The following is a 72089-nucleotide window of genomic DNA, read 5'->3' as shown; positions in this document are numbered from 1 at the left end:
GTATGGGAAGACCATTTCATGTCGGTCCATGGAGCCTCCTGTACCTTCTCGTCGGCGATTTCTTTTGGTCTATGGCTGATGGCAGGCCCCGCCCCACACGTGCTGTGTGTTTCACCTTCCGGATGGGCGGGACCGTTGACCTGTTACATTCTGAGAACTTCCGGAGTGAGCGTAATATGTTTTGTATTGTTCCTATTAGTACAGTTTACTTTAAAGAATGTTTTACTAGTTTTTCTATTTATCGTTGGTTGTGTGTTATCTTTATTGTAATTAAATCCTAAATTATATAACAGATGCTTGGCTTCCTTGAGTCCTTTTTCTAACGGGGGTTGTCTACGCAGGCCTGTAATTGCTTTTGTTTTTCAGAGTGGGGGGGGCAACAGGGGGCAATCAGTCCCAGAACTCTAACATGTCGTTAAAATTGGTCTGACGAAATCTGTGCCAGCGAGCATAATCAAACGTGGTGGTTCTATCCGTCCTGTCCGTGTTAGTCTGATTTGTTTTTATCTCGCGCCTTTTCCCTTTCTGCCGGCCTGTTATTTCTGTCGACCCTCCGCTCTTACCTATGTTCTGTAGAGTCGGGCATTGGGCTTTCCAGTGCCCGAGACATTTACAAAAAGCACATTGGTTTTGCCTTAAATCTGTTCGTCCTGTGCATAGTGTCGGGGGATTACTTTTGGGTCGTTGTGTCTCGGGGTTGTCCCGTCGGCACATCCCTTTACACCGTTCTCTTTTTGTGTCTAATCCTCGGAACTGTGTCGTCGCTGGCCCTTCCTTTTGCCTACCAGACGTTTGGAGGGTTGCCTGTCGCGTTTCTTTACCTACTCTGACTTCGTCTCTTTCCTTTCGTTGCGTAGCTTCTTTGCGCCACATACCGAGACTATCGAGCATAATAGGCGTTGTCTTATTATTACGAAGGGCTATTTCTACCGTTTCTATTTTGTCAAGATCGAAGGATCCTATCAGTGGCCACTGTTTCTCTTGGTTTGCTTTGGTATACTTGTGCCATAGCTTACTATAGGCTATGGTAATTAATCCATACTTTGTGAACATGTCTTTATTAGGGGTGCCTTCCAGCTGAGCTAGATGGTCCACCTCTAATAAACGGTCCGGGCTGAACCAGCTATCCATCAGTGGGGAGAAGACAGGCATGACGGATCACAATGGGGATAATAGTCAGCACTACCTATCTTATCGCTGCGTGCAAAGACTAGACAGAATATTTCTATTCTACGTTGTTTGCAGGCAGTGAATACCTCATGAACCAATATTCGGGCAATCAGTGTTTGGTCAATAAATAAAAAATAAAAAATGGTCAATGGGGAGAATAAGTAGGCCCGCAAAGGTTTGCGTCACCTACCCTTTCACTATCTGCAAAGAGGGGACCTATTCTTTCCTGTTTGCAGACAGAGAGTCTCCAGAAAACAATCCGTAACAGTTAATCAATGGGGAGGGGCAATTGTTCAGTGGGGGAGAAAGATAGGTCCGACGGATGCGTACCTATCCTTCACTGCTTGCAAAGAGAGAGCCGGTTGTTTCTCCGTTTGCCGACAGCGAAACTCCAAATAAATTAACAAAGAATAATACTAGTATTTTCCATCAATCATCAATCATTTCGCAATTCGTCGTGTTTACACGACCTTACCCGGACCGCATGGACAGTTTCTTGTCTTCCGAATCCAGCGCCCGATCGTCCTCTTCTCTTCGTACTCCTCGTGGCACTCCTGATGGTTCCCAGTCAGGACCGTAGATCACTCGAGAGAGGTCTGTTCGGAACCAGTGAAGTTCGGATGATCGGCTGTCAGACGAGGGTCTATCGGACAGGGTACCTTCCGATCGTTGCAGTCGTTCACTCTGTCGTCAGGACCTCTCCCACTGGATCCACGAGTCGCTGATGGGCCCCACGCTTGGGACGCCAATTGTAAAAGGGTGCAAAGACAACCAGTAACCAAAGACCCTTTTGTGTTGCCCGGCGGTGTCGCCTCTATGACCCACCAATATTAATCAATGAAGAAGCAGGCGCTGGAGACTGAAAGGCAGGAAACGAGGGTTTATTCTCTCCGGAGGAGAACACATCAATTCGGACAGCAAGTATCGTCACGAGGTGCTCTAACCGCATCTCTGAGGCCTGGCCTCTTATACACGGGTTTATGATCTTTATTACATGTAACACATTCTTGCAATGCTTTGAAACATAAAAGGATATCCTCGGAATCTCCCCTTCAGGCCCGTTCCCACACACATTTACAGTTGAAGTCCCCACCCTGGTAACAACAGGTGATGGCTATCGCGCAGCTGGACATTCCGCCGATTCACGGAATGTGTGGAGTTTGATCGGATCTCGTAGGGTGGGGGCTTTGATCGGTTTGAGGGTCTTTTGATAGGGGGAAGTTTCCTACTGTACGGGGGGGTAATAAACAGTGTCCGCGGGGCCAGGTGGTGGCCTGGGAACAAGGAAAATAAACGGGCACACAGGAAAAAGGGGGGTTGTATCAAAGGACCCGGGACCATGAAAGGAATGGAGGGAGGTGTCGCGCTGGGAACAGGATGGGATTCCGAGGCAGGAGCTACGCTGAAGAGGGGTTTATGACCCAAGGCATGTGAGAGCGGGAGGGGGTTGTCAGCGTGCGGGGGAATGCCTGCGAGGATAGGAGAGAGAGAGATGCGCTGGCTATCAGCGAGGGACAGGGAGGCCATGGTGCTTAAAATGGCTGCCGCTTATGCGCAAGGTATGTGAGGGCGGGGGTGACTAGTACATGGGGGGCGCTGGCGAGGGTGAAGAACCGGGTTGGGGGTCAGGGACGTGCAGAGAGCGGTTCTGATCAAAAACAACTAAAGTGGTGGGGGCGTATGAAAAAAAGTGTGGCATCGGGAAGAAGGCAAGATGGCGCAGATAATGTTCACCAAACCGTAACGATTTTCCACAGCAGGATCCCCGATGATTGGGTGGTGCACGGTAGGGGACGGGTCGAAGGACATTGTGGGAAGGGATGTTGGTGCCATTACGATTGCCGTAGGGCGCAGGAAATGTGAGGTTGCCCTGCTTTGAGGACTCATGAAGGGGAGAAGTTGCTGGGATGTGTCAGGCTGGCATTATCCTGAGGTGCTTGGCAGGGGATGTGTTTCCAAGGAACGCAACATGGGGCGTCCTGGTCGGGCGCAGGGTTTGTGCTTGGGGGGAGACGGTTTGGGGGGTTGAGGATTTGGAGGTCCAGGCCATGACGCTCTGGGTGATGGGGACGGTTTGGGGTGAGATGGATGGTGGGGGCCTTTGGTCAAAGGGAGCCACCTGTCACGATCTGAGAATGATGGGGGACTGTCGCTCACGTACATTGGGGTAGAGGTACAGGCAGTGGATGGTCGTCCACGGGGGGCACCTAGCATGGCCGAAATTTGGCCCGAGAACGTTTTTGGGTAAGGGATGCAGGCCCGGATTGGTGAATGATCGTTCACTAAGTGTGGTGGGAGCCACAGTAAATTATCCAACGCATGGGGACATAAGAGATGAGGTGTGGATGACCGTGCAGGATTTTGGTTCTTAACAAAGATCGATTTTGGTTTGCTTTGAGATTCCTTTCATGGACCGCGAGCGGTCTACAGATGTTATTGTTTGCCAAGGGATGCAAAGGATGGAGGTACAAGGGGTGGATGGTCGTTCACCTCGAAGATGGTGGGGGGGCACCTTGGGTGACTAATGAATGGCCCGGGCCGGTTGTTGGTTTTTGTGAGCCAAGTACATGTGGTGGACGGTCGTTCGCCGCGAGGGGGGGCAAGTGTACGACACAAGAAGATATACAGGATGACGTGAGGGTGAACAGGCGGGGGTTTTCATGCTTACCTAAGTACAAAGTTTGTTTTCATTGTCATCACATGATCATCTGAAGTTCACGTCACACTCTAGAATGCTTCTTTGTCTTCATGAACTTCTACGGTTACTCATTCTTTACAGAAGTGATGCAATTACATACGGGGGGAAACTTACATGTTACTCATCGTTTGGGGGTGGGCACCTTTTTATGGGACTGGAGCGGTCAGAAGATTTCGTTGGCTGCCGGAGGGGCAAAGGGCGGTGGTACAAGGGGTGGATGGTCGTTCACCTCAGGAAAGGGGGGCTCATTGGATGGACAGTAGAGTGGTCCGGAGTGGTTGCTTGTCCTGCTGGACATGAGTACGGGTGATGGAGGCAGGCCAGGTGGTGGATGGCCGTTCACCGCGGGGGGGGGGGACAATTTTTTAGGTTCAGAGGTTTGGGACCGGACATGTGGCTGGTTTATTCGGGCATTGGTCCAGGTGGTGGATGGTTGTTCACCGTGTTGTGGGGGGTGCTGTTTTTCCGGCTAGGGAGGGCCCTACGTTTTGCTTACCCGACATGCAGGTACAGGCGGGAGTGATGGACTATCACTGCATTGAGAACAACTTTCATGGTGGGGTTTGTCCCGGGGACGTTCCTGACTTGCAGGGGACGCATGTTAGGTGGACGGTCGTTCACCAGGTGCTGCTGAGGGAGGCTGCCTTTCGGCACGGGAAGGACGGGCGCGTGGGCCCGTTCTGGAAGGGCACCTTTCGCGATTCACGTTGGTAACAAGAGTGGTCCTTTGCTGCAGGACACAGGGTGAGGTGGTGGATTGTCGTCCACTGGGAGGCTGCAGGGTCACTGGCAGGAGGCGAAAGGTGCGCAGGGCAGTGGGGGGGGGGGGGGCAGGTAACCGCCCTACGGGGGTTCCCTGGTTGGTGGTACTTTGGAGGGGTGGGGAGTCACATACGGCGGATCCACCCCTCGTGTGGGGGGAGAACGGTACACAGGTGACTGATAGTGGGGCATGGGAGGCAATGAGCAATAAAGGCAAAGTCAACAGAGGATGCTTGGAGGGCAAGTGAAGGTGAGAATGGGGAAAGGAAGGAGGTTATCGAGTGAATGGGTGAAGTGTCAAACAGGTGAGATGGTTTTGGAAAGGCAGAATGGAGAATGCTTGGGTATGGGATGGAAATGTATATTTCATGCATTGATGTACTGTTAATAAGTCTAAAATGATTATGGAAACGTATATTTCATGCAATGATGTACTGTCTAAATGACTGCAACCTTGTCCTAATAAACGGCCTTTTATGCTTCAAGTAACAGCGTGGAGTGTAGTTATTGCGCGATGCGGCCCCCGGGGGAAGAGAAGGTCGCAGACCAGTCTTCCCCCGGGGTTTTCGCGCGATAAATGGAAGGATAAGGTGGAGGGCGGGACTACAGGGGTTAAAGGAAAGGGTGGGATAGGGGAGGGCATATAAGGTGTCAGGAGAGGAAGATCCGGCCTCTTCCTGACAGCTGAGCACCACCAGGAGGGTGTTTAATTTTGTCCACCCGCCCACCCTACAGGTTTCAGGGAAGGACCGGGGGTGGTTTTGAGGGCTGGGGTGCCAGTTTAGGGCAGGTTGCAGAGCAGAGGCGTTACGGTACTTTGGAGGGGTGGGGAGTCACATACGGGCGGATCCACCCCTTGGGTGGGGAGAGAACGGTGCACAGGTGACTGATAGTGGGGCATGGGAGGCAATGAGCAATAAAGGCAAAGTCAACAGAGGATGCTTGGAGGGCAAGTGAAGGTGAGAATGGGGAAAGGAAGGAGGTTATCGAGTGAATGGGTGAAGAGTCAAACAGGTAAGATGGTTTTGGAAAGGCAGAATTGAGAATGCGTGGGTATGGGATGGAAATGTATATTTCATGCATTGATGTACTGTTAATAAGTCTAAAATGATTATGGAAACGTATATTTCATGCATTGATGTACTGTTAATAAGTCTAAATGATTGCAACCTTGTCCTAATAAATGGCCTTTTACGCTTCAAGTAACAGCGTGTAGTGTGGTTATTGCGCGATTGTTGGTGGGGAGACCGGTTGGCACGAAAAGCTTCGTCATTCAGTTTCAAATGCTTGAGGGGGGGACATGATCCTTGAATACTGGTTTTAATATTTCGTGTTGCACTTAAGCTCTGGGCAATGGAAGAAGCAGCAATACTGGCTTACTTAGGTAGTTAATATAACGTTGGTGCTGCATGCAGTCCATGTCGAAGAACAATGCCAATAATTAAAGCTGTGGGTGGTGAGCTTCTTTGGGACTCTTGTTTCCCCGTGTGCTGTGTTACTCATGGCTGCTTCTAACGTTAGCTCGATTGGTTACAGCTGCTCGCTAATAGAGTCAAGGTCACAGGTTCGGTCCCCGGATTGAACTGAATTACTCGTTAATACTGGATTTAAGCTCTGGGCTATCCATTCTGTGAGGTATAAGTTATACGTCACGTAGTAAAAAATGTGGTGTGTCACACTTCGACAGTGTCAATGCCACAGACAGCTAACCCCACCTATTGACTGCGTCACTGTAGAAAGAGAGCAGAGGTATGTGGCATAGCATGGTGGGGCAGTGAGAAGTGGTAGGACAAAGCATGTTTTAAATAACTTTATGTGCATTCAATCAGCTTCCATTTGTAAATTGCTATCATTCCAGTGTATGATTCAGAAAAGGGGGTGGTGATGGACAGAGTATCTGAATTAAGCAGAACACTCGTACCCAGTCAACAGATCAGGGCTTGATCCATCACCGTTTTTTAGCTCACTGCACCATCCCAGCTCAGAACCCGGCTACATGCAAATTAGTCTGTCCCTGGCCCGGTGCATCATGGGAACAGGGCAGACCAAACTACCAAGCCAATTCTTTTACTGGGAAGGAAACAAGCTTCCGGGAGCTAAAAACGGTGATGGATCAAGCCCTGATCTTTGGACTGGGTAGGAGTGTTCTGCTTAATTCAGATACTCTGTCCATCACCACCCCCTTTTCTGAATCATTCCAGTGTAAGCAAAGATTACGAAAGACGGGGCAATTGTGGGGCCCCCGGACTGCAGGCACATTATGTGCGGGTGCCCACACACTGCTCATTTTCCGACCTTGATGTAATTTCATGCCTAGCAAAACAAGGGGCGTATTTTATGGATTATGAAAAGCGAGGGCAATGGCAGGCTAGGGGTCAGCTCTTGATATGATGATTTTGTCTCGCGCAACAAGCGCTGGGTCATCCCTGTGGCAGGGAATTCACCTTCTACAGGCATGATTGGAAAGCAGTATTTTAAGGTTAGCCAAGTTAGAGCTCAGGGGCTGTATTTTAAGAGCTGTCAGCTTATCTCAGAGGCTAATGTGTTGAAAAATATCTCGAGAGCTGCTGAGGGCCCTTGAATGCGCGCAGCTAGGAAAAAACCCAGTGAGTGTCTATGCATAATATCTATAACACGGTAAGAGGCAGGCATTCCGTTTTCCAGTTTCTGTCTACCCTTGACTTCATAATTATCACAGAATAGCATTCAGAATGTTCAGGTTCGAATGCAATTTTTTAATTTGTGGAAATATGATTGGCGATGACAATAAAAAATTGGTTTAAAGCCACAATTCCTCTTCTTCCCTTGGGGAAGGGAACAGCTTGTTCGTGTGACTATCTTTGTACATTCAGGTGGCCCTTGACAGCATCACTTAAAATTAAAAATGCTCCACTGTAACCATACTTTAGAACACTGTGTGGCCAGCACAACAGAATAAAAACTCCCGAGCAATGCAATCGCATGCGACCAACACACTGCCAAAGGCCTTACCAATGGCAATGTGTTACTGACTATCGGTGCTAAATGCATCAAAAGTACCTGAATACTTTACACAGAACTCATGCACTAGATGGCGCTTGAGTTAATATAATGTGTATGGCTAATGTCTCTTTCACCTGTCTTCACCATGCAGAAATTTCTCTACTGTTACTAAAAGGCTTGCATTTAGACAATTTGGGGCAGATTTATGAAGGGCTTGCGCCACGTTTACGCCGCCGTTGCGTGACGCAACGGCGCGGAAACGTGGCGCATCCCTGCGCCCTATCTACAACGTGACGCATCTAGGAGATGCGTCACGTTGTACAGCACTGCGCCATGAGGAGGCGTTCCTGCGCAGGGGGGGGCGTTCCTGGGCAGGAACGCCTCCTGAAAGTGGCTGAGTGAAATCTATGAGATTTCACTCAGTCACTTTCAGGGCAATGCTGCGTCAAAACCCTGCGCCTGCTTGAAGCAGGCGTAAGGCTTGAGGCAGCATTGAAAGAATAGGCCCCCCCAGAGCATTGCTGGAGCTGCGTCGCGCTTGCGACGCAACTCCAGCAATGCGTCACTTTTACGGCACAGATGCGTGACGCATCTGTGCCGTTTTTGCCCCATGGTGCGCCGCATCATAAATGCGGCGCACCATGGGTGGCGTAGCTGTGGCGCACTGTGGCGCATGTTAACTGGCGCATCCCTCGGGATGCGCCAGTTAACATAAATCTGCCCCTTTATTTCCGACATTTTTCTAAACCACTAGATGGCAGCACAAGCAGCTAAATCTAGTCCTCTTCATTTCGAACAGATCTCAAAACCCGCTACACTGATTGCTCCGGTCCGTTGTGATGGATGAGAAGTTATGTGACGGAGTGTGTATGGGTTCTGGTGCATGCATTTTCATACAGGTGCAGTGGCGGCTGCTCCATTGGGGCAAATGGGCGCCGCCCCCCTGCTTTCTCGCCGTGCGAGAAGGCAGAAACAAATTGTAGTTATTGCCGTAATAACTACCATTTGTTTCTGCCTTCTCGCACGGCGAGATAGCAGAATTTCCTGGTGTGTTACTGGAGGGCAGGGGGGAGTGGCTTGGGGGAGTGGCTTGCCCACTGTTGTTAATACTGACTGTCAGTGGTGGCTGGTGGAATTTGAAACTAGGGGGGGGCGTAATGAAGATGTTTCCAGCCATGTAAACAATGGTCCCCCCCACCCCTTCCCCTGACACCGTAGTATCGTCGCACAACCAAAAACTGAATCCCAAACACATAAATTCTGAAGGCAAGTTTAAGAAAGGTGCACAGGGCACTAGTCAAACTGCGTCATCTTCACTTACTGCACGTGCAAAACCCTTCGACTGCAAGCGCGAGATCTCATCCCCACAGTCAACTTGCAAGTTAGAGGCCAAGTCGCCTGCTCCATCCAATACTCTACTGACACTTCTTTCCTGCTGAAAACAGCATGGGAGCAGCTGCATGATTGGTTATAGGTTGATGTGACCAAATAGCATTGAGGAGTAGAGAAGCACACAGAATCTAAGACCATAACTCGACTCTGTGGGGGAGTTGAGCTATCTTAACCACATCCTGGAACTAGCCAGGTGAGGCCACGGGGGTTTTAGTCTGACATGACTGCCGTCACCTCGCACAGTGACTATCCCTGCGACGTCGTTGGCTGGGTCACAGATCAGCCCACCCGGCCACTCATTGATAAAGACGGTCGTCCGTCGGAGCTGAGCTACGTGGTAAAACGAGTGGTCTTTTCCTCGGTTGGACTGTGGGACACAATTTAGAATTATGCACTTTAAGAAAGGCATACTGTTGTTGAAAGGAAGCAACAGTGGTTCAGGTATTGCAGTGAACTAAAGTAAAACTAAAATAAAGTACACTTACCGTCTGTTCTCCGGAGTTTCCGTCCCGACTCCCGACTAGCGCCGTCCTGGTATTCAAGTCCCAGCACGTCATCAGGAAGGTGGCGGGGCAGGCAGCCTCCCTCCCCTCCACCGCCGGTTCTTTATTGGTGCGGCTGGCTGCCCCCACCTACGTCATTTTTTCTCTGTATGCTGCTGCTGCAGCATACAGAGAGAACAGGGAAAGTTACTCGAGGGCAGGGGGGAGTGGCTTAGGGGAGTGGCTTTTTCACTGTTGGTAATACTGTCTGTTTGGGCGGCCTCAGGCTGCCCAAACAGTCAGTATTAACAACAGTGGGCAAGCCACTCCCACAAGCCACTCCCCCCTGCCCTCGAGTAACACACCAGGAAATTCTGCTTTCTCGCCGCTGGTTTCTATCGCCTAGATGAGCTTTTATGCGCCTCCCAATACCGATTACAATTGGGGAAGATAATGTTGTGCTTTCAATGGCACATTAATCAGATTTGTGACTAGGCCAAGCGGGACAAGTCCCGGTGCCAGTAATTACGCATAGATCCGGCAATAATTTTGCTGCCGGAAGTTGCTGCAAATGAACGCTAGCAATGCAAAGGGGCTACAAGGAGAAGTTTCTTCGCTCCCTCTTTGTATGCAAGAGCTGTGAGCCGGGTCGGATCCTGTAGAGTCTGGAGACACCCGACTTCGAACAAACCTGCAGTTGGGGGTGTATTGTTCTGTCCTATTCAACGGTGCAATGGGTTTGAGCTTCTCAATGGCACATGTAATGCGAATATGGACAGTGCTGCTGCCGTTAGTCACTTGACCACCTATACCTTTACAAAGACGGCAGTCATAACAGTTAGTGTCTTGTTTATGCGCATCTGGAATTAAATATATCACAATGGACGACAAATAGATTGGTGTTCATTACCCGTCTTAAGGGCAGGGTACCACAGTCACACGATTGGGCATTGTTTTGCCAGGGAGGTGGTGGTGCCATGTAGGGCCTCACTATGCGCAGGACTGACAAATGTATAAATTACAGATTGTCCAGGTACATTTTAGATACAAGAACACAAGACTGTGCATGTTCGGCTTGTGTATGTTGGTGCACCAGGCACATGTCAAGCCACATTCTTAGGCTTGTGCGGGCATCAAGGGCGGACCATGGTGTGTTGGCCCTTAGCGAATCAATCTTTCCTGGAGCATGGAGGCACGATTGCTACTCAGCCTCTCCGAAGGCATGACCCGCCCGTTTCTTGCTGTATTTTAGATCACAGATAACTGGGTTCAACCTGGTGTGCACAGCCCTGTCATGAAGAGACCCCTGTTGCCGTTTCATGAACACCGGAAGAGAAAGAGGCTGAGCTAATGGGCCGTTGCGGGAGCAGTATTGAAAACGGAGAGGTATCTCCTGTGTTGGGCTTCCTGTTTTGCTCAGTTGTTACAACGTAGGTGACCACCCATTGATAGCTGGTGGGGACTATAATGTCTGACACCGCTGTTGGTGGTGGGAGGTATGTAAGGTTTAAGTGGCTGCATTAGCAGTTACATAAAGTTAGAAACATGAGCTTGGTGCCTTCCAACAGCATAGCCGTTTTGACACCTCCATATTGAAGTCACCAACCAGCCAGTTTGTGACTGGTGTTGCCCCGGGCAGAAATCCCTGCGTGAATGCATGGGCTGCGCAACACCACTTGCAGCACCGCCCACTCCTCCAGGAGAGTAGAGGCTGCACTACTATAAAAGTTTCTTAGCTTGCGAGGGGCCGTATCATGGCATTGTGGTGCATGTGATTCATACTGTGGTACTCCTAGGAGGCGTCCAAATATTAAGGTTTCTTCAGCTATACTGTACACTTCATGATCGCTCACATTCCTTAATTAGTGGGGCACACGTGGAGCACACTTGCAGGGGACAGGGTATATGGTACGATTGTTAAATATACACCTGCGACTGAACTCTCCCTGAGCACAGTGCGGCGGTACATAAGAATTTGGGGGCCTGTGTATAGAGCCCTTGGCACCATGTGCTGGTACACGTAAGCTGTGGTGGGGTGTCATATCACACAGATACGCTAATATGCGTATGTGTTGACGGACTTCAGGATTACCGTTAGCATCGGCCCGGCCAGAAATGTGCTTGGCTGCGGCATACTTGTTAGTAACCATGAATGCGCGGTCACTGGATTTCACACTGTGTACGGTCCTGCAGTAGTAATGAAGGTGCTATGGCATCCACGGTGGACCACAGGTCTATTCTTTAATGAAGGTTATATGGCCGGGCACCCTCTCTGTAACACTAATTCACAACTCTGCATGTGACACAGACTGACGCGATACTAAACACTTGCAGTTGCAAGTATTATGAGAAGGCATCTGGTGCTAATCTTAGCTAAGGCTTAGCAAGTGACGGCAATGTAACACAGGCACATGTATTGCATCTTTTGTCAGGAAGCCAGAATTACTAATCGTTTGTGTTTGTTTTTCCATTTATGCATGGCCGGATCCATGGCGGATACCTGGGAAGTGCTCCACCCGGAACAGGTGGACAGCCAAGGGCACCCACACTTCAGGAACAGGAATGGCAAGCAACAAAATCAAGTGCGATGGGCGATCGATCAAGGACTCAAGAGGTGCCAACACTGGGTTAATTGTTTATTGATGTGTTAACCATAGGTTGGGCTGGCCGCAGTAATGTAGCAGGATTTCGCTTCACATAATAAGGCAGTATGTTACTTATCAGGAAACAGTATTGCTGCAGTAACGGCACCTGTGCTCGCAGCACAACCGTGGTCATGACAGTATATTCGTAGTTTACCAACTGGTAGTAGTAATGTGGCAGTACACAGGGGTGTGCCTTGCCAGCTTGGACAAACCTAGGAATAATAGGAGTATGCTACACCTCCGCACCCCTGGTCGGGAAACAGGACTCTGCCTTTACGGGGCCTGAGCTCCCAGTTGCCATTTGTGGCAGACACCGTGCGTGTAGGGGCTGAATAGTAAGGAGGTGGACATACACTGAACATTTCCCAGCATGTAGTGGTCAGTGGGAGTTTTGGGGGCCTGTGGTTCCCAGGGTAGCCGTTTCAGTTGCACTAACAGTGGGTGTCAGCATCAGGAGCGCGATGTCTATCGGGCGCAGCGTAATGCCATCAATTGAGCCAAAATGGTGGCCCGATGGCGGCAGGTCTAATTTTCCTGGATCAGACAGCCCTAGCATATTTAACACGCAGTTAGGGGGTGGGGGGGCTGGAACATCCCAGACCTCCCGAAGTTGGGAAGCGAGTCTGTGAGGCCATGGTGTGACGCTGGGCCGAAGGGTCTTGTTGGAAGAGATTATCTCAGCAACAGGTTGGCTGGCGAAGTTGCTACCGGGTGGCACCATTGTGTGGTCACATTTGATACCTAGACCTCAGTGGAGGGGAGGGGACTCAGTTAGGGCGTTGAACCACTCGGTAAAGAGGGTCAGCGGCAAAATCAAGAAGCTGTTTCGAACACCTCAACTGCAGAGTATCCCACATGGGTGCATCTGGGGAGATCAGTTCTACTTACGGGTTGGGGTCCACTTGACTGAGGCAGGTAATGACCTATTGGTAAGGAACATACTGGCATCGTTGGAAGGTTTTGTGAGGTAGGTATGACCTTTCAGTGTAGGCATTTTGGGGGGGCCAGATATTCGGTCAACTATGCTGGCCTGTGGCGGTAAGGTCATAATCGGTGAGCAGAATTTTAAGGTCCTTAGGGGGCGGCATCATTATCGAATGGGGTCGCCCAGGGGGAGGGGCCATTAGTCTCTCCTAGAACTTCAGGGGCAGGATATCCGCTCGCTTGGAAGGGTGCAGGGGAAAGAGTCACGCTTTCCTCAGGCTGGTAGCCACCCCGCACATACACTATGATGTCATCAAATGGCGCGAGTGTAAGGGCCCTCCTGTTATGGTTAAATGGAGTTCATGGTGCGTACTAGGGTAACCAGGAGAGGTACGTACTCTCCAGGTAACCGGGCCCTTGTTGCGCATGCGCACTCAAACGTGAGTGCGCAGCTGGAAAAAGGATCTGACACCGGTTAGCGACCTTGCCGTAGGCCTCAGAATTTTTGAATGCAAAATTGATAAGTAGGATGTTAGATTTGGTTAGGAACACGCTGTATTAGACATTTGTTAAGGTTAGTCCTTCATATCTGTCTACCTTGCTGTAAATCTAATGTCAGAATTTAGCATTTAATAACTATGTAAATAATGTTTATTTTACCAATTTTTATTTGTTTTCATATTTTAATAAATACGGCCGGGGGGTCGCGAGACCCCCTGCCTTCCAAAGAAATCCCTTGCCTGGCTAAATTACTATGGGGATTGTATGTGGTGTTTGCATGATAGGGAGGTGGTGGTTGGTAGTCCCAGACCATTGGGGAAAGGGGGCCGCTCGACCCCCACGCATGCATGGCTGGGCCCGGCCCCCCCTTCCACACCTGGTTGGTTATGGGTCCCATCGTTGACCCGGAAGCGGTGTGAGTGCTTCCGGGTCAAGGGGAGGGACCAGGAGGGTAGAAAAGGCCTGGGGGCGTGGGAAGCGGCCTCTTGTACTGGCGCTCCCCAGGCTCGCTCCTCGCCCCTGCTGCAGGGGCCGCAAAATGTTCCCCACCCACCATCCCTGTTAGCAGAATTTCAGTTGGACTTTGGTAGGTATCATCGGTGATGTTAGTGAACGCTGTTTATATGTGTGTAATTTTCTTCCTTTGGCCTTTTTCTCCTTTTACAGGCAATATTAGTGGAATGTGCACAATTGGTTATGTGGATGTGTAAATACTTGTTTTTCTACTTAGGCCTTTTTTCCCTTCAAAGGTTTCTTAATTTTTCGTATTTATTATACTGGTCAGGTGGTAAGGTCATAATCGGTGAGCAGCAATTTAAGGTCCTTAGGGGGCGGCACCATTATCGAATGGGGTTGCCCAGGAGGAGGGGCCATTGGTCTCTCCTCGAACTTCAGGTGCAGGATATCCACTCGCTTGGAAGGGTGCGGGGGAGGGAGTCACGCTTTCCTCAGGCTGGTAGCCACCCCGCACATACACTATGACATCATCAAATGGTGCGAGTGTAAGGGCCCTCCTGTTATGGTTAAATGGAGTTCACGGTGCGTACAAGGGTAACCAGGAGAGGTACGTACTCTCCCGGTAACCGGGCCCTTGTTGCGCATGCGCACTTGAACGTGAGTGCGCAGCTGGAAAAAGATCTGACACCGGTTAGCGACCTTGCCGTAGGCCTCAGAATTTTTGAATGCAAAATTGATAAGTAGGATGTTAGATTTGGTTAGGAACACGCTGTGTTAGAAATTTGTTAAGGTTAGCCCTTCATACCTGTCTACCTTGCTGTAAATCTAATGTCAGAATTTTGCATTTAATAATTATGTAAATAATATTTATTTTGCCAATTTTCATTTGTTTTCATATTTTAATAAATACGGCCGGGGGGTCGCGAGGCCCCCTGCCTTCCAAAGAAATCCCTTGCCTGGCTAAATTACTATGGGGATTGTATGTGGTGTTTGCATGATAGGGAGGTGGCGGTCGGTAGTCCCAGACCATGAGAGGTTTCGGGACATGGAGGGGCAGCAGCCAATCTAGATAGGGAAACAGAAGTTAAATAGCTGACTTTAAACTGTAATCACTTCTGAACATGGAGAATAGTGACTACATTCAAGCTGATTCGTGGCTAGTGACACCTAACGTAGATGTCAACTCCCTGAGCACAACCTTAGAGAAACAAACAATGTTTCTATATCATGTAATCCAAATGTCGCCAAAAGAATTGAACCAAAATTGTTGTTGTTGGTTCAATTCTTTTGGCGACATTTGGATTACATGATATAGAAACATTGTTTGTTTCTCTAAGGTTGTGCTCAGGGAGTTGACATCTACGTTAGGTGTCACTAACCACGAATTGGATTCCCACACCTTCTTTGTCAGGGGGTGATATCTCTGATGCACACCACAACCTGCTTACCTCAATTTCACTGAGGAGTGCGTGACCCACACCTGTACATTCAAGCTGAGTAATTGTGCAAATAAGCTGAGGGCCGTACAGACCGTTATGTGCTACTAATTAAACAGCTCTGCAAAGATTTCAGGCCGTGAAAAAAACTGCTTTCCTCAGTCCCTGGTCCTCAACATTCTTCAACCTGTTTTGCTGGGAAAACTAATAAAAGCTAATAAATGACCTCCACACGCTGGAAGAAATCGCCAAGAATGTCAATGACATTTGCTTTTGTATTTCTATAACAAAATCGCACTTTGGATGTTTGTTTTTGAATATCAAATCTCTGCTGAGTGGCCTCATTTGACATGGTGACCGGTCACCAAAGTTTCAGTGCTTTATTTATTTATTGTGAGATTCTGTATAGCGCAGACGTGACCCGAAGATGTCCCGGGTGCTTAACATAGTAATGGATCAAGAGAGTACACAATCAAATAGTAGCATCCACACTTTTTTACAAAAAAAAGAAAAAATATATATATATATATATATATATATATATATATATATATATATATGTATGCATTTTAATATGATAACTTCGTTGTGATAAAATGTTGTAGTATGTCTTCACTGTTTACAGTCACGTGATCACTGATGTCACCAGTAATGAGTGTATACACTTTAAGCATATAAAAAACGCAATTGAATTGACTAACGTTGCAGTGCGAACAAGGGCCATCTGGCCTGAAACGCGTAGCTGTTCTCTGTGTGATCGCAATAAACATCTTGCTTTACCTGGTGGTCCGTCTCCCTCGTTTGCCGGCGTATGCTTTCGGTTGTCTGCTGCTTTGGGACGCTGTGAGACGCTGTGAGAGCCGAGGGGAGTCTAACGCGTTTATATATATATATATATACTAGCAGCCCGTCCCGTTGTTGTTCGGGTATGAATTGCTGCCGGCCAGTAGTATATTGTTTTGTAGGATTTCGTTTTGATAGGATTTCTTATCTGTGACAGGCCTGTGAAACGCTCTGATTCACAGTGCACTGCTGATGCACTTAAGAGTGCGCGTTCAATAGTGTGTGTGAACTCGAGTTTCCCTACTTTATTTTTCCTTGCAATATTATATAGCGCGAACTCGACAACATGGCATGAGCACAATTTACATTACAGAAGAACACATTCATTTGTGGTAGGCACGGGGAGACAAAGCAATTTGCCTGGAATCACAGGATGTTGAGCTGATGCCGAGATTCGAACGTAGCTCCCCAGCTCTAAAGTTCGCAATTCTAGAACTTGTGGCGGGAGGTGTGTCTAAAACTGTAAGTCGGTGCTGGCCATCAAAGGGAGAGACCTGTGCATTTTTCAAATGGGTGGTGAAAAAATATGAGTATTTTGCTGAAGATGTGGGCCGCTGTGCCACCAATGTACTTACCGGGGAGGGTAAACACCCATTATTCCGCAACTTTCTTTCCGCATACCATCACTCTGCATACTTTCATTATGAAAGTACCATCACTCCGCAATGCCATTATAACGCATGACATTACATTTTATATGCTTTTACCACGCATACATTTACAACGAAATTCGTTGTAAATGCATGAATGATAAAAGCATGTTTTTTTTTTTAATGTTTGGATAAGGTAAGTATGGGTATAGGGGTATATGTTTTGGGGTACTGAGGTATATGTATTGGGGTGTTTGGGTATTTTAAGGGTTCAGATATAGTTTTGGGTTATAGGGTAAAGGGGGAGTTTTAGGGTTTAGGGATAAGTATGGGTTTTGGGATACAGGGGTATTTTTAGGGTTCAGGGCTAGGTTTGGGTTTTGGGGTGTAGGGGTATTTTTAGGGTGCAGGGGTAGGTTTGGGTTTTGGGATACAGGGGTATTTTAAGGGTTCAGGGCTAGGTTTGGGTTTTGGGGTACAGGGGTATTTTTAGGGTTCAGGGCTAGGTTTGGGTTTAGGGTACAGGGGTATTTTAGGGTTCAGGACTAGGTTTGGGTTTTGGGGTACAGGGGTATTTTTAGGGTTCAGGGGCAGGTTTTGGTTTTGGGATACAGGGGTATTTTTAGGGTTCAGGGGCCGGTTTTGGTTTTGGGACACAGGGGTATTTTTAGGGTTCAGGGGTAGGTTTGGGTTTTGAGGTACAAGGCTATTTATAGGGTTCAGGGCTAGGTTTGGGTTTTGGGGTACAGGGGTATTTTTAGGGTTAAGATGGGTTAGTGTTTAAGGGTATTGGGGTATTTTAAGGAGTAAGGGTGGGTTATGATTATGGGGTGCAGGGGTATTTAAAGGGAGTAGGGTGGGATTAGCACATGATATGAGACATGGCATGAAGGGCGGAACGCACCACACGCCCCCAGTGTTTGTCATGCCCAAGCACACGCCCACAGCACAATGCAGACACGCTCACAAGGGACTTCTTTGCTGGCACGGTTCTTTTAAATATATATGGTGGGCATCTGCATAGCCTATGTCCTTCTGCTGCAACTGCCCTTTCCAACGCTGTATTGGGTGTTGTGATTGGTGCTGTGTTTCCTGAGATTATCCGCCTCAAAGGTTTGGGCTCTCTCTTTATTATATTAGTATGGATGTATATATATTAGCCCTGGGCGTAGTGTGCGGAGTGGGGCTACGCGGAGCTACGCGAAGTGGGCACAAAACTACGCCCACCCGCTCACTCCGCGTAGCCCCACTACGCGCCGCCCGCCTCCCTCCCGCCCTCCCTAAATACTGCAATAAACGGCTAAAAAGCTTTTAAAAACACTTACCTTGTCCGCCGCGTCCCCGGGGCTCCCTCTCGCCGTCCCTGGATTCGCGCCGTCATTTCGAATACTGATGTTGAACTTGTAGGCCCCCCCGCCGTTAATAAATAATTACAAATGTTAAAAAAGAGATCAGATAAAATAGCAACAGCAGGTCAATAGCAGCAAATCATGATAGTGCAAAGGTAAATAAATTCAAATTACAGATGATACAACTTGGTTTAGGTTGCTCCCAACATGAGGGGAGCATGCAAAAAGTTGCGGTATGGAAAGCGTATAAACAGTATAAGGTCGATATTTAAAGCCGTGTTTTCTGGGCATAAGGCCGCAATGATTGCCTGTCTGCAGGACCGGATTCCCAACCTATTCCACTCCACTTTCAATTTACGTCTGCGCTTTGCCATGAATGCTGGGCAAAGACAAACCACGTGCTCCCGAGTTTCAGCCGTCCTGCCGCACCCTCTGCACCATATTTCATCTGACGTGCGACGCCAGCCTGGCAGATCTTTTAAAAATTGCCAGTCACCAAGTCAGATAGCCATAAAACTGAGTTTTAGGTGCAGGGAGTAGGTGCAGGACAGATAGGTTGCAGGAGCTAAACGCCCGTACGAGTTCCTAATGGCCCAGGCGTGTCTACGTTTGTCAAAGTGATTTTTATCCATGATGAGGGAACTCATTCGGACGCTTTTCTTAATGGTGGATTTAAATACTGTCATACTGGGGTTGAGATCCCATAGGTGACCCGCAGAGAGTTCTTGAATGTACTCCTTGAAGAGGCGCCCATACGTGCCCCCTGGGTTTTTCACAAAGATGTCTTGCCAAACTAGTGACTCTAATGAGCCTATGTCTGCTTGTCTGAATTTGTGGCAGAGATTTAGAAATGTGCCAATGCTGGAGGCTTCATAGTTTAATAAACCAAATTCTAGCCTAATCTGGGCAGCAGAGGCATTTTTGGTCACGTGTTGGTTTAAATTCATGTTCAGTTTACTCCTGAAAATCTCATTACCATATGAGACTGTCGGGCCTATTTTTGCTCTCATGACCTCTAGTAGAGGAGTTAAACTTGGGCCAGACAATTTTTTTGAGAGTTTGGAGAGGGTCACCTGTAGGGTCACAGCTTTAGCAGATATCTCCTTACACTGTTTCGCAAAATTGCCCCTTGAGTCGAGATTGACCCCTAGGTATTTGTATACACTTCCTACTGCAATGGCCATGTTGTTATATGACCATCCTCCCCCGACTTTCCTTTTTTTTCCAAAGGTAACCTCTTGAGTTTTCTTTAGGTTAACCTCTAACAGGTTTGCAGTGGTGTAATTGTATAATTTTACCAGGAGCCTTTGTAAACCAACACGTGTTAGACTGAGAAGCACTAGGTCATCAGCATAAAGCAGGTTGCTTATGGGAACACTACCCACCTTTGGGGGGTGACTATTAGTTTCATCTAAAGTTGTCGTCAAGTCAGCATTAACAGATTAAAAAGAAGTGGGGCCAGCACACAGCCCTGTTTGACACCCCTAGTTGTCATGATTTTCCGAGAGAGATGTAAGCCGGACACCAACTTCACCTGAACCCATGTACCTGAATGTAACTGAATTATTGCCTCCAGAATTTTCGAGGGATTCCCCATCTCCTTAGCTTTTCCCATAGGGCTGCCCTGGGAACCCTGTCGAAAGCGGCTTTAAAATCAACAAAGCAGCAAAAAATAGCCCTAGATGTTAAGCATGCTTTATCAACAATGATGGCTAATGTCAATAAGTTAGTCATGGTTCCGGATTTGGCAATCAAGCCGGTTTGGTTCATTGGTATCAGATTCTTCTCCTCCGCCCACGCTCTCAGCTCGTTCAGGAGAATGCTCGCGTAGTGTTTGGCCTCAATATCCAAGAGAGCTTTCAGTCTATAATTGTTTGGTGATGAATGGAGACCTGATTTGTAGATTGGGTGGATTATCGCCAAGAATCCGGTATAATCGAGGTTCTAAGGGAATAATTAAAAAGGTTGGTTAGATAGCCGGACCAGAGGGGTAAATTAGATTTAAATAAGTTCTGAGGTAGTCCATTGGGACCCGGTGCTCCGTCCGCTCTTGCTTTCAACAGGACTTTGGTGACCCTTTCTTGAGTTGTCTGAAGATCGTCGGTGCTGGAGTCCAAGCTACCAGTAGACCTGCTCCCACTTTTGCTCGGGCTTGTCGACGCCAACCTTGGCGTACATGCGTCTATTGGCACAGTTCCTTCTGGGGACTTAAAGTGATCCACCAAAAAAGCGGACCAGCTGGCTTCTTGTATATTTGCTGAGCCGGAGCTGGACTTACCAGAGTTTTGCCGGTTAATTAAGGCCCAGAATTTCTTTGCATTATGGTTTTTGCTCTCCCATATTAGTTTGCACCAGAATTCATCTTGTTGGAGTTGCTTTTCTTTTTGTACTGCCTGCCTAAACGTTTTTTGCGCGAGTTTTTACACTTTAAAAAGCTCGTTATCTCCTGGGGATTTCGTCAGGGACCGCAAGGAGCTATTTCTAAGTGTCTTCAGTGCCCTTGCCTCTCGTGAAATTACGCCCTGGTAGGTAACGGAATCGGTCCGAGAGAACTGTTTGGTTGGAAATAGCGTTATAAGTTTTAAACAAAACGTTGACCATGCAGCAACTGGAAGAAGCTCCAGATCGGAGCCGGCTGAAATAAGGGCCAAGCTTGCCTCCGTGACAAGGGGTATTATTTCGTCACTCCATCTTAGGCGTTTCAGGTTGTCACAGTGCATTCCTGTAAATGTAATTGGAGCAGATTTATGGAACTCTGGCTTTATTTTAAGGGTTAAGAACTGGGGACGATGGTCGCTTTCAGTTCGCGGTTGAATACTGAAGTTGCCCAGATGCTTCAGCAGAGCCAAGTTGCAAATAGTGTAATCTAAGTAGGAACACTTGCGGCCATTCGTCCAAGACCAGTTTGGTGTTGTATCATTAATGGACCTTCCATTTATTACCAAAAATCCTGCACTGTGTAGTTGCAACACACAAAGTTCCCCCAAACTGCAGTAGGCTTGGTTTAGCGGTTTGGATTGCGCCTCAACTTCTGCAGATGCAAGTGGGGTTAGCCCTTCAAGATCTTCCATATTGTCCTGGAAGAGGTTGGTATTAAAATCCCCTGTGATTATACAATCGGCATAATGTTGGTCCACGGCCAAGTCCCTCACAATTTTCATTAAACGTGTTAGATGTATCTTTTTGGAGTGGGTACTGGGATTGATGTAAATATTAAGCAGTAGAAGGGGGCGTTGGTTACTCCATGAGTTGATTTTGACTCCCAGGACCCAGTCTTCATCAATGTTCAATGGCACAATCGGGCCTTTTAAATTGTTAGACACATAAATCGACAGGCCCCCTTTTGGGTGGCCGTAGAGACAGTCTCTGACCTCCGATTTCCGAAATTCAATAAAGCTGGTCACTGGGATGGCTTAGGTGGCCCATGTCTCTTGTAGTGCTATTACGGTGTGCCCGAATATAAAAGAGTGTGTATCCAAGTTGGTAATTTTATTTTGGAGGCCACTAATGTTCCATGAGCACAAAGTGAATGAAGGGGCTCGTTCAAGAATTGAGAGTTCTGTGGATGGAAGTGCTTGAGATGCCGTTTGAACAGAAACCTTGACATTTGGATGCCGAGGATGGAGCTCCAGGGGTCAGGCCATTTTATTGCAAGCCAACGCAGCTGGAAGCCACCCCCAATCTTGAAAATTATCCAGATTAAAATTTCTGTTCAGGGGGATTAGATTCCCCTCTGTTATGCCTAAGGCGTTTTTAGAATGGAGTAGGGCCTACTTTTGATTCCTGGTGCGGTGCTTTCAACTTTTTGCTGGGTATCCTGATGGTTTACCAGTAATGAAGGGTAACCTGGGGGATTGTACGGATACATTTTGATGCCCCATTCCCGAAAGATTGCCCTTTGCTCGATGAATACTTGCGCCCAGGTTGATGATTTAAATGACACCAGGGTTACCTCTGATGGTTGTGAACCTCTTGATGGAAGGAATTCAATAGAGACAATGTCTTCAGATGTAAGGGCCTCAAATCCCGGTAACCCATTTGCTAGTTTTATTATATTTGATCTATTCAGGCAGTCGTGCCGACCCTTGGAAGTGTATTCTGGGGCAAGGAGTATTCAAAAGTGGGATGGTGTCTTGATCCCACAACGATGTCCGATATTACCTGCTGCTTAGTTTTGATAGAACTCCCTCCGTTGAGGTGCATCAGACTCTGTGCTTGCATAGCTACCTGTTGCACATGATTATTGGGCTTGGTTGACACCGGGGTACAGCAGGTCCGAACAGTGAAACAGGGTCTTGATACTATGATTGAGGATGTCAGAAGTTAAAGTCTATGATAATTTCTGTGTACCCCCTCTGACCAGGTGCAACCAACTGTAGGTCCCAACAGTGGAACAGTGTCTTGATCGCACAATGGACAATGTTAGAACTGCATCTGAGAGTGGAGATGAAGGTACTCCCTTCGACCAGTTGTAACCTACTCTAGCTCGCCACAGTGGAACGGTGTCTTGATCCCACAATGGACGAGGTTCAATATTACCTGATGCTTAGTTTTCATAGAACTCCCTCCGTTGAAGTGCATCACACTCTGCGTGCGTAGCTAACTGTTGCACATGATTATTGTGCTCGGTTGAACCCAATCGGTGGAGTACAACGCGGTACAGCAGGTCCGAACAGTGAAACAGGGTCTTGATTCTATGATTGAGGATGTCAGAAGTTAAAGTCTGTGATTATTTCTGTGTACCACCTCCGATCAGGTGCAACCAACACTAGGTCCCAACAGTGGAACAGTGTCTTGATTCCACAATGGAAGATGTCAAATCAAATCAATCAAATCAAATCATCTTTATTCGGATTTCGATTTTAGAAAACCATAAAAGTACAATTCATATTATACACCCTAAAACAAACCAATATAAATGTATAAAAACATTAAAATCGATTTTGTAAAAAATTTCATGACACATTCACCGAATCATTATATACAGTAGTAAATATCACTTTGGACTATAAACATGTATCTCGATGTTTCATAAGTCTCAAGACGAAAATGGTGCAAAGCAGTTCGGTTAGGCTAGCTTAAATTTGTCCTATGTTTAACGCAGAACTTCAAAAATCTAGCAATGTTTTCTGCCATATTTGTTGTCTCCCACAATTGCAAGGCGATGTAAACTGGGCGACATCTTCTTAAGCCCAAGTGTTTTAATAATGGGATCACCCAACATGTCCTAGGCTCCTTGTAAAAATTTGCAAAAGAGAACAACATGTATTGTGAAATGGTTTGAAGTGTCATCGCATGGGCAGACAAATGGGTGTGTAGCCCAAGTGTTCGCCTCTGGAAATGACACCAGATGGTGGAATATATTCCACCTAAAATGGGTCAGCAGAAATCTATTGTAAGCCTTGTATTCGAACATTAAATAAGGCTGGATAGCTAAGGTAGATTGTGTTTATAGTGCGTACTGGACAGTCGGTTTACTAGCCTCATTAATGAACCTAAGTTGCTCTAAGTGGCTCAGGCACATTATTTTAAATTCTTCCCTAGGTATTTCTGTTATTGTCAAAGGCAAAGAGTAGTATTTTCCCAAATCCTAAATCATGGAAGAACTTTTTGATGTACATGAGCCATTTAATTTTGCACCCATTTTCTAAAGAGAGACAGTCCTCTAACAGCCCTCGAGTAAGGGCGTTTTTTCGGAGGACCAAATGCGGTACCACAAGAGCATCGGTTGAAGCCAAACGAGGTCAGTTAAATATGTAAGGCCAAGATATAGATGACAGTTATAGATTGAGGAACTTCGAGGGACGGCAAGTAAAAATCTTAGGAAACAGTTCTCGACTTTCTGTAGGGCTTCAATGTTCCCATTACCCCACAGGGCCGCTCCGTAGGTTGCTACATTGATACATTTTGCTTTGTAGATTTTAATCAGTTCCATTGGTGGTCTACCTCCCAACCTCTGTGTGAAGTTAACCAGAGCTGTTGTGGCCCTCATAAAGTGCAACTTTCTTATCTCAACGGCTTGTTTCCAGGAACATTTGTCGTCTATCAAAACACCAAGATAGGGGTAGGTTTTTGTTCTTTCAAGTTTTACATTTTCAACAAAAATATCCCTAACTTTCTTACGACCCTTACCTATAGACATGGTGAATGTTTTTTTGATGTTAATTTTAAGGTCAAGGTCCGCCATAAAGCAGTGGTATCTTATCACGTCACATTGGAGTTCGACAGATGGACGAGCGAGGATCACGGCGTCATCGGCGTACAGGAGGGCCGGAATAGTCCGACCATTTATCTGGGGTAGGTCCTGGCACCCCTGTAATATGGCATGTTCCTGCCCATTGGTGTAAAGGGTGAAAAGAAAAGGGGCCAAGACACATCCTTGTCTGACTCCTCTCTGCACTCCGAATGACGCAGTGAGTTCCCCCTTATTGCCGAACCTGACCCTGGCGGTAGCATTGGTGTAAAGTTCCCGTAAAAAATGTATTAATGGGAGCTCAACCTCCATTTCCTCTAATATTTCCCATAGGTTGGAGTGGCTGACGCAGACAAAGGCTGCTGTCAGGTCGACATATGCCAAGTGCAAGTTCCCACCTTTGGCCGTTACATACTTACCCGCTAGGAGAGACAGGTTTAGCACTTGGTCTATAGTGCTGAGTCCTTCTCTGAATCCGTACTGTAAATCAGAAAGTTTTCCATTATCTTTAGCCCACATCTGCAATCGATTAAGGATGACGTGGCCTGCCACCTTACCTAGGGAATCTAACAGTGAAATTGGTCTATAACATAATGGGAGGTTGCGGTCTCCCTTTTTGAAAATTGGTACCAAGATAGAATCCGAACAAGAGTCTGTGAGGCCCATAGCACAGGATGCCTCCAAAACTCTCGTCAGTATCGGGGACCACAGTTCCATGTTATGTTCATAAAGGTCCACCGGAACTCCGTCTGGGCCTTGGGCTCTTCCACATTTACTTGTTAAATGGGCCGCTTCTACTTCATCGATGGCTATTCCCAATATAATTGGGAAGACAAGATTGGGTGACGATAGAACTACGACCTCTTTATTATTAGATGGTGTATGAGATTCTGGAATACCAAAAATTCCCAGAAAATGATTAACCCATACTGCCTCATCAATAGCTATATCTATAGTGTCATTGTTGTTATTTTCTGCAAGGAAAGGTGATTTAATAATCTTCCAGAAGACAGTGTTATTTTTAAGGATACAGCTATTGTGTAATTTGGTCCAGAGATCTTTTTTAAGTTCTATTTTCCTATTCTTTATAGCGATGTTATATGCCCTTCTGCTAGAGGCAATTTCCTGCTTGTCCCTCGGTACTTTGTGTAAGGCCATTTTTAGATTGAAGTGGGCTTTTGAGCAAGTCTTGTCAAACCATCCTTTGCTCTTTGGTGGCTTGTCCTTTAATTCCCTATAAAGAGCTCCCTTTACTGATGCCGTTATTATTGAGAAGCTCTTTAAGACCTTCGCATCGGTGGTGTTAAGGTCCAAACAGTTATTTATTGATTCTATGGAATTTCTTACCACCTCGGTGGTTATTGCTAGTGGGTCAATTTTTTCCCATTTTAGTGAATATCCATTGGGTCTCTCCATACGTGGTGTTCCAAGGCTTTTAATATTACCCAAGTTCCGCCTTTGATTGTTACTTGGCAATGTTACAGTTACACTGATCGGGAAATGGTCGCTAGTAGAATTGTCATGAATAGTAAAATGAGTAATACGGGACGCGGCAATAACTGAAATAAATATAAAATCTTTGATACTCATTGCTCCTCTCCTGTTATAAGTGTTAGTTAAAGGGAGTGGGGGAGACGCTAATTAATTTGCCAGACCCAGATCCAAGGTGCTTATTGCCTCATTTAATCGCTCTCCAGCGTTTGTGTGGCAAAAATGCGTTATTGGGACTCCATTTTCTCTGATAGACCACAGTTTTGTTTGCCAAAACGTATGTATCACGACCATTTAAGTCTAGCAATAATATTTGAAAATTTGGTTCGATTTTGTAGGGTACTATTTTCTTAAAAACCAAAAGATTTGAAATAAAAATCGACAAACCATCTTTCGCTCTCCCAGAAAGAGGGGAGGGCGCTACAGAAAAAGGATTTATAGCCCACCATGTGTAGTTGTTCCGTTGCCCAAGTCTCCTGAAGGCAAATTACGTTAAAAAGGCCTACAAATTATAGCCAGATGCCACTCGTCAATTTAGAACGAAGACCAGCTACGCTCCAAAAAGTTATTATTAATTCTGGTTCAATAATGGGCAAGGGTTGCTCCGTGATCTATAGGCTCCTCGATCTGGCTGTGGTTAATATTGGTTTTTAACCCTTCATCACTCACTGTACTAAGGGTGGGTAGTTCTGAGCTTGAAGGCCCAACAGTAGAGAAATGGAGTGCATTATCCTTGTTAGCCTTATTTTTATCTGCTACCATCAAGGTGGTCAGTTTGGTGGAGGTGAATAGATTATAAATATTCTCCGTGCTCGGTGCAGTTTCAGGGACCTGTCTAACAAGTTTCACAGAATTATCTTTTCCCAGTCAATCAATACCTTCCAGCCCAGATAACAGATTAAATTGATTATGTGTCGGGATGCCATGATAGTTGTTCAACATTAAGGCATTGAATGTTTTTACTGGCCAGTTGGGTTGGTTAACATGTGGTGGGTAGAAAAAGCCCAGTGGGAGAATGTTGATCAAAACTGTCTCTAAGGTGTTGTGGCCAGCCCCCCACAGGATGTTCTTGATCAACGTGGGGGACCAAAACATAATACTATGCAATCCCCGGACAGTGTTTTTGTAGTACTTCCCACCCATTGGACCCTTCATGCCATCTTAAATTCAGAGAAGAGTTGAGCTTCGACCTGTTTTCCTGCCCAGCCAATGCAGAGCTATGTCCCTTAATGATTTCCATGATGCACTCTCTGTTAGACCCTTAGGTGGCACGTTTGCCAAGACTATTACGTAGGGAGTGGCACGTGGCGGGAGGTCAAGCACTGAATCTGGCGCTGAGGGGACACAGTTTTGAGTTGAAGAGGGTTGGGCAACCTGTTGTCTAGGGAGAAATGCAGGTGGAAGGAGTTTGGCCTGAGAGTCTTAAGTAAGAGGTTGATTCCAAATGCCTATCTTCGATGAGTAGGGTAATTACAGGATTCTCATGAGTCTTGCCCGATAAGGGGTATTTCACACCAGCTATTTTCGTGGACGGGTCTTTTAAGAGGGGTTCTCTGGGCTTTGAGTTAGACTGGACGTTGCGGGTAGGTTGATCGTTACGGGTCTGTGTGGTTTTACCCTCATTTCCCGCCCGCAACCCTTGAACGGCGGGGTTTTCCTTGTCTGGGGACACATGATCCTCAATGAGTGTTAGTCTAGCCCTAACTTGGTCCAGACTCACCCTTAAGTAAAGATCCAACCATTCCATCAGAGTAAATAATCTCTTCATGTCGGTGGTTAATCCCTCCAGCCTCTTTAGGTGGTCGTCTTTCCCTCCGTTGGGGCCTTTCCCTGTCGTTGACTTTTTTTTCCCTGATGGACAGATTTCGGGGCGATCGCTACTGATGTTTCTAAATGGTTCTTGGCCTTTGTTGTTGTGCACCTTAAAGTGGGGTTATTCTCTGGGCAGGAAGGGGTTTAATGTTTTTTCTGTAGGGGCTGTGAAAAAGAATAAAGCTTGCTTATTAGGTCGTCAGAGATGTTTTGAATACAACCATTGACCTGGATTTCCGACCTTTTACTTTGATCTTGTGGCTCGTTGTCTAAGGACACTAGTTCAGCTAATTACTCTGTTTCTATGGACGAACGTAGGGAGCCTGCCTCTATGTATTCTTCTACCGAAATAATCTGCATATTTATGGCCCCCATAGCCCCCGTAAGGTAATTCAATAGGGATTGTTGCAAAGCTGGTAAGTTTTTAGGAGGAACCTTCAGGCTTGCCATCTTCCGCTTCCCCATGATCTTTTAACAATTATTTGCTTTTAAGTAAAAATGGAGAAGTGGCACAGTTGTGATAGCATGATCCTACCAATTCCACAGTCACTAATTAGTTCGACAACAGGTCAGGGGATAATGGTAACGGATCATACAGCCTGATTCATGAAAGACCCGTTTTGCGAGTCTTTAATAGCGATTCATAAGGAATCGCTATTACAGGCTCGCAAAACGGGATTCATGTTGGAATCGCAAAAAAAAAATGTGATTCCTACATATTCCTTATTTGCGATTAGCAAATTGCTAATCGCAAATAAGGAATAACTCCCCATTCATTCCTATGGGCCAACAGGCCCATAGGAATGAATGGGGAGTATTCCTTATTTGCGATTAGCAATTAGCTAATCGCAAATAAGATAGCGATTTAAAGGGTGCCAGGGGTGTCCAAAGGACACCCTGTAGCACCCCTAAAAGAAAATTTGAACAGGTGTTGCGCACACACATGTCCAAAGGACATGTGTGTGTGCAACATGCAACTTAGAAAAATGCTTTTAAAAGCATTTTTCTAAGTTTTAGCTATTTACCACGAGGTTTGACCTTGCGGTAAATAGCGGGCCGAATTTGTAATTTTAAAATGGATGATGAATTGCATGTAATTCCTCGCAAATTTGCGAAATCGCTATTACCGATTTTTGCATTTGGGATGATGAATCCCAAATGCAAAAATCGCACTCGCAAAGGGCCAGATTCTCGGAATCTGGCCCTTTGCGAGCGCAAATCAGCTTGATGAATCAGGCTGATAGTCTTACTGATTGTTGATGTTGGGTTCGAACTCTATGGTGGAACCAAGGGGCTAGGCCCAGCCTCTGTCGGCCGCCCGCGCGCGTACCGCACCGCGGGAGGGCTCAGTGTTTTTGAGCACCTCCGGGCGCTCTCAATGATGCTCTGTACCTGCGCCCGACGGAATTCTGGGAAACGTAGTCCCCCAAATGGAGTTTGTGGTGTGGAGGGCTGGCACAGGCGCCAGCGCTGCGAAAACAGGAGCTGAAGAGGTCTCTCCCCAAGCAGGGGCTCCCACGCAGGTTAGTTTCTTAAGAAGCAGGGTCCATAGATTTATGCAGGCACCTCAGGCAATGCGTCCCGCACCGTGGGAGGGCTCCAATGTTTTTGAGCACCTCCGGGTGCTCTCAATGACGCTCTGTACCTGCGCTCGACGGAATTCTGGGAAATGTAGTCCCCCAACTGGAGTTTGTGGCATGGAGGGGTGGTGCGGGCGGCAGCACTGCGAAAACATGAGCTGAAGAAGTCTCTCCCCAAGCAGGGGCCTCCCACGCAGGTTAGTTTCTTAAGAAGCAGGGTCCAGAAATGTATGCAGGCACCTCAGGCAATGCGTCCCGCGCCACGGGAGGGCTCAATGTTTTTGAGCACCTCCGGGCGCTCTCAATGACGCGCTGTACCTGCGCCCGACGGAATTATAGTCCCCCAACTGGAGTTTGTGGCGTGGAGGGGTGGCACGGGCGGAGTGCTGCAAAAACAGGAGCTGAAGAAGTCTCTCCCCAAGCAGGGCCTCCCACGCAGGTTAGTTTCTTAAGAAGAAGGGTCCAGAGATTTATGCGGTAAGGTGATGGTGGCAGTGTCCCCGACCCGCTTGCTTTATGAAGGTTGCCTAATTCTGCTCTCCATGCTGTGTGTAAATTGATATTTTAAATTGTCATATTGGTCTTTGCTTGTATTTTTAAAATCATTCTGTGCCTGCTGAAAACTATCACACCAGAATCGAAATTTAAAACTGATATTTTACCGCTTTCCCCACCTGATTCAATAGGATGGGAAGCAGCTTTCTTAATTGGTCTTTGGGACAGCAACAAGCCGAGGCTCTACTTTCTTCCTGCCCGCCCCGGTCCGACAGGGTAACTAGTACCGTTGTGCGGAGGGCGGTCAGGTGAGAGCAAGGCACTTCCGGCAGTATTGGAGTGGTTAGCGCTCTAGTGCTCTCACTTCTGGGGCTATTTAGCCATCGCCCCCTCTTGAGCGCGCAGCGGTCGCGCGCCTCCGAAGACACGCCGAAGAGCAGCCAAAGAGCAGCCCGTCTGCGCCCGTCCGCGACAGGACGGGGCAAGGGGGCAAGGAGGCCATGGGGTCTCACTATCTGGCTCCATTATCTACAGGGACTAATACTATTACATACTCTGCCCAGGCTCTACTAAACCTACGGTCTACACCTCAGGTAGGCTGTTTGAGAGAACCCTGGCCATGCCCAGAGAGCCCCTTCTCATGCATAAACTGCCATTTTCAATCATCTCTCGCTAATCCCACTAACAAGGAAAACAAAGCGAAAACTACACAACTAGGTGGCCTAAAATGGTTCCTCCTGAATGTTCGCTCCTTGGCCACGCATCATTATGAGGTATGGGGCCTTGTACATACGCTGCAGCCAGATATATGTTTCCTAACAGAAACCTGGCTGAAACCACATACAGTCCCAGTGATAACATTAGGGGTTCCATTAGGCTATAAGTTTTTAAACCTAGACCGCCTGGAAAAAACAGGTTGAGGCCTGGCCATCATGATTAAAGAGGACTTGAAGGTCTCTATATTGGAACAAAAGCACAGCCCACTACTGGAAATTATGATTTTAAAAAATTAGTTCAGCTGCTAGAACTTTTTGGAAAGGAGCCTTAGTTTATCGCCCCCCAGGACCCAATCTGGGATTTACTCTCTCCCTTATGGAGCATTTAGCGCCGTATCTTAAAGCCAAAGAAGATTTCGTGCTTCTTGGCGATTTTAACATCCATGTAGACAACCCCACGCATGCAGAAACTATATCTCTGCTTGGTGATTTATCCACCCGAGGATTACAGTTGCAGAATAGTGGACCAACACATTTAGGGGGTCATACCTTGGACTTACTCTTCTCTAACTGTGCCAAGGCACAATGGCTATCTACTAGTGAAATTAATTGGTCGGACCACTCTTTAGTGGAGTTCATTTTACTGGGTCTGAATAAACCACCCCCAAGAGCTCCCTCTCCACCAATTTGGCGCAGACAGTGGCACAAGGTATCCTTGGAGGAGCTGCAGAGAATATGGAAACTACCTATCCCTACAGATAAGGACAGTGCGGAATCCGCACAGTCCAAATTTAACAACTCACTTACAGAAGCTATTGATACACTGGCCCTTCTGAAGCTACATAAACAATACCTCCCCCTCCAAACAAGAAGCCTGGTACACTGAAGCACTTAGAATAGAGAAACATGGATGCAGAAAGATAGAAAAATTTGGAGGAAAACTAAAACTGAGGAGAGCAAGAAAGTACACCAAGAGGCTCAATCTAACTATTATAAAAATATAAAACTGGCTAGGAAGAACAGTCTCACTCAGCAACTGGTAGAGGCTGGTAATTCATCGAGGGAACTGTTTAAAATCTTACTGGCTTTCGTAAAACCGGTAGCCTGTGAGAGCCCTGACGAATTCTCTCAATCTGTTTGCGATGAAATCTCATGTTTTTTTTAAAACAAGATAAATCTGATTTATGAAAAAATCATGGTGGCCTCCAGTAAAAGGAATAATACTCCTCCCCCTTCTGATCTGCCTGTATGCAGAGAGAAATCATTAATGTCCTTTCCAGCAATTTGTGCCCTAGACCTTCCCCCCCTTTTCAGTCATATAAAATCGGGGTCTCCTGATGATTTTTTGCCAGCCAAAATGGTTGCACCCCTGAGCACCCTGCTTGGACCTTTGATCCAATCAGTAATAAATCTCTCGCTTAGGGAGGGACAAGTGCCCTCGGAATGGAAGAGAGCGGTGGTGAACCCTATCCGGAAGAATGCGGCACTCCCATGGACAGACCTCTCTAATCTTCGGCCATTTCCCCTTTACCATACCTCAGTAAGATGACCGAGAAGCATGTGAACACCCACCTATCTAAATACATCGAAGCGGCGAAAGGTCTGGACCATTCTCAATCTGGGTTCAGACGTAATCACAGCACCGAATCAGCCCTCCTCTCAGTGACCGATAACATCAGGATGCAACTGGATGGGGGGGGGTCTATGATTCTGGTGCTGTTAGATCTATCCGCCGCCTTCGACACGGTGTCGCATGCGGTACTTCTCCGTCGTCTAAGGGAAGTGGGCCTAGGAGGTACGGCGCTGTCCTGGTTGGAGAGTTTTCTCTCAGGCCGCACACAAGAAGTCAGGCTGGGCTCCCATCATTCCATCTCTAGGGAGCTCACCAAGGGAGTGCCACAGGGCTCATGCCTAAGTCCCACACTGTTCAACGTGTATGTGGCCCCCTTGGATGACATTGTAAGATCTTACGGGTTCACCCCGGTGTCGTATGCCGATGACACTCAACTTCTGTTCCCTTTTAAAACTCTTACGCCCGCAATAAAAAAATATTTTGTGGACGGAATGAGGGCAGTATCAGATTGGATGGCCCTAAATTGCCTCCAGTGCAATGTAGGCAAAACAGAGGTCATGCTGTTGGGGGAGGCCACGCTTCTGTGGTCCCCTGAATGGTGGCCTCTGGAATTAGGACCAGCACCAAGCCCTAAACAGACGGTGAAAAACCTGGGAGTGCGACTAGATCAGGCACTACTACTCAAAGAACATGCAGGGCAAGTTGCAGGATCTTGCTTCCGTGTCATCAGATTACTACGGCGGGTCTTTCCTTTCCTGCCTGAAAGCCACAGGAAAACACTTGTCCAGACTTTGGTGATCAGTAGACTGGACTACTGTAATGGTCTGCTCTTTTCAGCTAATGAGGATCTACTCAACAGACTACAAGTAGTCCAAAACACTGTGGCGAGACTTGTCCTTAATGTCCAGCCCAGGACTTCCTCTCGCCCTCTTCTGGACAAACTCCACTGGCTGCCGGTGCGACAACGCATCAAGTTTAAAATCTGCTGCACCATACACCGATGTCTGTTTGGCACCGGCCCTAAATATTTGTCTGAAAAATTCAAGTTCTATATTCCGGGACGTTCTCTGCGTTAAAATAAGCTACAACTACTTCAGATACCCAGGATTAGGAGATCAAGGCAGGGAGGACGAGCTCTTTCCTACAAGGGTCCTATCCTCTGGAATTCTCTACCCCCCCACTCTGAAACAAACCACTAATTACCCATCCTTCAGGAAATGATTAAAAACATACTTATTCTCGACTTCCTAAAAAAAAAAAAAAACATAAATTATCAACCATCCCATAGATCATGGACCAATTGGGCAAAGCTCTTAATTAAAAGCGCAAGCGTGGAGATACCCCTTCGGGGGTCGAGTCCTGTGCTATATAAGAGTATAAATAAATAAATAAATACATGCAGGCACCGCATCCCGTGCCGCGGGAGGGCTCCAATGTTTTTGAGCACCTCCGGGCGCTATCAATGACGCTCTGTACCTGCACCCAACAAAATTCTGGGAAACGTAGTCCCCCAACTGGAGTTTGTGGCGTGGAGGGGTGGCACGGGGGAAATGACGCAAAAACAGGGGCTGAAGAAGTCTCTCCCCAAGCATGGGACTCCCACGCAGGTTAGTTTCTTAAGAAGCAGGGTCCGGAGATTTATGCAGGCACCTCAGGCAATGCCTTCCGCGCCGTGGGAGGCCTCCGATGTTTTTGAGCACCTCCAGGCACTCTCAATGATGCTCTGTACCTGTGCCCGATGGAATTCTGGGAAACGTAGTCCCCCAACTGGAGTTTGTGGCGTGGAGGGGAGGCACGGGCGGCAGCACAGCGAAAACAGGAGCTGAAGAAGTTGCTCCCCAAGCAGGGGCCTCCCACGCACGTTAGTTTCTTAAGAAGCAGGGTCCAGAGATTTATGCAGGCACCTCAGGCAATGCGTCCCCTGAAGATGTCAAATATTACTTGTTGCTTGGTTTTCATAGAACTCCCTCCGTTGAGGTGCATCAGACTATTTTTTTTTTTTTTTTTTTTTATATATTTTTATTGCAGGAATTAGTCAAAATTACATATTGGACCAGCATTATAGGCTCAATCAGAAAGAGTAGAACACATCCCATCTCCCTTTGGCAAGTTATATGTGTACACAGCCATTCAGCCCACAACCCAAGGGTCGGGCGGCGAACACCAGTGGGGATCCGATAGGAGGTCGGAGCTGGTCCGGATGATCCATAAATCTTCATCTGCTTTTCTAAAACATCCTACAAAAAAAGGCCAAAGAAACCCCCCCAACAACCCAGTGAATTAGGTAGAACCCCCCCCAACCCCGCCATCAGTGTGTGGAAATGCGTGTAGGAAGACCCATGGGAGATTTCCCCGAGAATGTTACAGATGTTTAAAGTACAGTTGGCTATCGGGATTCGAGTTGTGCTGCATCTTCACTTTCGGAATCGCTGGAAGCGCAATAATCCCTGAGGGCCTGCACTAACGTCTCCCATTCTAATGCCGCCTCCTGCGCTTTCTCGTTGTGCTGCCTCCTAGCTAATTGGTATCCCAACGTGCTCTCCCCCGCCGCCCATTTCAAAAGTTCGCCGTGCCACCTAACCTCTGTTGGACCAACCCTTGCCTTCCAATTCCTGGTCACCTCCCGTTTAGCAAGGAGAAGCCCCAGATCGATAAATTTACTAGAGATCCTATTTTTGGGGGTGTGCGGGAACCAGTGTAGGAGCCCTACCGCCGCGTCAACTGATAAGGACCTCCCCGTTACCCTATTCAGGGTGTCTCCCACTCCAAGCCAATAGGAGGACAACGCCGGGCAAGACCACAGCATATGGAGGAGGTCCGCCTCAGGCGCCCGGCACCTGGGGCATTCCGCCGAATCCGTGGCAAAGTACTGTTGGATATTCGCCGGGGTCAAATAGGCCCTGTGGAGTACGTAGAAGTGGACTAATTGGAAGCGGGCGTGGCGTGCGCCCTTCCAGGCCCGCCTCATGAGTTGTGACCAGGTCGTCTCCGGAATCTCCTTCCCTATGTCTGCCTCCCAGCGGGTTCTTAAGGTGGTGAGGGGGGTCAACCCCTCATTAATCAGTCTGCTATACAGGCATGTGACCGTCTTGACCGTTCCCGCGGACATCATAACATACTGGCACACCGGGGACATAGGCGGTTCCTCCAGGCCGTTTTTCCAGTGCGCCTGAATCGCTCGGATCAGAGCTGTGTGCAAGAGGAAGTCGCCACGAGGAATGTCAAAGCGGTCTATGAGCTCTTGAAAGGGCAATAGCGCCCCGTCCTCGTAAAGGTCTCCCACCAGCTGCAGTCCCGCGTCCTCACAGTTCCCAAGGCGCGACCAATCACCTCCGTGAGGCAGGGCCGTCAACATACCCAGTGGTATTTCAGGTGCATATGGCAACCGCAACTGTCCCCGGGCGTGGGCACGGTTCCAACATAAGCGAATGGTCTTTTCCTCGAGCGTCAGGTCCTGCAAGGCCAGACGTTGTCGCAATGCGATGAAAGAGATAACATGCCTAGCCATCCCGGTGCCCCTCCCGGTCTCCGGGCCTCGGAACTCCCTGGCGACCTCCTGGGTGAAGGTCTGTAGTTGCGCTGCCAAGTAATACTTCTCGAAATCTGGCACCGCAAGACCACCCTAAGCTTTCGGCCTCATCAGGGTCTTGAGGGCCACTCTCCGGCGGCCCGAACCCCAGAGGAATCCCACCACCATAGATCGCAATAGACGGAAGGTGGCCGGCGGGATCCAAATCGGCAGCGCACGGAAGTAGTATAGCAGCCGGGGGAGTGCCACCATTTTCAGCAGAGCGATCCGCCCTGCTACCGAGAGCGGCAGGGGGGCCCAGAAGTCCATGCTGCCACGCAACGCGCGAGTGCAGCGAGCTATGTTCCCATCCAGGAGGTCAGTCGGGTCGTGGTATATGTACACCCCCAGGTACTTAAAGCAGTCAGGTTCCCACCTAATCTCCCTACTGATGTCGGGGCTGGGCGTTCCCCTGCGAACCGGGAACAGGCAGGTCTTGGCCCAATTCACCCGAAGGCCCGAGACTTCCCCAAAAGCCGTGAGCGCCGACGCAGCCCCATTCAAGGCAGCCACCGGGTCCTCAAGGAAGAGCAACAGATCATCAGCGTATAGCGAGATATAATGTGGGCCCGATGACGTCCGCAAACCGCTAAAGTGGACCCCCGACCGGAGCAGTAGCGCCAGTGGTTCCACCGCTAGCGCGAAAAGCAGCGGGGATAATGAGCAACCCTGCCTCGTGCCTCTCTCCACCGGGTATTGCGAGGAGATCAGCGGGCCTGCCCTCACCCTGGCCGACGCCGAGGCATACAGTACCGTAGTCCACCTGACAAAGCCCTCTCCCAGACCGAACCGCAGTAGTACACTGCGCAGGTAGTCCCATTCCAGGCTATCAAAGGCCTTTTCCAAATCCACTGAGAGGACTACCGGACACGGGGCTTCCGTGTGCGGTTCCCCCAGCAAACGAAACAGCCTGCGAATATTCATGGTTGTGTTTTGCTTGGGAATGAATCCAGCCTGGTCCTCATGTACCAGAGAGCGCATGTGCCCAAGCAGCCTCGATGCCAATATGCTGCTCAGTATCTTATAATCAACCGTCAGCATCGATAAAGGACGGTAGGACGCCGGGTCGGTCGATTCTCTTCCGGGTTTGAGGAGGGGAACCACTAAGGCCTCACACATCGAGCCGGGTTTGAGGAGGGGAACCACTAAGGCCTCACACATCGAGCCGGGGAGGCGTCCCAACCGCTTCGCCTCTCTGTAAACTATCAGCAGCCTCGGCGCCAGAAGGTCAACGTAGGCAGAGTAAAATTCGACCGGGAGGCCATCTAGGCCCGGGGTCTTATTCCTCGCCATCCCTTTAATGGCGCTGCGGATTTCCCCCAGTTCAATGTCGGAGCCCAGAGCCTTTGCCACGTCCGGCTCCAGCGTAGGTAGCTCCAGGGGTTGCAGGTAGTCCTCAATTAGGTCGGGGTCCCTGGCAGAGCTACTGCGGTACAATTGTTCATAGTAGCGCAGGTAACATCCCAGAATCTCAGGTTGAGTGTGCACTTCGGCCCCCTCCGCCGTGCGCATGGACGTCGTCAGAGAGGTCTGGCGTGTAGGATTAGCTAACCACGCCAGCAAAGCGCCCGACCTATCCCCCTCCGCGAGCGACCTAGTAGTATAGGCCTTGAAGTCGAAGCAGCGCAACCGCTCGACCTCCGCCGCCACCGCCTCCCTTGCCGCCGCCGTGCGCTCCTGGAGTTCAGGACGCCCGGGGCGGCGAAGTTCCAACTCGCGGAGCTTCCGATCAGCCGCAGCCAAGTCATCAAGGATGACTCGCCGCATGCCCACTTTTTTAGAGATGCAGTAGCCCCTGACCACCACCATAAAGGCGTCCCATTCCAAGGCCCTCGATCCCGCAGTACCCCCATTGGACGCGAAATACTCCGAGATTTTATCCTCCAGGTCCGACTTAAAGACTATGTCCTCCAAGATCTCCGGGCGCATTTTCCAGGTGGGCACAGCAGGAACCCCGGGAAACCAGCGAAGGTCCAGCAGGAGAGGGTTGTGGTCTGAAACAGTCCTGGTCAAATATTCAGACCGGATCGCTGCGGAAACTAACTCCGCCGATCCCAGAAACCCGTCCAGTCGGACGTGCAACTCATGCAGGCCCGAGAAATAGGAGTAGTCCCTAGTGTCGGGGTGCTGTGCTCTCCAGATATCCGTGAGCCCCCAGTGCGTCTGCCAGTCCCTCCTCCCTTTTGCCACCCGGCGAACTGGGGAGTCAGGGAGGGGGGGGGGTGTGAGCGGTCGGCCTCCACGTCCACTACTGAATTAAAATCCCCCCCGAGTAGGAGGGGTCCAGAGAAGAAGTGGGCCAACGAACCCGATAACCCGGAGAGGAAGGCAAGCTGGTCCACATTAGGCGCATAAATACAGCAAACATTCAAGTCCCTCCCCCCCAGTGTGCCTGAGAGAGCCACGTAACGACCCTCGGGATCCACCACTGATTTCGTAACCTGAAAGGGGACCCCAGCTCTGATCCAAATTAGCGCCCCCCTGGCATACGCCGAGTACGAAGTATAGAAGACCTGCCCTCTCCATCTACGCTGTAGCGCCGCCCCTTCCGCCTTGTTGAGATGAGTCTCCTGCAGCAGCGCTTTTTGCACCCCTCTACGCACTAAATAAGCGTGAACTTTGTGGCGTCTAGACATAGTGTGAAGCCCCCGTACATTCCAAGTGATGCATTTCACATTAGCAATATCAGCCATTGTCCCATATCGTTCGTTCCGGATCTCTCCACCACGGTTCCAACAAAGAAAGAGCAACAGTCAATTCAACACTGATGGCGGCCATTTTCCCCAACAAAAAAACAGCAACCTTCGTTCGAAACAACCCCCTGCCCACCCTCCCCAGAACAGGACCCAAATAGTGCCATCTAGTTCCCATCCAAACCATACCCCCAACAATCCCACAATCCCCGACTAATCCTGCGGTCGCCACCGCAGGAAGGCCTTAAGGGCTAGGTGCGGGCTGGGCGCCGGTAATGGGCCCTCGATTCCCGGGCTGCCGAGACTGGGTTGAGCCCAAAACAAAAGGCTATGTCACGATCAGGGCCCTCCCCCCCCCCCTTCACCGGAGTTCATAATCAATCGTCTGCCCCTACCACCCCCGCTGCAGGCTCCCACCCAAATGGAAGTAGCTCACCCCGTCATCCCTGTCCATCCAATATGTCCTCAGCCGAGTTTGGAGTAATCACCGGCATGTGGACACTGTCGGACTCCGACTCCTCCGTGTCCGTTGGTGCCCCTTCGCCTCCAGGGTCCGTTTCCTCGATAATGGGACTGTGGAAGAAATGTCTTGTTCTACTCGAGGAGTGTTCTTTATTTTCCTGTATTTTGTATTTATAAAGGGTCCAGCCTACTCCACGTCCAAATACGGATCTAACTCCTTTGGGTTATAAACTCTCTGTATTTTTGGCTTCAAATTGTAAGCCACTGTGAAGAAAGAATACACTTTAATACTTAAATTTGTTTTTATTGGTGAATGTAAAACAGGCAATGACAGTCCAAGTAAATGCAGCAGCACAATGGTTCTGCCTCACAATAACAAGTTGTAACTTACAATGAATCCCCCATCCCCGTTCCAGGGTGCTCATCCAGCATCAAACCCTTAGAATGTCAATATGCTTGCAATAAGGTACAAAGACAGGTTTCCCAGACCTAATCCTTATAGTGCCCGCTCAGCCGGAGCAGTCTCAAATATCTGGGGCAAGTCAGTTCTGTGAACTCCTTGGAAAGGTGTGTGAGTTGCCAGATGTCTCTGTAAGAATCCCCTTGCAGTGTAAGCATCAAAGAGAGCTTCTCTATCACAAGTATGTGCCAGATACGATGTAGCCAGTTCTGGTCGAGTCTGCAACTTATCCATACCCTAATGTGCTAATAATGGCGCCCATTAGGATGGCGGACGGACCTGCGTCCATCCGCCAACCCCGAGGTGGAGGGACCGTCCGCAGGGGCAGCGTCGGTACATCCATAGGAAATAGGATGTGACCGTCACCCTGGCGTTCACATTCCGTATCTTTAACCTTGCAGCGGGTGCTGCTTGAAGCAGCACCCGCCGCAAGGTTAAAAATGCATGTATTGCATTTACATGCACGAGGCTGTGCATGTAAATGCAGGGGGGTACCATAGGTACCCGCCATGTGCACCCCCCACCCCCTGACACCCTGGGGGCCCGCAACGGGCCCCCAAACTCAAAAGACCACATGCTTTTCCACGGCGGAAAAGCTGCTGTGGAAAAGCATGTGTCCTGCCCCATCCTTATATGGCTGGCGGTGTCTGATAGACGCCGAACCATATTAGAGCTTTTCCGCCACGGTCGGAAGGCGACCACGGCAGAAAAGCGGTGGACATTTTTCCCGTCCACCGATGACCCCCCAGCCATCCTAATCTGGCGGGGGGTCTTTGAAGGCACTGCAGCGGTGATTCCGCATCTCCGAGCCGGCCGAAGCCACCGCCGGCCCGGAGGATGCGGAATCACCGCAATCCTAATCGGACCCATAGTCTGGCGCACCACCACTAGTGCGAGCCTATGTGACAACTCCTTTGTAATTTCAGGGGGTATGTAAGTGGGTTGGGAAATCCAAGAATGGTGTATTTGGGGAATCTAGGTATCTGTGTTTCAAAGTAAGTATCTATATAGTAAGAAAGACAAGAAATTATTGATTTCATGGTTTCAAACATTTAAAGTTTTACTTAGATAAAAGAACTGAAACCTTTCACAAGTTTGTGGTTATTTATAAAATGCTAAATGTTATTTTACTACCTATTTTCTTGCTAACTCCCTTAATCCTCTAGCACTTTAGGTATTGGTGACTTGGATTGGTAAGTCAAATGGTAAAGATTCCAAAGGGTAAAATTTAAAATTGATTGAGTGTAGGTTTACCTGTTTAAATATAAATATGTGCTTAGTTTTATGGGCAGGTCAGGTCACCCCCCCTGCTGCCGGACAGATCCACCGCCAAGTGCCGCTGCCTTCCTCAGATCATCTTCGCTCTAGTAACCCCCCCTTTTTCGCTCTTCTTCCCGCTCCTTATTCGTCACTGCCCCTGGGGCCACGCCACCTCTCCACCCCGCTCCCGCCTCCCAGCTGCCCCTCCCTCCACTCCTTAAATGGCGGCCACCGCTTGGACGCTCAGCGGACGTGCGCAGCGGGAGTGCCGGTTGCGCTCTGAAGGTGCGCCAAAGGCAAGCCCGTCTGCGCCCTGCCGTGACTGGACCATGCTCAGCGCCAGGACCCCTGGACCCCGCGAACTCCACAACACCAGACTCCGATAGGACGCCAACATCCTTCACGCTCTCAACGCCGGCCGAGACCACCGCTGCTTCTAGGCTGCCCCGAAACGCACCCACGGACCCTTCTCCTGCCACACCTGCAACTTTGCCTGAAACAGAACTACCAAGCCTCCAAGGAACGGACTCAACCACCTTCGATGAATCCTCCTCAACACCCGCTCCGCACGCAAACACTGTGTCGAGCTCTAGGACCTGCTCAACACCTCCGCCTTCCTGACCGAGACCTGGTGGAACGACTCCTCGGCACCTGACATCGCCATAGCCATCCCAGACGGCTACAAGATCTCCCGCAGAGACCGCACCAAGGGAGTCGGTGGAGGAATAGCCATTATCACCATTATCATTACCAAGTCCAACCTCCAGGTCCACACCCTCGCAGATGACTCCCTCGACTCCGCCGAACACCTCCACTCCCGGATCCTCACTGACCCCAACACCACCCTCAGAAGAACACTCGTCTCCAGAACCCCCGCACCACGGGACCTGTTCAGCGACTCCATCGCCGACCTCGCCAGCACCCCCGCACTCGACTCCACGGACCACATCCTCCTCGGGGACCTGAACTTCCACCTCGAGAACAACAACGACGCCAACTCTGACACCATTATCGCCAACCTCGGCCTCAGACAGCTCATAACCGAACCCACCCACGCCGCCGGCCACACGGTCGACCCCGTCTTCTCCACAAGCACCCAAATCGCCTTCAACAACACCACCGAACTCCACTGGATCGACCACCGCTGCATCCACTTCACCTTCAAGAAACCAACCACGCACCACCGCACCCAACAGCTGCCACGCCGCTGCTGGAGCAAAGTCACCAAGGACCAGCTGACCTCCACCCTCGCCCAGAACCCATCCACCGACCCAGAGGCCACCGCACTTAACCTCAGACAATGGATCGACGACTGCGCCAACACTCTCACCCTGCTCAAGAAACCTTCCATCAACCACCCCAGAAAGAAAGCCACCTGGTTCCCCGAAGAACTCCAGACCGCCAAACGTACATGCCGGAAGCTGGAGAAGAAATGGCTCCTCGACCGCACACCAGACAGCCACGCAGCCCACAAGGACGCCATCCGCAGACATCACAACCTCATCAGAACAGCCAAGAGATCTTCCTTCAAAGCCCGCCTGGATAACAACTCACATGACAGCAAAGACCTTTTCAACATAGTGAAGGAACTCTCTAACCCCAGCGCCAACACCAACGACATCCCACCCTCGCAAGATCTGTGCGACTCACTGGCCACCTTCTTCCATCGCAAGATCACCGGCATCCACGACAGTTTCAACACCCTGTCCGCTCTGACCGATCCAAAGCCACTGACATCATCTGCGGTGGACCCCAGGGCTCATCCCTCATCCCGACCCTGTTCAACGTCTACATGGCCCCCCTTACACAAGTGGCCCGTCAGCACAACCTGAACATCATCTCCTACGCCGGCGACACCCAGCTCGTCCACTCCCTCACCAAGGACCCACACACCGCCAAAACCAACCTCCTTGAGGGAATGAAGCCCGTCGCCGAGTGGATGAGGAGCAGCCAACTGAAACTGAACTCGGACAAGACGAAAGTCCTCATCCTCAGCCCCACCCCCTTTGCCTGGGACAACTCCTGGTGGCCAACCACACTGGGAACAGCACCAACACCCACGGACCACGCAAGCAACCTAGGATTCATCCTCAACTCCTCCCTCTCCATGTCGAAGCAGGTCAGCGCGTCTCCTCCTCCTGCTATAATACCCTCCGCATGCTTCGCAGGATGTACAAATTGATCCCAACCGAAACCAGAAGAACGGTGACCCAAGCCCTCGTCAGCAGCAGGCTGGACTACAGCAACGCACTCTACGCAGGAATCCCTACCAAACACCTACAACGGCTGCAAGGTATCCAGAACGCCTCCGCCCGCCTGATCTCAACATCCCTCGACGCACCCGCATCACCTCCCACCTAAGAGACCTGCACTGGCTCCCCGTCAACAAGAGGATCACCTTCAAGCTCCTCACCCACGCACACAAAGCACTCCACAACACCGGACCGGCCTACCTGAAAATCAGACTCAACTTCCACCCCACCGCCCGCCAGCTCTGTCCACCAGCCTTGCCCTTGCCGCTGTACCGCGCATCCAACGAACAACCTCCGGCGGCAGATACTTCTCCTTCCTCACCACCAAGACCTGGAAAACCCTCCCCACTCATCTGCGGCAGACCCAGGACATGCTCACCTTCAGAACGCTTCTCAAGTCATGGCTCTTCAAGCAGTAGCAGCACCCCCTCCCCTCAGCGCCTTGAGACCCTCAGGGGTAAGTAGTGCGCTTTACAAATTCACTGATTGATTGATGAGCCCAGGTGAGTATGTTGAGCAGGTGAGCTTGCGCTCTATCAGTTAATTTGGTAGCAGCATGATGGTTAGGGTTTAGTTAAGATAGGAAGTTATAGTTAGCTGGTTAGATTGATTTGCATTGTGTATAAAAATTAATTGAGTTTTATGTATTGACCAAACTTGTTTGTGCCTGTTTATATGTTTTGTTTTGGAATCCCAGGGGTACAATAACTGGTGGTAAATGGAAGTCACTCTGTAGCCAGGTCACTTGCCTGTGGAAGTAAGTGCATGCTTAGGTAAAACCGGAAGCACTGTTTTAGGGATTTTCTGTATAAATGCGTGACTAATTGATAGCAAAGAGTTCGCTAGTGAAACTTTGGTGTGATATCACCTAGAAAGGGTCACACTGAAGAAGTAACAGGTTCTTCTGAGCTTGATTGACAGCAAAGGGGTTCGCTGATGAAACTTTGGCCTTATATCACCTAGAAAGGGTAAGCCCGAGGAAGTAACAGGTTCTCCGATGCTTGCGTGAAAGGTAGACGGAAAGGATCTACTTGTAGTGTATGAAGAGTAAACGAAAGGGAGTTACTCGCAGTGAATATAAATACATTTTTCCTTTTAGTCACTCAGGCACAGTGGCAAATGATTTTACCTTATATCATGTACGGAGATAAAAGAAAAATGTCATTCGTCAAGAAAGTTAAAAATATCTTTAAAAAGGATAAGGCGATAAAAACCAGAGAAGGGATTATTATTCCACCACCTAATATGACCTCATTATACATGATGGTTGAAAGGGGCTACCAAACGTGCATATGGTTAGAAAACTGGATAGAATATACAAAAGATGACGGAATTTGGGCATTTCCAGAAAATGGTACCTTCAATGGTAGAGATTTGTACAATTTAAGAGCACGCATGAATGAATTAGATCCTAGACCTAGATTAACTCAATATGAGGCATTAGAGGAATGGGAAACAGAGGCTTTTGAGTGAGATAGATCTAGAAGTGACAGGAATTTAAATACATTTTATCCAAAGTTTCCTAAATAGGTGAGAGAAATAAACAGATGAAACAATGGAGGCAGTCCATATTAGTGGAAGGATTATATCCTGTCCGAGCTTTAGAAGAACAAACAGGGAGTAAAAGTACAGAAAAAACTAAAAATGTAATGACAAGTGCTGATCCAGAAGATGATTATTTGGAGGATTTATTAATGAAAAATCTGCCACCTTATAATGAGGAGCAAAATCAAGTTAATCCTAATGCTCCGTTTTTAAAGCCACTTTTAGTTCTGCAAGTAATACATGAAACATCATTAGAAAAAGTGCTACAGGAAAAGGATCGGGAAGCAATAATTAAACAAAGAAATTCGTTAATTCAGAAAATTACCCAGTTAAATATAAGTCCTGAAGCCTTAACGATTCCAGTAACTATAGGTCCGGTTGTTCCTTTATATGGAGATAAGCAAACCAGTCTTAGACCTCCTGTTCTAACTACACCTGTACTGCAGCTCAGAAAAGAAACATTATTAGTGGATGATCAAGCAAGTGAATGTGAGTCAGAAATTTCTCTGATGGATTTACCTATAAGAGAACCAGTAAGTAGCTCAGCTAGGAAATCTACTCCTGTAAATTCTAGAGAGGTTCAAATAGAAACGTCCTCAGGTACAAGAAGTGCTACTGTAGTTACCCCAGAAGAAATTGAAAGATGGTCCAGAGAAATAGAAAAACCAAAATCACAGCAAAAGACATTGGATATTTTTAAATTAAGAGTTGGATTGGAAGAACTGATTGCTGGAAATGGGTGTTTAGACCGATTAAATGTATTAAATGAAGATGAATTGTTGTTTATATGTCGAAGTATCATTCGAAATACAAAAACATTTCATGAAAAGTTGACAAGTTTGGCAAATGAAATGGGAATTTATATTGGTAAATCAAAAATGTTACAAAAACCATATCGAGCTGACAAGGATTTAGAAAATATGAATGTGTCAGGACCTAAATACAGATCAAAGAGTTGTTATCACTATTGCAAAAATGGGGTGATTTAGACAGATGGAAAGCTAGATGGATAAAGAAAAAGGAAGAAGCTCAAACGAAAAGCTTTGCATCAGAGTATATGTTGTAAGAAACAGAAAAAGTGGAAAGGATGTGTCCAATGAGAGAAGTGCCAGGTGGAGGTTAAGTACATGTCCCATGGTCCCGACAAGATATTTTGTCATTTACTAATGATTTCCCTAAATTACAAGAAAAACCTGTAGAGTGGTATAGACAAGGCGAAAGATTTGTAAACGTTTTAAAAGTGTTGTTAAAAGATTTAGATGGGTTATTTGATATTGTTGTTCCTGTCTATTTATGGACAGAATGTAAAATTGCAGTAGACTGGCCAAGTGATGAGTATCCCAGAGACCCAAAAACAGGAGCCCCATCAGATGAAGTCATGAAAAAATATAATCAGGTAATACTGTACTTGAAAGGGAAGGTACCTCCAAAAGAGACTGACTGGACTAGAATAGACAGAACTACACAGAATAAAGCTGAATCTGTGCATGCATATTATGAACGCCTCTTAGTAGTTTTTAAACATTATAGTGGTTTAGAAAACATTGATACCAAAGACATGACATATTTAATCTATAAGTTTGTGTTGGGGCTAAGACCAAAATTTTCACAGTGGATTAACGATCATAAGATCTGTTGGCAGGCCAAACCTATTGATGAAATACTTAAATATGCAAAATATTGTGAAGATGAATTGGACAATAAGCAAAAGAATTTAGAAGAAAAAGTAATGTGGGCACAAGTAAAATTAGCAGAGCAACAAGAACTTCAAATGAAAAATATTCAGACTCAAGGAGATGAAATGGAAATAAACCTACGGGGAAGTATAACCGAGATGAAGCTAAAAAGAAATTTCCGTGTCATGGATGCGGCAAGGGAAACAGTAACGCCACAATTTCTTTTGAGTGACTCAGATTCTTGATGAAGACAGTTTCTGACGGTGCCTGAGAGGGGAGGACGAGGAGTGCGTACTTGGCACATCCTTGCAGGTAGATCAGTCAGGTCCATATATTGAGGGAAAGGTTGAAGGAAATGATGTTACCTTTCTGTTGGATACTGGCGCTACCCGTTCGACTGTGAGAACAGCAGACGTTCCAAACCTACCCATCTCGCGATCCACGTAGTGGGCGTATCTAATAAACAAATTAGTACCCCAGTTACAGAACCAATGGAAGTTAAAATAGTACATTTAAAGAAATGCACAAGTTTGTTGTATGTGACTCGAGTCCAGTAAACCTGTTAGGTAGGGATTTGCTGTGCAAAATGAATTGCATTATCTTTTGTACACCAAATAGTGTTGAAATTCAAACCCCAGATGAAGATGGAATTTATAAAATTATGTTAGCAAAACAAGGAACTGAAAATAAAAAGTTTACCTTTGAAGATTTGTGAGAAGAATTACAACAAACTGTAAATCCTAAAGTGTGGGATTTGAAAGGAAAAGATGTAGGATTAATGGCAGATGTTTATCCGGTAAAAGTGACAGTAAAAGAAAGTGCAGTTTACCCAAATATTATACAGGAAAAAATGAGCCCAGAAATAAAAGCAGGAGTTGCACTAGAAATAAAATGTCTAGTTGAAGCAGGTATTTTGCAAGAAATAATGAGCAGTCCATGTAATTCACCCATAATTGGCATAACGAAACCGAGCAGAAAGTACAGGGTCGTACAAGACCTCCACAAAATTAATAACATTATTGTCCCATGTTGTCCAGTTGTGCAAAACCCTGCTGTGATTTGGTATCAAATACCGTGGGCAGCAGGCTGGTTTACTGTAATAGGTCTGTGCCATGCATTTTTTTCTATACCATTGCATCCAGATAGCAAGTATCTTTTCTCAGTCAAGTTTGACGACCATATCTACGTTTGGAATCATGTCCCTCAGGGGTACACAGAAAGTCCATCGATTTTTAATCAGATCTTGAAAAAGTGTCTTGAATCTTTGATATTGCCTGGACAGTCAGTTCTGGTGCAATATATAGATAACCTACTGGTAGCGTCTAAGAATCAAAATGACTGTGTTGTTGATATCTTTGCTCTACTGAATCATTTAGGTAAAGGAGGACACAAAGTATCACCTGAGAAACTGCAATTTTGTACCTCAGTGAAATATATGGGGCACCAGATAGAGAGAGGTGTCAGAAGGGATACTTCTGAAAGAATCAGAATAATTCACAACATGGATCTACCTCAAACACAGAAAGAAATCAGAATGTTTCTTGGAGTTGTTGGTTACTGCAGGCAATGGATTGTGGTATTTGCAGTCCTAGCACAACCAATGATACAAATGACAAAGAAAAGAGCAAAAGACCCAGTAGAATGGGATAATGAAAGCATGTCATCTTTCCTAAAATTACGAGATTGTCTGTGTTCAGCTCCAGCATTAGGGATGCCTGACTATTCAAAAGATTGTGCATTGTTTTGTGATACACGAGACAATTGTGCACTTACAGTTTTGACTCAGACCCATGGTCTGATGAGACGTCCTGTTGCATATTTTTCCTCTACACTAGATCCAGTGGCGGCTGCATTGCCAGGATGTCTGAAAGCAGTAGCAGCAACTTGCATGAGTCTTGAGCAAAGTGAGTCCATTATTATGGGACATCCAGTAACCATATATGTCCCACATGCAAAAAGGGGGTGGGGTCGCACACCACTCACTCACCAGCGGGATCGCCCCTAAGGACTGTGGTCAGTGTAGTTAAGTATTCTGCAATGGATCCATCTTCACCATCCCTGGACACGTGTTTCGGGGTATTTACCCCTCATCAGCAGGGAATAGGCCATCTTCTTATCTTCTGGGGTTGCCGGTGGCTGCCAAATATTGCCAGGTCTAGTACCACACGGGCGCGCAGGTGCGGGGTCCCAGGCTCGTCAGCCCGCTTAAATATTTCAAAAAGGGGGTGGGGTCGCACACCACTCACTCACCAGCGGGATCGCCCCTAAGGACTGTGGTCAGTGTAGTTAAGTATTCTGCGATGTATCCATCTTCGCCATCCCTGGACACGTGTTTCGGGGTATTTACCCCTCATCAGCAGGGAATAGGCCATCTTCTTATCTTCTGGGGTTGCCGGTGGCTGCCAAATATTGCCAGGTCTAGTACCACACGGGCGCGGGGGTGCGGGGTCCCAGGCTCGTCAGCCCGCTTAAATATTTCAAAAAGGGGGTGGGGTCGCACACCACTCACTCACCAGCGGGATCGCCCCTAAGGACTGTGGTCAGTGTAGTTAAGTATTCTGCGATGTATCCATCTTCGCCATCCCTGGACACGTGTTTCGGGGTATTTACCCCTCATCAGCAGGGAATAGGCCATCTTCTTATCTTCTGGGGTTGCCGGTGGCTGCCAAATATTGCCAGGTCTAGTACCACACGGGCGCGCGGGTGCGGGGTCCCAGGCTCGTCAGCCCGCTTAAATATTTCAAAAAGGGGGTGGGGTCGCACACCACTCACTCACCAGCGGGATCGCCCCTAAGGACTGTGGTCAGTGTAGTTAAGTATTCTGCGATGTATCCATCTTCGCCATCCCTGGACACGTGTTTCGGGGTATTTACCCCTCATCAGCAGGGAATAGGCCATCTTCTTATCTTCTGGGGTTGCCGGTGGCTGCCAAATATTGCCAGGTCTAGTACCACACGGGCGCGCGGGTGCGGGGTCCCAGGCTCGTCAGCCTGCTTAAATATTTCAAAAAGGGGGTGGGGTCGCACACCACTCACTCACCAGCGGGATCGCCCCTAAGGACTGTGGTCAGTGTAGTTAAGTATTCTGCGATGTATCCATCTTCGCCATCCCTGGACACGTGTTTCGGGGTATTTACCCCTCATCAGCAGGGAATAGGCCATCTTCTTATCTTCTTTGGTTGCCGGTGGCTGCCAAATATTGCCAGGTCTAGTACCACACGGGCGCGCGGGTGCGGGGTCCCAGGCTCGTCAGCCCGCTTAAATATTTCAAAAAGGGGGTGGGGTCGCACACCACTCACTCACCAGCGGGATCGCCCCTAAGGACTGTGGTCAGTGTAGTTAAGTATTCTGCGATGTATCCATCTTCGCCATCCCTGGACACGTGTTTCGGGGTATTTACCCCTCATCAGCAGGGAATAGGCCATCTTCTTATCTTCTGGGGTTGCCGGTGGCTGCCAAATATTGCCAGGTCTAGTACCACACGGGCGCGCGGGTGCGGGGTCCCAGGCTCGCCAGCCCGCTTAAATATTTCAAAAAGGGGGTGGGGTCGCACACCACTCACTCACCAGCGGGATCGCCCCTAAGGACTGTACTACACTAGATCCAGTGGCGGCTGCATTGCCAGGATGTCTGAAAGCAGTAGCAGCAACTTGCATGAGTCTTGAGCAAAGTGAGTCCATTATTATGGGACATCCAGTAACCATATATGTCCCACATGCAGTTGTGATTTTGTTGATCAGAACTAAAACTCAGTACCTAACTCCTAGTCGGATGACTAAGTATGAACAAATTCTTGTAAGTGCAGAAAACGGGACTATTGCTAAGTGTAATATTCTGACCCAGCAACATTGTTGCCTGATTCACACTTTCAGAAGTTAAAAATGAAGGTGAACACAATTGTATCGATCTTACAGAATACTGTACTAAACCTTACCCAGATATAAGAGAAGAGCCACTAATAACCTCAGAACATGAGCTATTTGTAGATGGTTCATGCATGCGACCTGAGGAAGGAGGTTTGAGTGCTGCTTATGCTGTATGTACTCTATGGGGTCCAGTTGAAGCATCCTATTTACCCAGAGTTAAATCTGCACAAGAAGGAGAATTAATTGCATTGGCAAAGGCTTGCAAATTTGGGAAAAATTTAAAAGTGACTATTTATACTGATAGCCAATATGGCTATGGAGTTGTGCATGATGTTGGCCAACTCTGGATGCAGAGGGAGTTTCTGACTTCATCAGGCACTCCTATTAAAAATGGAAATTATGTGCTGAAAGCAATCCAATTACCAGAAACAGTGGCTGTGGTCAAGAGTGGTGCTCACCAATCGGGCAATGACAGAGTGACAGCAGGTAACCGATATGCTGACCAATTAGCTCAATATTGTGCCAAAAATAAAATGGCAATAAACAAGAAAACTGAAACAAATGGAAACAGCTGCCACCTTATGTTGCTTGAAAGAGTGAAAATGTGGGAAGAAGTGAGAGACTTGCAAAATGATGCAGAGCAAAAAGAAAGGGAGGAATGGGCAAATATAGGTTGTCAGAGAAGGCCTGGAGATGGTGTCATTGTTTACCTTGATGGAAGGCCTGTGTTACCAGACTGTATGCTTGCTCCTATGGCTAGGATGTACCATGTTGATTCTCACCTAGGGCGGGACGCCATGATCAGATTATTCAGACAAACTTGGTTTAATGCAAAGTTCAGGAATGTAGCAGAGAGTCTTTGGCTTAGGTGCTTAATTTGTCAGCAAATGAATCCTGGAAATAAAACTGTAGTGTTGCCAGGAAAAATTGGGAAAGCAGAGGTCCTTTTGTTCGTCTTCAGATTGACTTTATTCAGTTACCCCCTTGCAGAGGAATGAAGTATGTCCTTGTCATTGTCTGCCTATTTTCAAAATGGGTGGAAGCTTACCCTACACGCAGGAGTGATAGCTTCACAGTAGGAAAACTACTACTCAGAGAGCTCATACCACGTTTCGGTTTTCCAGTAACAATTGAATCAGACCGAGGAAGTCATTTTAATAATGAAATAATTGGTCTAATCTGTGAAGCATTTACAATTGAGCAAAGGCTGCATTGTGCATACCGCCCAGAGGCTTCTGGAGTGGTGGAACAACTGAATGGCACAACCAAATCAAGATTGGGAAAGATATATATGAATCTACTCGGTTAGATTGGCCAGATGCTTTACCTCTTGTTTCGATGGGACTCAGAAGCATTCCAGACAGAAATACATGCTTGAGTCCTCATGAGATACTCATGGGAAGAGCAATGAGGCAAGCATGGGTGCCAGGACACAAGTTGATAAATATATCTGATGACTTAGTACTAGAGTACTGCAAAGAACTGGCTGACCAAGTGCGTTCTATCTCTCACCAGGTTTGGGAAGATGCTGTCACTAGACAATAAACTCCAGCACTTGATCTGATTCCAGGTGACTGGGTTGTGATAAAGAAACATACTCAAGAATCTTGTCTAGCTCCAAGGTGGGGAAGGCCAAAACAAGTGATATTGTTCACCACTACAGCTGTAAAATGCAGTGGAGTTCCGAACTGGATCCATGCAAGTCACACTAAAAGAGTGGTTGAACCTGATGACACTGAAGCTGAAGGTTGTGCAGCTAAGGAGTCTCAAGAAAGTGATTCCGAAGTAGTTGATGATGAACAACCGAGCACGAGTCAGGATGAATGGATTCCAGTGATTGACATTCCTACAGATGTTATAAGACTCAGAAGCCAGGCCTATTTAGATAGACAGAGTGATAGTGAGGATGAGTCAGGAATAGAAGAACGTACTCAGATTACAGAAAAATCAAAACCAATAGTAATTCTGATGAGGAACAGATAAGGAGAGATCAATATTCCCAGACATTCCAGATACGTGTCTCAGTTCCAAAGTCTGAGGAGGGACAGATAGGTAATGGGGCGAAGGCTCAGGAAGAAGAAAAACAAAAGATTGAGATACCGGAGCAGGATCAGATAGATGTAGAAAAACATCTTCAGGAAGAAGAAAATGAACAAAATCAAAGCCTAATACAGCACACTCCTGAACAAGGCCAGATTAGCATCCAGGCAGAAGAAACAGAAGCAAGAACTGGACCAAGTCAGATAGAGAGTAATACAGACAAAGAAGATGTACAAATTGTGCTACAACTGAATGAGAATAAAAGAGCATTTGAAGAAAAACAAAGCACAGTGCCATCTAAAAGACTCAGAAAGGGAGATAAGTGGCCTAGTTTTGTCAAAAGATTGAAATTTCGCCTCAAAACAATAAATGGAGAACCAGAGCAAGTAAATGAAATATCAAGTCAAACTGGACTTTCCACAGAACAATTAAAAAGGAGGAGTCCACGTTTGAAAAGACTGAATAATAAGTTCAGAGGCCCTGAATGGACCTATGTCATCCTTGAAGATTTTGAAAATCTAAAACTGAGTGATGAAAGTGATGAAGAATTAATTGATGATCCAACGGACGAAGAAGTGAGACCAACTTGAAAATTTCACAGGTTAAAATTCTGTGAAAAGTCTCAAAGAGGGGCTGAAGTTTCCTTAATCGAAAAATGGCTGATTATACTGTTCATGGTAAACTAAAAAGAAACTGATTAAAAACATGCTGTAGAATATGCACATTTAGTATAGTAATAATACTCATAGTATGGACTGACAGTAGCTATTCCTTACCTAATGAATAAAAGGGAGAAGAATAACACTAATATTCATGAGAAAGTAGATGCACCTGAAAAGTTAAATATACATGGAAGAATAGATAATTTTAGGCAGCAAAGAGTAGAATTAGAAGCATCAGATGAGGAAGAATTGCATTACAATAAAGTTTAGAAAGAGAACACACTTGAAAGTATTTGCAAATGTATTAGTACATTATGTAGAGGCAATGGAAATAAGTGATCGCTAAGTTTGTATGAAACTACCATTGTCTGTAGCGGAGGGTGTCACTTACCACCATTTGCCCCGGACCTATGGTATTTCATGTAGTATTTTAGCTAGTTTATTTTATAAAAAAGGACCCTTGCAATATTATTATTCTAACTCAGACGTGATTTTCTCTGAACTTCCTATTCATAGTAACCTAAATCCTGTACATACTAAGGGTGACATAACTTGTTATATAGGTGAATATTTTCTAACAATAGGTATAATAGATATAGCTGAAGCACACAAGAACAATTTAACATGCATTTTACATGAAGAAGAAAAGATATTTTTGAATTTAGTTGAGAAAAGGAGAAAGGATTTCCAGAGAAAAGCTACAGAACAGAAACGAAAAATTCCTAAATGGGTAGAAAATAAAGAATACACCTTGAATGACAAAACTCATGTTGCTATGTTGCTGGACTTTGAAAAGAAAGGGAAACTCTGTCTCCACAGGGAGAGAACGAGTTATTATAATATTATATTCATTGGTTCTAGTGAATGTGAACACAATTATAAAGTAATTGGGGGTTGGGGTTTCAAGCATGGAACTGAGCCAGTTTTTCCTGGAATTTATTACATATGTGGGAACAAAGCATATTACAAATTGCCTGATCATTGGTACGGATTTGCTATTTTGGAAAAGTAGTCCCAAAAGTATATCATGAAAACACAATCACTGGAAGCAATGAAGAAATTAATGGACCAACGCGTATTAAAAGAGCTAGTTTTGCAGAAATCGTAGGTGATACATTTAGTGCATTTATACCTTCAGTGGGAGTGGTTCTGAATACTCAAAGAATTTGCAAATTGTCAACAGTGGTGGATCGTTTATCGACTGACACTGCTGGAGGACTGAACTAGTTGCGGTAAGGTCAATGGTTTTACAAAATCGACTTGCTCTTGATACATTGTTGGCAAAAGAGGGTGGAGTCTGCAGAATGCTAAAAGAGCAACATTTGTTGCACTTACATACCTGACAAAAGTTTAGAAATTAAAAGGTATGTACGGAATATTACACATTTAGAAAGAGAACTCAAACCACTGGAGGTTGATAGTGCATGGAGAGACTTACAGATGGTCTCTCCTAACCCTGGGCGTACTGTGCGTAGTGGGGCTACGCGAAGCTACGCAAAGTGGGCAAAAAACTACACCCATCTGCGCACTTCGCGTAGCCCCACTACGCGCCGCATGCCCCCCTCCCTTACATCCCTAATTTTATTACATGGCCACATCAAAATAAATAAAATGCACTTACCTTGTCCGCGGCGTCCCGGGACTCCCTCTGCTCGTTCACGCCGCCATCTGCTAACCAATGCGCATGCGCGGGCGGCGGGCATGCGCATTTCTTACGAATCCCGCGAATTTGCCCCAAAATCCGCAAATTCGCAAGCTAGCGGATTTTTTTGCCTGGTCGCGTTTGAAAAATACAATATCGCGCGTGCGGCATTGACTTACCGTGATTCAAAGTTCCAAGAGTTGTTTTCCTCACTGTTTCGCTGTGCTGCGCCATTTTCGATCTTGCGATCTCATGATCACGCAAGAGTTTTTCGACCGCGAGTACGTCATCGCAGCCCGCCATCTTGTACAGCGAGAGTTTGACCACGCAAATACGTCATAAGGGCCCGCGATCATGCATCTCCGTAGATGCGGCGCGCAGCTGACTTCCGGCGGGAGATTTGAACAGCTCGCGTTCCCGAACTTGCAAAAATTGCAATTCTGCACAAGAACTCCACCGCAGGCAGCATAAACCTTCTGAAAATCATGATTTTGATCAGAATAACTCCTCAGATTGACATTTGGCTGCACATTTTTGTGCAAGGAGTCCATTTTTGAGGGGTGGGAGGAAGGAAGTAGCCCAGAGTCTCCAACTTCCTGTTCCTGTCCAGCAGGCTCCTCCCAGTGCTTTGTCCATGTCCTGGTCACTTTTTTCATTTGGATCTGGAGCTGGAAGGATTACTTTTTGTGGCTGCTGCTGGATATTTGTATTTGAGGACTTTTTGGACTTTGGAGTTTAGATCACTTTTGGATTTGAGATTTTACAAGTAAGTAAAACTTTTTCACAACTTTCAAAAAAATATATTGTTGTGTAGCCACAGTATCCAGTAGGACCAGGGTTAGTCATGGGTGCATGATACAACTGTTTCTGTGAGTTTTGTTGAACTTAAATCTCATTTATGTCTTGGAATTTTGGATCACTGTTATATGTGTGTGTTTTTTTTAATTTTGGGGTTGCTTGGAAAGCCTCACTAGCCAGTAGGCCCAGGGGTAGTGAGTGGTGCATGGACCAATTCTTTCTGTAGGGTGTCTTGAATGTAAACATCATTGAGGGCATGGATGGCATTGGATTGTGGTGATTTTTGTGTATTTTTCGACTTTTTGGGGTGTTCTTGGGGCCTGGCCATGTGGGTGGGGGCCATTTGAGGCCTGGTCCAGGCAGGGCCTGGCCATGTGGCTGGGGGTCAAGGGGCCATTTTTAAGCCAGGCAGTGTGCTCAGGCCTGCACGCAGTTTGCCTTGCTTTATTCCTTAATGCCCAGAGGTACTCAGTGGTGCATGGACCAAGTCTTTCTGTGGGGTGTCTTGAATTTAAACATCATTGAGGGCATGGATGGCATTGGATTGTGGTGATTTATGTGTGTTTTTTTTACTTTTTGGGGTGTTCTTGGGGCCTGGCCATGTGGTGGGGGCCATTTTGAGGCCTGGTCCAGGCAGGGCCTGGCCATGTGGCTGGGGGTCAAGGGGCCATTTTGAAGCCAGGTAGTGTGCTCAGGCCTTCACCCAGTTTGCCTTGCTTTCATCCATTATGCCCAGGGGTACTCAGTGGAGCATGAACCAAGTCTTTCTGTGGGGTGTCTTGAATTTAAACATCATTGAGGGCATGGATGGCATTGGATTCTGGTGATTTTTGTGTGTTTTTTTTTAACTTTTTGGGGTGTTCTTGGGGCCTGGCCATGTGGGTGGGGGCCTTTGAGGCCTGGTCCAGGCAGGGCCTGGCCATGTGGCTGGGGGTCAAGGGGCCATTTTGAAGCCAGGCAGTGTGCTCAGGCCTGCATGCAGTTTGCCTTGCTTTCATCCTTAATGCCCATAGGTACTCAGTGGAGCATGAACCAAGTCTTTGTGTGGGGTGTCTTGAATTTAAACATCATTGAGGGCATGGATGGCATTGGATTGTGGTGATTTATGTCTGGTTTTCAACTTCTTGGGGTGTTCTTGGGGCCTGGCCATGTGGGTGGGGGCCATTTTGAGGCCTGGTCCAAGCAGGGCCTGACCATATTGTTGGGGGTCAAGGGGCCATTTTGAAGCCAAGCAGTGTGCTCAGGCCTGCACCCAGTTTGCCTTGCTTTCATCCATTATGCCCAGGGGTACTCAGTGGAGCATGAACCAAGTCTTTCTGTGGGGTGTCTTGAATTTAAACATCATTGAGGGCATGGATGGCATTGGATTGTGGTGATTTTTGTGTGTTTCATTGACTTTTTGGGGGGTTCTTGGGGCCTGGCCATGTGGGTGGGGGCCATTTTGAGGCCTGGTCCAGTCAGGGCCTGGCCATGAGGCTGGAGGTCAAGGGGCCATTTTGAAGCCAGGCAGTGTGCTTTGTGCCATAGGCCTGCTGTACCCAAGCCTGTATGCCTTGCTTTCATCCATTATGGCCAGGGGTACTCAGTGGTGCATGAAACAACTCTCTCTGTGTGGTCTCACTCTCTCTTCTATTAATGTAAACATCCATTTTTATTAGAAATATATTTGCAATTTTTATTTTTGGTCTTTCCGTTTTGGCGTGTGTTGTAATAATATAAATGCCTAGTGGCAAAGTATTAATTGAAGCATGACATATGTAACATTTTTTTAACTGATGTTCCTCTGGCTTCGCTTGCTTTTAGGTGCACAAAGACGAATCAGCCTCATCGCTCATCATCAGTGCCATGAAGAATTCCTGCTGCGGTGTTTGCAGTGCAAAGTCACGTTTGGCCACAGACAACTCTGCAACTTGTGCAACTCGTGCAACTGCGGCCTGCTTTTCTGACATCTAAATAAGATGGGCCCAAAAAAAGGTGGCCGTAGCTCCTCTACCAAGAATGTTACCAGTAAGAAGGAGCAGAAGAAGCTAGTGGCGCCACTTACCAACGAGACTGGTGAGAACATCTTTTTTGGGGGAAAAAACTACGCCTGCAGCAGCGGGGTCCGCCGGGGACCAAGCTGGGAGCAGGACCTCCGCTTCATTGGGCTTAGTGCTACCACGCCAAGTTAAGTCCAAGTCCTTGAGTACTGCAGAGGCAGCCACTGTGATAATTGCTCAATCACCATCGACCAGTGATGTTGGCTCATCGCAAGAAAGTAGCATCCAATCAACGCAGGGTGCAACTCATCTGACGAGTGTTCAACAACCACAGCCGCAACATCAACCACAGGTGCAACTAGTACAAGCGCAAGTACAAGCCCAAGTACATTCGCAAGAGGCGCAAGAACAGGCGAAAGGATAGGCGCAAGGACAGGCGCACGGAGAGGCGCAAGGAGAGGTGCAAGGAGAGGCGCAACTAGAGGCGCATGGAGCGGCACAACAGCCCATACTGCTTGTTCCTCCAGAAGTAGGGACACATCAGAAAATCAAAATTCAAGCAGAGGTATCATCCGAGGAAGCCACTCCTCTTGATGATTCATTGTCTTCCAGATCCCCAGCAAAAAAAGATCAAGGATTGCTACTACAAGTTCTTCTTCAAGCCCCCTTCCTTCTGATGATCTTGATGTGGATTGAAACCCACAACCAACAACAATGCATTCAGAGCCTGAGAGTGAGGCACTCCATGAGCCGACAAAGGTAGCTAAGCCTAAAAGGAAGGTTCCCGCAAGGCTTTCAATTATGGGTGATGACGACGAACAAGAAGTGGTGTAATCTGTTGCTGATGAACAGTCTGACGACGACCCAGTCATCGCAGACGTCACTCCAGCCCCAGCGGGTAATGCAGCAGACAGCATTTTTACCCTATCCCGAATTGCTGTAGACCGGGATGTGGGCGACGTGGCACTGGGACCACCACCAACGCAGTTAACTAGTATACCAACACCATCTACAGCTTCCATTTTTTCTCGTCAGAAGGGCCGGCAGGGACCTCTATTCAGCTCGACCTCCATTACCTCAAGTAGTGGTGCTGTAATAAGTGCACAACAGAGTAAATTTTATCAACGCCCAACCTCTACTTCTTCTGGCATTGAAACTAAAAATAGCACCTCCACCACCAGCAGACATCTCCAGTCCCCAGTTTGGGACTTCTTTAGTGTTAGCACAAAGGCGGAAAACATGGTCATTTGTTCGATTTGTAAACAAGCAGTTAGTCGGGGTAAGCTTGGTACCAACTATGGCACCGGAGGCCAGAGAGGCCATCTCAAAAAACACCAAACTATCGTTTGGGATGCGCACCTAAGGAAGATCCAGGGGGGAGCCAAAAGTACAACAAATCTAAATGTATCCATTGATATTGCATCTGATGATGATGACGAGGGGCTTATCGTGCGGGGGGGAGTGAAGAAGCGACAGACATTTTTTCTGGTACACCCAGTACCCCTGGCAGCAGCACACCCTCTACCCCTGCAACATGTATGAGGCACACAAAGAGTCTGGGAGAGACACCAATGCAAAAAAGTACATCAATAAGCCTAACTGGTTTGAAGAAGTCTGCATCATCATCATCATCATCATCACGTAAAATGGTCCAGACCACCATTAGAAGCATGTTTTGGTGGATGCGCAATTTGAACGCAACCACCCAACTGCACGTCTGTATAACGTAAAGCTGGCTAAAATGCTAGCGCTGGACCTTCTCCCTTTTTCTTTCGTGGAAGGGGTGTGTTTTCTAGAATTTGTGGCAACAGTCTGCCCTAAATGGAAGGTTCCTAGCCGGTCCTATTTTGCCAGAGTTGCCGGTCCAGCACTACATCAACCTGATCACAGGATGCCAAGGGCGAGAAGAGACTGGCAACAACAGTGGGGATTAATAGATTCCTGGAGGGTGCAACACACTGGGGAACAGGACTACTCATTCTTCTCCCCTATGCATGAGTTACACGTCAGACTAGACACAATGTTGTGCACTCCTGATGTATATGGGTACATGCAGACTAGTGAATACCTAGTGTGCACGGTGTCAGTCCACAATCCCTTGCTGGTCTGCCTCAGCTGGTCCAGGGTCAGAACAAATATTCCTACATGGGGTCCTTAAACAGGAGACCTTGGAAGATCAGGTATTTCAGGCTGAGATCCATACAGCCCTCTAACAATACTTTGAGGATAACACAGGAACGGCCTCAAATCTCATGGTAGAGTGGGAGGCGTTTAAAGTGGTGCTTAGGGGTTGATGTATATCTGGAGCGGTAGGGGGGAGGAGAACTCTTCTAAGGGATACAGTAAATGCAGAGCAGAGGTTGTGAAATATTGAACGCAACAGACCTGGGAATGTAGAAAAGCAGAGAGAACTACTGGAGGCTAGGGAAGAGGTGGGGGGACATGTAGAGAGGCTGCGCTGCTTTGATTATAAGAATTATATGACAAGGGCTCATGTAGAGAGGGACAAAACCGGGGCCCTGTTGGCTTGGTTGGCCAATCCGGCCAAAACTGATCAGTTATTTTGGAGCTGAGAGATGACCAGGGGGGACATGATACCGCCAGCAAGATATTAACCAGCACTTCTGTAACTACTATAGTGAACTTTATAAAAGGAAGGCTTCCCCTACAGCTGCAGAGCATGATGAGTACATGGAAATGTTGGGTTGCCAACAATCAGCGAGGAGGAGGCAGAAGAGCTAGGAAGGAAGATAGAGCTGGGAGAGGTCAACAGTGCTGTTAAGTCCATGGCCAGGAACAAGACACCAGGGACCGCTGGCTTCCCCATAGAATTTCACGCTACGTACATAGAACTGTTAGGCCCCTGACTGGTAACACTGTATAATCAAGCAGAATTGGGGGGGGGACTACTAGGGAGACACTGATTGTTCCATTGTTAAAACTGGAAAGCAGGAGCAAGACAAAGCAGCATATAGACCATTGTCAATGGTTAACCTTGATTATAAGATCTTGAGCAGAATTTTTGCTACACGACTCCTGGCGCACATCGCAAACCTTATACATTAGGACGGATCACTGAAAAAATATCGAAGGACCGAAAATCGACTACAAAAATTATCGACGTAATTATATCGACTACAAAAATATCGACTCTCTATACTTAAACATAAAACTACAGAAATATCAATTCAAAAATACCGATAATAAAAAACCTCGAAAACAACATTATCGACCCTAAAAAATATCGCAATTAAAATATATTGACTTTCAATACACATAAAGAAATAATCAAAAATATCGAAAACTAAAATAAGACCGCTAAAATTTCGAAAAAAAATATATCGACTGCAATATACATAATAAATATAGGAATATATCTATAAAAATACACTTTAATCATAACATAAATCAGCATACTTATATAACATACTACAATTAACCAATAAATAAACAGCAACATTTAACGCATATAAAACATTTTTATAATACAATAAGTTCACATGATACAATCATATAAAACATTATACAGGTCATATTACAAAACTATATTAAATAATAAAAAATAACTATAAATGCACAACAATATAAAATCATTACCTACATCTAAAACGATTCACTGAACTACCAAAAAAATTCAAAATGTCTCAAACAACCAATAAAACACACCAATTAATTATATCGACCAATGAGATCAACCAACACATAATTCAAACACTATATGAAGAAAGAAAACACACAATTAGATACCACTTGGTGCCACAAAACGTGAAGATGGGGAAACTCTGCCAAATTTTCACCAGAACAGAAAACTGCTACCATCAAACAAAGGATAAAGAATACCAAAGTAAGTACCTAACATTAACTACTAGGCTTAACACTACAAACTACAAATAATAAATTAAACAATCAACATCATTTTCTTTCTTTTTTACCATTTATTGCAGATACACCACAATTAAAGAAAAAAAGGCCAACATTTACAAACCTATCAACTCTAAAAACAAAGTAAGTATACAAACTGAAATAACAGAGACAAGTTATAAAACCAAACTTAGAAAGAAAAAGTCCAAGTGAAAAGGAATCCAATACTTGAGAACAAAACATATACAATAAATTATTTTTCTTTTACCAACAGAACCATCTACAAAAGAAACAGAGAAGAAAACCATCAAAACACAGAGCACAGCCCTCCAAACAACTGAAAAACTGGTAAATATACTGTTTCAAATGTGATAAATGTAATGATAAACGTAAAACAAACCTAAATTTCTCTATGTAACATTTATTTACTGTAGAAAGAAACCAGAACAATGACAGAAGAAGCTAAATGTGTAACTTCACAGAAAGGGAAAATGCTTCTTTGTTATATGGGCTACACATATACCCAAGAAAAACAACATCAATTGAAAGTGTTTTGGAAATGCAGTAAATATTACAGTAATAAATGTTATGGACGTGCTATAACTAATGAAACAACTGTAACTAACACAACAGAACATAACCACCCTCCCAACGTTACTAAAATTGAAATTAGACAAATGCTTGACTCACTAAAAGAAGCAAGCACTAACACAGACCGCCCATCTACAACTATTCTTAAAGACCATCTAAGAACTCTCCCCCAAAATGCATCAAGTCAAGTCGCTTCTATAGATTCTCTAAAAAGGACAATAGCTAGGTAAAAAAGAATAACTACAGCTACACCACCTGCCCCAAAAACATTTGAGGAAGTCCAAATATCCCCTGAACTAACAATAACCCATAATAATGAACCTTTCATCATATATGACAATGCATGTAAAGAAAAAAGAATTATAATGTTTGCTACAGCTAACAATATGGTGAAATTACACCAATGCGATACCTGGATGATGGATGGCACATTCTCAGTGTGCCCAAAACCATTTTACCAATTATACACCATCCATGGACACTATCAAAACTGCAATATCCCCTTCATATATGCCCTACTACCCAACAAACAGCAAGCAACCTATACTGAAGTACTAAATAAAATAAAAGACCTAACAAATAATTACTTCCCCCAAAAAATTATCATTGACTTTGAGAAAGCAATGATAAATACTATTCTAAAAACCTACCCTCACACAGCAATCCAAGGTTGCTACTACCACTTTAACAAATGTATATGGAAACATATACAAAAATCTGTCCTAAGCACCCAATATTGCACTGACAGTACTTTTGCCTACCAGGTAAAAAAATTGATTGCACTGGCCTACGTTCCAGTTACAGACGTAGCGGAACATTACAACGTATTAATAGACAGCCCCTATTATATTATAAAAAAAATGAAACTAAACTAAGCCCTCTCTTAGATTATTTTGAGGATACATCGGTAGGGAGACTACACAGATCAAGACACAGACGGCAACCCAAATTCCAAATCCCCTGGCGGAACATCTATCTAAGTACACTAAATAAACAAGCTAAAAGCAACAACGCTGTCGAAGGATGGCACAATGCTTTCCAAGCAGGTACAGGCAGAGGTTCCCGAACTCTACATAAACTCCTTCAAGCATTACAAAAAGAGCAAAGCTATCAAGAACTCAGAATGGAGCAATATATAACACAAATAGGCCCGAAACTAACTAAAGAAACTAAAAAAATGTACAACACCTTACAAAGCCAAGTAACCCTATACCCAACTACCAGAGACCTACCATACCTATCTACCATAGCTAAAACAATTCTTTAAACATAATTTACATACCTACAATATTCAAATAGTAAACATAAAATATAGATATTAAACACATGTTAGAAACTGTAACAAAATTATTGAAATATATATATATATATATATATATATATATATATATATATATATATATATATATATATATATATATTTTTTTTTTAAAACCTTTATTAACAAATGCACGATGCACAGCGTCTGCCTACAACCCCATCGGGCAGGCCGCTATGACAAATAATAAAAAATAAAGAAAGACAATACGTAATCAAGGCGGCCATTGAGCGTCCATTATGATGTGGTGCACAATACAATAATCAAAGGATAGGGAAGGTTTAATTTTATAATTTTGTCGAAGTAAAACAACAAAAACAAACACATGGCATTATACTGGCAAGGTCCACAGGAGGGGGGGGAGAAGGGGAAGGAGTATACACATACAGGAGCGAGTCCTACGTGGGGGGGTGATCATGGAGGGAGCATAGGATATGAATGATATAGGAAATAAAAAGGGAACGCCAATCATGGGGAGGAGGGGATAGTATCGTCATAATCAAGTGGAGGGGAACAGATATCACCACGGTACGCGTTCCATTGCGCCCAAACCCTGGACCACTTTTTAGGACGACCCCGTGCCTCGTACACCGTCTTCTCTCGAAACATGCACCAGTCCATGTTGTCTTTCCAGGCACTGAGCCTTGGTGGTCTGGCGGAGCCCCAGAGCTGAGCTATGTCCCTCTTGGCAACCATGTTGCCCAGAGTGACCCAGAATGTCTGGGCAGCCGTACAATCCGTGGGCTCCCACACATTGAGAAGGCAGCGCCGTGCCTCAGGAAGGAGGGGGACTCCAGTAACACGTCCCATCACATCATGCACCCTGGACCAGAAGGCCGAGACAACCGGGCACTCCCACAAGACATGAAGAAAGGTACCATCCATACCACAACCACGCCTACACAGTCCATGCGTCGCTAGGCCCATTCGCACCAGACGCATACCGGTCACATACACACGGTGGAGGATCTTTAGTTGAACAAAACGAAGCCGGGCCGGAATAGCCACCTCTTTAGGGGAAGAAACAGCCGACTGCCAATCCTCGTCGTCTAATTCGAGCCCATCTGCCGTCCAGGAGGCATGAAGCTTCCCTAGCAGGTCAGCCCTGTTGTTAATAAGTTTCTTATATATTAACGAGATAGTGCTGTCAGGGACGTGGCCATCGAGGATACGATCCTCTAGTGGGGATGACTGGGGAATATCAGTCCTGGAGGGGAAGGCTGAGGATAAGGCATGCCGAACCTGCATATACCGAAAATACTCCTTATCATCAAGCTGATATTCCAGTTTTAGGGCTTCGAAGGACTTCACAGTGCCCCTGGCCCAGAGATCCTCCACCTTACTAATCCCAATCATATCCCATCTGTCAAACCCCTTCATCCGCCAAAGGTTCCCCAGTCGATCAGAGTCATACAGGGGAGTCATATGCGTCAATTTGCCACTCCAGCCCGTAGCCACAGTCGCATCCTTCCAGGCACGCACCGCGCACTTCGTAGGACCAGTAAGGAGACGGATTGGTGACTTGGAGTACAGAGCCCTATTGAAGTTGCCACCGGGCAGTAGAAATTTGTCCAGGGCAAAGGCTGGGGCGGGTTCCGAGGAATATGTTACGTGGTTAATGGCGCTTAAATGCGAGGCCCAATAATATCGTTTAATATCTGGTAAAGCGATACCGCCGTCGTACCAGGGGAGTGTGAGTTTCGACAACGCGATACGGGCTCGTCCGTCCCAAATCAGTTGCCGCTGTAGGCTTTCGATCTCATGGAAATAGCGAGCGGGGACCGGGTCGAAGAAATTCTGCAACGCATAGAGAAATCTAGGGAGCGACATCATTTTGAAAAGTGCCGCTCGCCCCAGCGGGGACAAGGGCAATTCACGCCACCGCCTCACATCCTGCTTAAGGCGACGGAGGGGAGCATAAAGATTCCGATCATATCGCACCGCGGAAACCGTGGAGACATAGATCCCCAAATATTTGAAACCATCGTCAGCCACCTGAATTGGAAACCTACGGGGCAGCGGCGGCAACACCCCCGCTATGACATAAACACAGGACTTGGTCCAATTAATGACCAATCCAGAGTTCTTACCAAAGGATGTGAGAACGTCAAAGAGCACGTTCAAGGATTTTTGGGGAGAAGTGAAATAAAGGAGGATGTCGTCGGCGTAGAGTGAGACGCGATCTTCCAGATCCGGCGCCCACCGGATCCCTTTGATCGAGGGTTCCCACCGGAGCCATGCCGCAAGGGGCTCAAGCGCCAGCGCAAACAGAAGTGGGGAGAGCGGACACCCCTGACGGGTGCCGCGTCCCAATGGAAACGGGTCAGAGCTTCTGCCATTCACCACAACTTGAGCCAGTGGTTGCTCATACAAGAGCCTCACCCACGCGATAAAGTTAGGGCCAAAGCCAAATTTGGAAAAGGCCGCCCACAGATAGGGCCATTCAATGGTATCGAAAGCCATTGTAGCGTCCAGGGAGGCCACCACCGCTGGCTCAGCGAGAGTTGCAGCTCTCGCGAGAACACCATGGAGTCTACGTAGATTAAGGGCCGTGTTCCGATGGGGTATGAAGCCGGATTGGTCCGGATGAATCAAGTCACAGATCACCGTCAACAATCGATTGGCCAGGACCTTGGCAAGGATTTTGGGTTCCGCGTTCAGCAAGGAAATGGGGCGGTAGGAGGTACAGCTATCACGAGGCTTGTCATCCTTATAAATGACCACTATGGTGGCCAAGCGCTGTTCAAGCGGAAGGACTCCAGCCTCAAATGCGTCCAGAAACATGGCCCGGAGATGGGCGGCCATCTTGTCTGCACGAAGTTTGTAGAGCTCGATAGGCAAGCCATTAGGCCCCATCGCCTTACCCGAGCGCAAGGATCTGATGGCGAGGGCAATCTCGTCCACCGTAAAGGGAGCCTCCAGAGCCAGTCCCTCCTCCTCCGAAACACAAGGATGAGCAATATCGCGCAATAATAAACGGGAATCGGCCTCATCTCGATCACTCACTGGGGTATAAACCTTTCGAAAATGGTCCACGAAACAGTCAAGAATCTCACCGGGGTCAGACACACATTCACCAGACTCACGGGTAATGACGGGCACCACACGATTCATTCTTTCAGCCTTATCCAGCCACGCGAGGAGTTTGCTAGCCTTGTCACCCACATCATACAGACGGCCCAGCTGATTTGCACGCATCAACTTAGCAGCATCAGTTACACAAGCTTTGTAATCCGCCTGCTTCAATTCCAGAGTGTGTAGAAGCGCAGGCGTGTCATCCCCGCCCAGCTCACTTTCAAGTGCAGTGATTTCGGTCTCAAGGGCCAGCACAGCCTCCCTCCTGGTTTTCCGTTCAACTGCAATAAGAGACAATGCGGATCCCCGTATGACCGTTTTAAAGGCCTCCCAGAGAACCGTAGGGGAGGTGACCGAACCCACATTCTCATCAAAATAACAATCAATAGCTTTCACCAGATCCGAGCGGAGCCGGGGTTACGAAAGTGCCAGGGTGGGACAGGGGGAACTCTGTTACCAGGAAGACCACCCACAGAGACCTCAATCAGCAAGGGGGAATGGTCTGAAATACCCCGGGGGAGATGACGAACTTCCCGCACCAAGGATAGGGTAGAGGTCAGCATGAAAAAGTAGTCTATCCTAGAGAGGCTGCCATGCGCACCAGAATGGAAAGTATACTGCGTCTGGGTGGGGTGCAGCGAACGCCAAACATCCACCAGACCAAAAGTTTCGGCCATGTCAGTGAGCCACATCTGGGACTGCGGCAGAACTCTAGGGGGCAGTCAATCACAATCACCAGACATCACAGAGTTAAAATCCCCTCCCATGATCAGTAGACCATCGGGGAGACCAAGAAGAGTCTTGCCAAGATCAGCATATGTAGTTGCCTGCAGCCCCGGGGGAATATACACAGCCACTATCACAATTAGCCTCCCTTCCAACCTCCCCGAGACAGCAGCATAGCGTCCCCGATCATCTAGAGTGACATCATCAATCTCAAGGGCCAAGGAGGATTTAACCATTATACCCACTCCCCGGGAGCCGGACGTGAAACCAGCGTGGGCAACCAACCGGTAGCCCCGACGGTCAAGAGCTTTACAGGCATTACCAATCAAATGGGTTTCTTGAAGTAACACAACATCAGGGGCATGACGCCTTATAAATTGTAACACAATGCCACGTTTAATTCTGTCACCCAAACCATTGACGTTCCAAGAAAGAAGCTTCATCTCACCCCCCCGCCCATCCCAAGAAGATGGACCCAAACCAACCCCCTCCCGGAACCACAGGTCAAGGATGGACGCAATCAGTAATGTACCATGTAAAAGGAAGAACAAGAAACACACAACACAACCAAGTCCCCGCCAACCATCCCCCAACCAAGAACCCGTTACAACACCCCCCACCCTGCACCCCTGCTGACTAAAAAGCCACCCCAAACTGCAGTGTGCCTGTCGCCCCATCTGATCTACACAAAGAAACCCCCGAGGAGGAAGGGAGTAACCACCCCAACCCGCCCCACCACGGGCATAATCATAAAGCATACGATATAAGTTACTCTGTAGAGATCACAGTCCAAAGCCGGACCTCAGGGGCCCCAATTCAGTCCTGGGCCATTGCCCCGCCGTCCGCGCCTCCGGGGCCTCCGCTCTCGGCGTCATCTTTCGGGAGCGAGTCCAACCAGTCACTGGCACTATCCGGTTGATCGAAGAAATAGGCACGTTCCCTGTATTCAATCCGCAGGCGAGCAGGAAACAACATAGCATATTTCAGTCCCAAATCCCTCAAGCGACGCTTTACTCCAAGGAAGCCAGAACGTTGCTGTTGCACTTGAGGAGTGAAGTCAGGATAGATCGAGACAGAGTTATTATCGAACTTCAACGGGCCGTGCTTGCGGGCGGCCTGAAGGATGGCGTCTCTGTCCTGAAAGTGAAACAGCCTAGCAATGATAGGCCTTGGGGGACCCCCCGGCTTTACCTGCCCACCCGGGAAGCGATAAGCACGCTCAACCGCAAAAAACTTGCTGAGGCCTGCGGGAGCGAGTTTAGCGACAATTAGCTCCTCAACCAGTAGATCGATCGAGACAGCACCATTGTCCTCCGGCACTCCGACTAAGCGAATGTTGTTCCGCCGGGCCCTATTGTCGTAGTCCTCCATGCGTTTGAGCAACAGGTCTTGCGAGGAACGTAAATTCCCAATCTCCGACTGCGCTTCCGCCATGTCCGCCACCAAACTCGATGCCTTCAGGTCCAACGCCTTGACCCTCTTGTTTGTCTTGGCCAGGTCGGCACGAATAAGAGTAACATCAACCGCCACCGTGTCAATCTTCGACACGATGGCCTCATATTGTTGACTCATATCGGCCTTAAGTCCCGCAATGGCGGCCAGTAGGTCCTGAAGGGATACTTCCGAGGAAGTCGCCATGTCTGTCTTCGGGTCTTCCAAGCCACGGCTGGCAGCACTGGGGGAACCTCTAGGCTGCGTATAACGTTCGATCATGTTGGACTGGACCGACCCCCCACGAGTATTGGTCTTCCTGCGCTTCTCCATCTCGGCTTTCGTCTCCATGGTAAAAGCCGCACCCCACGGGGACAACCCGGGTGCAGATGAATGTCGACGAGTCTCGACCCCAAAAGTCTAGTTTTGCAAAGGAATTGTCGCGGGCCACACAGCCGGCACCGCGAGAAGGAGTGTTGCCAATGAAAGCAGCAGATCAGGATGAAGTAGCAGGTCACAGGGAGTCAGGACACGAGAAGGCTAGAAACCGAAAGTGAAAGTGGCACACCATCGGTGGAGCAAATGCCAGGCAGCCGTTGTTGTTGCACTACTGCTCGGCCATCCAAGTCAACAAAGACCCCGGTCCCGTCCGGGGTAGGCCAGGAAGTTAAAGACGATGTAAAAGTGGTCCCCGAAGTCCGATCCCGGCCCAAAAAAGATCGTCAGGATCAGTGAGAGCAGCACTTCAAAAGCCCGTCGAAGTGACCAGGATAGCTGAAGGATAAATCAAGAAGGGCGGCGCGGGTCTCGGGAGCTCTCTGCTCACGCGACAATCTTGGATGCCCGCGTAGCTCCTCCCTTATTGAAATATATTTAATATATTTATTTAAATATATCTAAAAAAATTCCTTACAATTACTAACATATACCAAAAATTACATAAAATATAACATAACAAACCCACCCAATAAAAAAAATGAAAAATACTTACTCACTTTGTTGCTGAAGAAAAATCTTTGTAACAAAATAAGTAATTCCTTCGAAATAATCCACCAAAACAATCCAAAAGGGGTCATCCAAAAATAACACGAAATCCCAAAAAATATGCTCCCAACACAATCCACTAGGAAACCCTTACAAACTCGAAAATAGTTCACAAAAATAGAAAAAACGCTCCATGGAAATGAAATAGAAATAAAATTAAAAAAACAGATCCATAACGATTCTTCTCCATAATGGATCCAGGGATAAGCCATTAAAGACTAGAAAATAGTGTAAAACATAAAAAACGCTCCAGGAAAAAATTAACATGGTAGAAAATGTGTCTCTAATATATTAAAAAATAATAGAGACCCTTCTTACGAAAAAAACCCACATTCTTCTCCCAAAAACGAAATCCACAAGTACCTGTAAAATAGAAAAAATACATACCCACCCGCACACAATACACCCCAACATACAATATAAAACATTATTAAACACAATACAACACATTACGTTACATTTCTAACCCTATTCCTGCCTCATCAACATACTAACCCAAAATTAGTAAAGCGGAACCACAACGAAAACCGTAACTACCTCCTAAAACACAGACATTCTACAACTACAAAACAATAGAAAGCTTACACACACTCCACAAACACTCAAACTAAACATATAACTTATATAAAGTACTTAAAATTAAACTTACCCTTCCACACGCGAAGCAGGCTCCAACCGCGAGCACTTCCAAGTCGAAATGACCCAAAATAACATGGTGCGGTTACAAAATAGGCCCAAACAAACAAATAGTCCCATTTCTAATAACATTAAATAACATTTAAAAATTATTTTACACATGTTACAATATACATTATGTAACTATTGCATTTTTTTCAATTAAATACAAATGTAACATTGTTATAAATATTATTCCAATGTACTATATGTTATTTTCATTGACTTTATATTAAAAACAAAAAAACATTTCTTATTACAAATTTCTTACATGACTGTATGAATATACAATACTGTTATTAATATTACTATTATTTACTGTTTGTATAAAGCAATGTTTTACCTAAAAACATTAGCAATGTATCTGTAAAAATTATTATTATTAATATTTTATATATTAATAATGAAAATGTATTTCAAAAATATACAAATGTAAATATTATAATGTTAGCAAAACCTACCTTTTTGTATTAATGCTTATAAATATGTGTACTATAAAAAATGTTTAAAAATACTACCACAATGTTAGGAAATTCTAAAAAAAGTTGTTATATATAACGTGTCAAATAAATTATTTTTTTTACATTAAAATCTGTGAAATAAACAAAAAAATGTACACTGAATAAATATTACTTTACTTCAAAATAATTGTAATAAATTATGTTTGCAATTGGTTTTTCAGACAAATGTACAACTTTGATGAAAATGTTTTATTGATTTAATGAAAGTAAAAATGTACAGATAACATTAAAAAATGTCATTAAAATTATTTTCTGATTTCTTATTTTACAACCTACTTTTTGAAATTATTAAAATATTTTAAACATGCAGTGACTCTAATTATGTTTTTATAATTACTAACAATTACAAAAATTATTGAATATTGTACTAATAATGTTACCATACAACATGAGTTCAACATAGTTAATATTATTATATGTACATTCACAAAATACAAAACATTCATATATTATAATTTACTATTCCCACTCCACCAAGTACAAACTCAAAGAAAGTGCTGGACACAAAACCCATATAATTTACTATTCCCACACCACCAAGTACAAAGTCAGGGAAGGTGCTGGACACAAAACCCATATAATTTAGTATTCCCACTCCACAAAGTACAAAGTCAGAGAAGGTGCTGGACACAAAACCCATATAACTTACTATTCCAACTCCACCAACTATAACCTCAGGGAAGGTGCTGGACACTCAAACAATGTAATTTACTATTCCCACTCCACCAAGTAGTAACTCAGGGAAGGTGCTGGACACTATACCCATATAATTTACTATTCCCACACCACCAAAATTATTTTCTGATTTCTTATTTTACAACCTACTTTTTGAAATTAATAACATATTTTAAATATGCTGTGACTCTAATTAATGTTTTTTTAATTACTAACAATTACAAAAATAAATGAATATTGTACTAATAATTTTACCATACAACATGAGTTCAACATAGTTAATATTATTATATGTACTTTCACAAAATACAAAACATTCATATATTATAATTTACTATTCCCACTCCACCAAGTACAAACTCAAAGAAAGTGCAGGACACAAAACCCATATAATTTACTATTCCCACACCACCAAGTACAAAGTCAGGGAAGTTGCTGGACACAAAACCCATATAATTTACTATTCCCACTCCACCAAGTACAAAGTCAGGGAAGGTGCTGGACACAAAACACATATAACTTACTATTCCAACTCAAACAACTATAACCTCAGGGAAGGTGCTGGACACTCAAGCAATGTAATTTACTATTTCCACTCCACCAAGTAGTAACTCAGGGAAGGTGCTGGATAACAAACCCATATAATTTACTGTGGAGAAGTGTGGCTCAATGGTTAGAGCGGCAGACCCTGATGCAGAGGTCTAGCCCGGGACCAGGGTTCAATTCCCCGCCTCGGCGGGTCTTGGACTCAAACATTCCACGGACCTGATAATTCTCACCTCGGTGCCTATTCCAATCATGGAGTCCGACACTGCAACTCTGGGCAATAGCTTGCTCAATCTCCACAACAGCCCCCACAACGCTAAGGATGCCTGGCCTCCACCTTGGGGGTGCCCAGGAGTGGAAGCCTCACAGGGAAAGCCAGGATGGGTTCCACAGCGGTATTCGTACAAGCGTCTTGAGACCCTTGTGGGTGAGTAGTGCGCTATACAAGTATCAATTTACATTTTACATTTACTATTCCCACTCCACCAAGTACAAACTTAAAGAAATGGCTGGACACAAAACCTATATAATTTACTATTCCCACACCCCCAAGTACAAAGTCAGGGAAGGTGCTGGATACAAAACCCATATAACTTACTATTCCAACTCCACCAACTATAACCTCAGGGAAGGA

The sequence above is a fragment of the Lissotriton vulgaris genome, chromosome 5 (genome assembly GCF_964263255.1).
Source record: "Lissotriton vulgaris chromosome 5, aLisVul1.2, whole genome shotgun sequence".
Classification (NCBI taxonomy): domain Eukaryota; kingdom Metazoa; phylum Chordata; class Amphibia; order Caudata; family Salamandridae; genus Lissotriton; species Lissotriton vulgaris.
The sequence above is the reverse complement of the archived record's forward strand: the minus strand, read 5'-3'. Positions refer to the sequence as shown.